We start from the raw sequence: 71,775 nt of genomic DNA on the forward strand, positions 1-71,775 counted from the left end.
ACTCCTGTTGCTTATGACCTCAACCTGCTCCATGCTCCTGATGCCAAATGGGTTGACACAGTAGTGTGAGCTCTTGTTCAGGTCCACCCAGACTTATCACCCTACAGCAGACTTATCTCCTGGCACCATTGACGCAGAAGGAACTATGAGTTACGAGTTGCAGTGGAGATAAATTCCCCACCTGTGGCTTGCACTTTTCATTTCCCAGCCCTGCAGAATGTGACTGCAGCAACCTGTCTGTAACAACGCAATCCCCTGTGTGATTCCTTGACAGTGCATCACTGTTTTGAAAGATGCAAGGCAGAAAGCCTCTGGAACATCCTTTTCCTCTTTGGTCACTAATATAAGGAGGCTCTGACGTGTGGGAGCAGCCCACACCATGATAGGCAGGTTGCAGGAGAAGTCCCTGAGTAGCTCACAAGTAGCCACGGGGTCTCAACAAGGGCCTGAGGACTAGAAGTCCCTGTTTAGATGCTCTCACCTGGAGGGCAAAGAAAACGACAGTGGCAAAGCAAGCAAAATGCTTCCCTGTGGCATGTAACTCAGCACTGAAAAATTAGAAGGATGGCAAAGATCAACCTTCCTGTACCTTTTAAGGAAAAGACATAGAGATAACACTGTCCCGTCAGATGATTGTGCACTGAATAGCTTTCAGTGAGCATTTGAGCATTTTTGGTGATAATATAATCCTAGCAGCTCAAAATGTGCGGCACTTTTGAAATGCATTAGAGGAAGCAGTTCGGTAGTCATGCTGCTTTTGAAAACAGGATTGTTCTTAAGTTGTCAAAGTTCAAAGTGCAGAGAATGCGGCTCAAAGTGCAACATTTTGCAGCTCTTGCAATGTGTTTGCCTCCCAGATTAGATTCAGGTAAGTAAAAAAAATGACTGCTTGGAACTGCTCCACCCTTGCTGTCCTAATGATCCTTTGCCGAGACTTAAAAAAGTAATGATCTGGGGTAGAACAGTGGATGTCACTGTGGCTTTTCCTATTTTTAGAGCCCAAAACTGCTCTTGGGGTATGGTGACCATCAGACCATACGCGAGCTAAGCCATAGATTGCCAATTCCCAGGAAAGAAGCAAAACCCTCTTAGGTTTACGTGGCTCCATTGCTCAGTTAACAGAAGAGCCGATAAAACAAGTAACGTATTCGAAGGTGAGCGACCCGGGGTTACTTGTGGTAAATTGAGTCCCTCGTTTGAAACCGAGCCGGGCCGGAGGAACGCTACCTTTTGCAGCTTCACTTCCAGCCTCCGTGCCCCGACAGCGCGTCCGGGCTCGGAAGCCGAGCTCTGGGGGTTTGGACAGGGGTAGCCCCCTGTCCCGGAGGATCGCGAATCTCTCTTGTCTCCAGGCACCATCCCGTCCGCCTTAGGCCGCCGCGGCGGAGCCGCTGGGGGCTGCGGGGACGGGGCGGGCGGTGTGTATGTGTGCGCGGAGGGGTGCCCTCCGCTGCAGTACCGCGCCCGGCCGCGCACCGGCAACAGCCCCCCGCGGCGCGGCGGCCCCGCGGACGGGCGGGCGGGAGGGCAGGGCGGCTGCGGCGGGCGGGGCGGGGCGCGGGCGCTGCGCGGCGGGCGGCGGGCGGCGCGGGGCGGCGCGGTGCGCGGCGGGCGGCGGTGCCGCGCGGGGCGCTGATGCCGCGCGGGGCCGGTCGCGCCGCGGGGCGGCGGGGCGCGCAGGGCGGGCGGCCACGGGGCGCTCGGCCATGGGGCGCGGGATGCGGCTGGCGCTGCTGCTGCTGCTGCTGCTGGGCGCCGCCGCCGCCGCTGCAGGTGGGTCGCGACCGGCCGCGCTCGGCGTTCTCCGTCCTCGGCGGGCGAGCGAGGGGGATGCGCGCCTCGGGCGCTCCTGCGGGTACGCGCGTGTGCCGGAGCGTCCGCGCCGTGCGCGCGCCCGCACGGGGAACCGCACGCGGGCCTCGGTCTCTGTCCGCACGCGTCCGCGCACACGCGCGCGCGTACGCGTATGTGTGCGCGCCGGCTGGGCGCGCGCGTGTCCCCGCATGCGGTGCGGGTCGGTACGCGGGGTGCGCGCACGGCTGTGGGAAAGCAAGGGCCGGGATGCGCGTCCGCCCCGCGCCCCGCGTCGTAGACAAAGAGGGCTCCGGCCGCACCGCACCGCGCCGCGCGGAGCCGCCCCTGCCCGCGGAGCCTCCGGCGGAGCGGCGAGGCCGGGTGGGCACGGGCCGGGGCTTCGGGGGATGCCGCGGGAGCGGGGCCCGGCTGCGGAGCGCTGCGGATGGCAGCGGCGGGGCGATGCGGGCTCCGCAGGCGCTTTGGGCGGCGGTGCCCCGAGTCGTCGGGGTGCGGAGGAGGGCGGGCAGGGTTTTCAAAGCCCCTTCCCGCAGCGTAAACACTTCGCGCTCAGAGCTGCCCGCAGCGGGGTCCCGCAGCTGATACACTCGGGCATAAACAATTTGCGTAACGCTTCCTCGGTCGGGTGCAAGCCGAGTGCCAAATCGCTATTTTAAAAAGAAGAAAAGAAACTCTGATGGGAAACAAACATTTAATCAGGCACAAGATATAAACGAAACATCACAAGGCATGTGTTGCTAAAATGCTTAAGCAGGAAGCATATGATTTTCCATGGATGTTTTCCCAGGTGAGTCATGGTATTTGCTGCATGCTCTTACTCATTACTGAAGATCCCAGTCCGGTGGCATGCATAGTAGATAGAAGGGGAAGATTTAGTTGGGCAGATGCATTAAGTGCAATAAGGAAAAGCGCTTTTTCCAGTGCTGTTGCAGAGAGTTGCGAATTTGTGACTGCCACTATAGAAATCTCTATGCTCTCAGTTTGTCCTTTTACTGAATTCCTGTGCCAGCCAGTGTTACACTAGAAAGCTGTCACTTTTCATAACATGAAGTGCTCTGCATCGGTCATGCAACTCTTTTCCAATTCAAGTGAAAACAAACACCCTTTCAAAGGGGGTTTCCTCTCCCCCCTTTCTGCCCCTGGGACCCACGTCTATGTGCCAGCAGCATTTCTCAAATCCTGCTGAAGCCAAGGTCCCTTGCCCCAGATCTGATCCCGGGTGAGGAAGGGACCCTCAATGCCTGGCCCGAAGACAACTGCAGTCAGTGACCGTGCGTGACCGGGGCTGGAGCATACCCGAGCTGGGAGCAGTTAAATACTCTCAGCTCCCGGGGTCTGACCTGGGATTTTGTAGCCAACCTTTCCCAGCTGGGCTCAGGCAGAGAGCCTTGTCCCTGCCCTGAGGCCATCTACGACAGCCTTACCACCAACTGCAGTCACGGGGAAACCTCCCATTGACCAGGTCCCCCTCCAATGCATTCCTGGAGGCAGCAGTCTGGTGTGCAAAAACCAAAGGGACTTGATGAACACAAACAGTAATCTCACCCTGTCTGATGGTGCTGGGTGCTGACTGTGCCCTGCTCTTCCTACCACTTCCCAAATCTGCTTTGCAATCCCACAGCTGAGGGAACCGCAGTAAATGTTCATCTATTTGTGTAGCGGCCAACTGCACTGTGTTAACACGTAGCCAAAGAATCCAGGAAAGCAGCCAAAGACATAAATTAGGCCAACTACTGGCTAGCCTAACTGATAATATGACAATAGCACTTAACTTACCTACCCCTCAGGAGAGCTACATAGGTTAGTTAATGTTTATACAATGCTTTGAAAAGGATGTTCGGGAGTTGTAAGTGATATTGCATTGACCTTACAGTTCTATTTGTTTACTTTTCCAGAGCAAACGTATTCTGCAGTTACTATAGGTCATGTCCAACACAGCTTTACCAGCACACTGTAGGAAGCTAACTTGACTGAGCATTTATTGTTCACAAAAAATTTCCCAGGACTGCTTACGCAGTGAAATCCAGAGGCTGGATTCAGAACTACCTTGTACTGGGTGCATAGCAAGCAGTGGTTCTGAGGAAACACTATAGAAAACTCATATAGAGCTTTGGTGGTAAAATTGTGGTGGGTTTTCTTGTTGTTGTTGTTGTTTGGTTGGGTTTTTTTGTTTTTGTTTTTTTTTAATCCAGAGTGCTTCTTGAGGAGTGTAAGAAGTGCGGGATGCTGTCAGGCTTGGAAGGCTTTGCACTGTTAGTGCATCATATAGCTTAATTGAAATTATGACACTGTAGGCAAAAGCTGAATAAGCCCCAGATAAAGGATTTATTGGATGCTAAACTGAAATGACCTTCAGACATAACAAAAATGCTAAGAAGACATTAATTGGTGTGCAAAGATGACTGCGTATGACTGGCATGTTGATAAAGAAGACATTATGCACCTCAGATGCTTTGACCTGCACACATCCAAGTCAACGGAGATTTTTTTATGTTGAACAATTCACCAAATACCACTTTGACCTACTCTTACATTTATTAATAAAACGTTGGAGAGTCCCTAATTAAGCATTCCTCTACCAAGAGTTACATTGATTACATGGTTTCACAGTAAAGACCACAGTGATTTTATTTTTCTTTGACTCTTTTAACTGTGGATTTTAAAATGGGCAGGACTTCCAGAAAATCTTGAACAAAAACCACAGAACCTCAGCTGTGCAGCAGCTTGCCAGCATAATTTCAACCAAAGCTTTTTTTTCCCTTCCCTTTGCACACACCAGCAACAGCCTTTCCAAACTGAAGCGGTGCTACAATTGAACACTTGATGTCAGCCGTAGTTTCTGATAGTGGGAAGATTTGGTATGGGATGGAGTGGTGGAAAAGTGGGTGAAGGTGGGAGGTCGTTGCTGGCAGGTGATATTGCTGTGGGCTCTCACACCCCTGACACCTGATGTGCTGCACGGTGAGCTGGGTTGCAGCAGTGCTGTCCCCCATGGAGGTCTCCTGGCCTCAAGCTGCCTTGGTGGCAGCTTGCCCTTCTGCTTTTCTCCACTTCCCCAGGGCCACCTGGATCCCCTTGGAGGCTTCGGGGCATGGGTGGCATGTCCCTGAAGCCTCAGTGCTGCTCTGGTCCCCCGGGCCGGGAGGGCAGGATGTGCTCATCTCTCTCCCTGTCCACTGCCTGCTCTGTATCTCTTGTTAGGCAGAGAGTTTCCCGAGTGCAAGGGAACCCCGACAGGCTTGGGGGTGTTTTGTTTGTTTGTTTGTTTGTTGTGGGTTTTTTTGTTTGTTTGTTTTTTGGGTTTTTTTTGGCGGTGTTGTTTTGTTGTCTCTTTTTGTTTTTGTTTTTGTTGTTGTTGTTTTTGCTTTTATAGACGCACCGAGCCCCACAGAGGGGAGAGCCGAGCAGCAGCGCGCTGTCCCACAGCCCCTGCAGAGCTCGCTGGGGACCAGCGGCGCACGCTTTGGGCGGGGGCAGCATCCCCGCGTGCCGCGGGGCGACGTGTCCTCTCTGCCGGGGCGAGCGAGGTGTTCCCACCTCAGCACAGCCTCCTCCAGCCCCCCCTCTTCTCTGCCCCGCAGGTCCGGGCGGCGTGGCGGCAGCGAGCAGTCCCTGCGAGAAGGCCTGCAACCCTCGGATGGGCAACCTGGCTCACGGGCGGGCGCTGCGCACCGACACGTCCTGCGGCCGGCACGCCGCCGAGCCCTTCTGCAGCTACAGCGAGGACGCGCAGCGGCGCTGCCGGCGCCCCCGGTGCGGCCGCTGCAGCGGGGAGCACCCGGGGCTGGCGCACCCCCCCGCCGCCATGGCCGACTCCCCGTTCCGCCTGCCCCGCACCTGGTGGCAGGCGGCCCAGGATGCCTCCCGAGAGACCATCCGCCTGGACCTGGAAGCCGCCTTCTACTTCACTCACTTGATCGTGGTCTTCAAGTCGCCCAGGCCGGCCGCCATGGTGCTGGAGCGCTCCCAGGACTTCGGCGAGACGTGGAAGCCTTACAAATACTTCGCTGCTAACTGTTCGGCCACCTTCGGGTTGGAGGATGACGTGAGGCAGAGAGGAGCCATTTGCACTTCCAGGTATTCGAGCCCCTTCCCCTGCACTGGAGGAGAGGTAAGTCTGCCTGGGTTTGGATGAGAAAGCCCCTGCTCCAGCCCCCTTTCTCTCTGCAGTCTCTGCGCCCGTGTTCACGCTTCGTATTTCACCGCACCAGCATCTCTTGTCACCGCACGCATTTCACGAGGCGAATTAACGTAATTCACTCTTAGGTGATGTAGGCACCGCCCTGCCTCTTGCTCTGCTGCGTTCGTAGTCCTTCTCTTCCAAAAAAAAATCCTTTCCTTTCGACCGGTGAAACTCGCTGCACAACCGCAGCCTGGGCACGTGCTGATAATTCCTCAGGAATGCCGGAGGGAACGTCGCTCTAGACAGCTTTCTCCAGATCTCGCAGTCGTGTGGTTTTAAGGTGATGCAAATCAGTCTGACCAAAATGCAACGATGCTAAAATTAAGACTGACTTTTAATAATGACTGCCTTCACTGAGAAGTAGGTGTGTAACCAAAGTAGCTACTCACCGCACACTGAAGTATGGTTCCCACAAACCAGGTTAGCCAGGTAATTTTAAAACTTATAACTTGCCTTCTTTTTTTTCCTGTGCACAGTTATGTGAAAAGAACTTGCAGGGAAAAAAAAGGAAAAAAAAATTAAATCCATCGTACGTGCCAAGAAGAAAAAATATACATGAAAGTGGGACGATTTTCAATATCAGAAGCAGCAGATAACAAGTGATGCATTTGGAGGCGCTACCAGTAATATTCTTCCCAATGTGCAACTCTGTCCCCCAGTGCCGGGGAGCTTCCCCTGGGAGCCGCGGCCGTGGGGCCGCCCTCCTGTGTCCCCCCACTCGTGGGGATGCATCCCCGGTGACCGGCTCTGGACTTTAAAGGCTGCTCCCTCTAGTGGCCTAATTTAATGAACTTGCCTGAAAGCTTAATCAAACTAAAAATTTCCCTCTGGTCTAACACAGAGAAAGGATAAAGTCTGGTTAGTGAATCAGGAGATCACTTATATCATTGTAGTGTCCCCTGAGAACAGGTTTTGAGGTGACAGCCCGATCCTTGGAGACTAGCATTCATGTCGAGAAAAATCATGTATTCAGACCCCTTTGCAATCATTTGTGGTCACCTCTAGCCATGCTCTGGCTAGGAAGCCACACTCTACAGAAATACTGAGAGGTGTTTTTGCACAAAAGTGCTTCTGTTAGCTGTCTCAGGAGGCAGCCAATGTCTTGCTCTAGGAGAAGCTGTTCCATGCTCTCATCAGCTGAGAAACAAGGATTTCCAGACTGTCATACAGACCCAGGGTGACTATTCCATTTTAAACCAAATAGCTGGCGAGAAAAAATGCCATGTTTGTTTCTTTTCCTGCCACCCTGTGCTTGTGCCTCCAAAAAAGCTGCCTAAACTTCCTTTCAGAGTGCAATATATAAAAGGGCTTATGAGAAATGTGGAAAAATACTTTTCAGTATGGCCTTTTCTGGCAGGACAAGGGGCAACAGTTTTATATTGAAATTGATTTAGGTTAGACATAAGACATTTTTTGATTATGAGGGTCATGAGGCACTGGAACATGTTGCCTAGAGAAGCTGTGTATGGCTCGTCCCTAGAAGTGTTCAAGGCCAGGTTGGATGGGGCTTTGAGCAACCTGATGTACTGAAATATGTCCCTACCCATGGCAGGGATATTGGACTCGATTATCTTTGAAGGTCTTTTCCCAGCCAAATAATTATGTGGTCCTGGATCAGGGCTAACTACAAAGTAAGACCTACAAGAAGAAGGATGTACGTACCCCACCGGGAATTTCTCAGGCTCCAGTACTTGTGCCAGCCTTTGTGTCCCACCACATGAATCATAAAGTTATGCCAGCCTGTAATGGAGTACAGGGAGAATCCACAGCCCTTAGGCCAGCCAGTGGGACTTCTCTTGGGTGTATGACTTGCATGCTGCTTTTTTAGCTTATCAGGGATTTTTACTCAGGGATGAAAAACCCAGGGCATCCTGCAAGGCAGTATTTGCCTCACTCGTATTGGGTCCCATGCTGGTGCAATTTTCATTGTGGTCACTGCACACCAGAATGGTGCTATCCCTGCGCAGGGGATTTGGGCTATGCCTGGAGAGAACGCCTACAAATCCCGACCTCGAGCAAGCTCCTCTATGGGCTGGTGCAATGCGGGGACCGTAGAATCCAGGTCTTGTGTGTAGAAACCAATACCTATCTCAGGAAAAGAAGTAATTTGGTGGTGTTTGATGCATCTGCAGTAGCATGCTGCAAAGAGAGGCTATGTACCAAGCTTGCTCCTGTGGGACCTCTTCTTCTGGCATCACTTTAGTCTGTGTTATTGCAGAGAAGCTGTAAAAGTCAAGAGCATTTAATTGTTCCAAGTTTTAAACAAATATTGCATCCAAGGGGCTGGAGCTTAGAAGATTCTACTCACGTGGTACACTTCAGTTTCCTCCACTTAAACACTATTTTTTACCTGCAAAGTAATAGCAGCAGCTCTCCAGATGGCTAAGCCTGCGTGCTTAGCAAATACCACATTTAATTTATTAGTGTGCTGCATTCCAGCAATTACTAGTAGCTGCCAATAGCAACATGAATCTGACCTAAAGAAACACCAGAGTTTTGTGTTCTGTTTGGAGTTATGTTGTGCTTTACTCCCACCTTGGTAGCACCTAATTTCAGACATATGGAAACAGCAATTTCACTTGAAACATTGGTTTCAAATACACAGTCATCCAAAACCTACATCTCTGAAGGGTATTACTCATTACCCTGAAGGTACCACTTGTTTTCTTCAAAGCACAACTGCAAGTTCTGTGAGTGCCACTGGATTTCCTTTTTATCTTAGATTTTTTTCAGATTTTAAATTCAGATTTAGATTTTAGATTTTTTTTTTTTTCAAACTGTGATGTAGCAACTGTAACCCATGATCCAAACCACGCGTCACACTGTCTGTGTGCTGCTTTCTCACACTTCAGACATTTCAACACCACATGTGCACTTCTGGGCACAGCGTTAAGGGCTTGCAGGATTTTGCAGGACACTGGGGGTCTCTCTGCATGCTGCTGGCATCTCACTCACTGCTCTCTATCCCCTTGGATGATTAGTTTGTCTCAGGTGGGGCTGCGGGTGGTGGTGACTCACCCCAAATATCACTGGAGTTTGGCACAGACCTGTGGCTTGTTGGGCTGGTGGTTTCTGGTTTTACCCTCTGTAAAGACGAGGCAAGGCTGATCCACCTGCATTTCTGCTGATTGTTACAGTGCCTGCAAGCCTCGATTCAAGGCAGCAGAGTGCAGAACCCCACAGTACTCAGGGGCTTAGGGCTTCTTGCAATGCATCACCTGTCTTAATTTGGGTCAAAGGTGTATCCACTTCACATTTTATTAAAAAGAATGATCAGACTTTTTGCATTCTGCCCTCATCATGAGTCATTCCTTAGATGCCTACTTCAACTCTTATGACAAGAATCCTCCCTCATTAGAATTTGCCATGATGTTGATTTTGAGGAGATTTATGATGGCATAGAAAACAAGCTGCCAAGCCTCTAGGTTCATTTCAAGGACCCAGACCTCAGAAATGCTGAAATGTGCAAAGCATCTCTGGGAGATGCCTTTCATGCCTCTTTAGCAGTGTGGCTCTGGGCTTGTCTTTGCAGTGGTGGGACTGGGGTGCTGGTGAGCACTGGGAGAGTGACAGTTTTGGAAGGTGGCACTGTGCTGCAGTCACCTCAGCAGTGGGAACCAGACGTGTGTGGCACTTGGATGACCTATTGATGGGTAGGATCACCTCATCGGGGACTTGGCGGGTCCCTGCTCTTCTTTGCTACCTGTTCCTAATGCTGCAAGTCCACCCTATATGGTTATAATGTGGATGTGGCTCCAGCCTGAGGCACACAAGAGTTGGAGGATCAACAGCCCAGTTGGTGGGATTAGGAAAAGGAAAGGACAAATCTGGGCACAACTGCCAAGCCAAGAGGTTGAAGGCTGTACTGATATCAGGAACACTGCACTACAGTGCTCTGGGATTGATCTAAATTGTTTTCTTGGTGGAAGTAAGCCTGAGTTCACAGGTCAGCATGTGCCCAGAGACCTCGGGGGCTCTGCTGAGCACAGCCCTGTACCAGGGCAGCCTGGCTGCACTCTGACCTCATGTTAAGAAGAACCACTCTTTCAACAACCAGCAAAGTAGTCCGTGATTTCTCTGCAGGTATACAGAAGCCAAACAAACCAACTGAACCTCTCCTCAGTAGGGAACAGGAAAGGTGGGTGCCCACCTCCTGCCCTGGCATTCCAACATTGGTACAGCCAACCTGGGTTTCCAGCCAGCTTCAAGCATCTGCTTGTTTGAGGAGTTGGATTTGCAACATTGTAAGGGGACACATTAATGGAATTCACATTCACATGTCAGGGAATAATTTCAGATCAGCTGCATGCAGAGAGGTCATTGTAGACTTCCCCTATGGTTAATATAAAGAATAAATTGTTTCACAACAGCAGTTTGTTTAGCATAGCCAGAAACCTCCAAATGTTAGCCTTGTAGCAACAGTGTTTTAAGAGAAAGGCTATGGCCACGTTTTAGCCTGAATTATACAAGAATGCTACAAATGCTGAGTACTTTGGTTGTTTTTCAGGGTGTAACCCCTCAGCCACATTATTGCAAGGGAAATCAGAACTGGATTCACCAACCAAACATAATCTAACCATGATCTAAGTAAGCAAGGTGCAGAAATGAACTCTTTCAGCTTCATGCTCAGACAGGAGTACTAATTTTACTAGTATGCATAAAAGACTATCTTCCCTTCCATAGTTCTGATCTTATTAATATTTCCTTTTCAACACACTAATCTTAAAATTATCCTTGGCTAGGGATCACTGTTGAGGGTTCATCCACAAGGGGCCCTTTAGCAGATGTTAATTCTTTAACTGTGAGTGAGAGTGACTGTCCACTCTGCAATGCAATTATCTCATTCACTTTACATTCCCATCTGTGGTCAATTCAGATTAGCTCGCCTGAGTGTCCCCATTTAGACAAGTTCCAGGATAAAAGGGCTTACTGAAGCAGAGTCTCCTTGACAAGATTTTAGTAAATTAGTAACTTATTTTAGTGTTCATCTATTCAGAATACTGCTAATAAATCCTCTCCTTGGAGACCTCAGCTATTGTTGCTGTCTGCTATTTATAGAAGAGGCATATTTGCAGTTTGACTATATTCCAGCAACAAACTCTAACATGCTTTTAACTTTTGAAACATCACATTACCACTGTTTTGCTGTGGGATGCACGTCTTACTGAGCATTTTATTGATCTTGTGCCTTCCACAGCGGAAAAACCTTCATATGTTTTGCCTTTCTCTGTTACTGCATGCAGCCTGCCTCTCTTCCTTGAGGATTTGGACACCAGTCCTACTGGTTTTACCTGAAATTATCTGCTTAGAGCAGGAGTAAATTGTGTATTTCCACTCAGAAGTCTGACCATGACAGACAGTGAGTGGTTGTAACACTCGCTGCTGAAACAAATAGGAGTTAAAGATGGTCAGGAACTTTTATTTTTGAGTCCTGATTTTGGATTGTAGAAACTTCTGCCAGGTTGGGCGTTTTTTACCTTTTAGGCCTGAATAAGCTTGGTTTTCAAGCTTATCATTGTTGTCCTTAACTAAAGCTACATTTTAATTGTGCTGAGGTCCTTCAAGGATCTTGTGGGCAGCAGGAGATTTGAGTTCAGTCACTTGTGGGACTCCACAAAGAGCCTGAGCAAATACGAAAGAATAACCTCAAACCAGCCTGGGATGTCAATCCATTAGAGGGCTGCAAATGTATTTTTTAATTGTCCTGTGCCACTGACGTCTGCACAGAGAGAAAACAAAGGCCCAGACTGGTGAGAAGGAAAGAGGGATCCTGGCAGCATTCAGCAGTGCTCAGGACATGTGAGGACATACCTAGGGAAGTATGTTTTCATGCCCCATCTCTACACTTTTTAGGAAAAAGACCTCTTTAATAGTGTCTTCCTGATCATCCTATCTTTGGAAAAACACAAATTATTGGTCTGTGTTCAGAAATGCCACGTGCAAAGGAAAGTCTGTTCAGCTAGGAGAGGCTGGGGTGATGGCCAAATCCTGTCCAGTTCTTTGCATTATATCACTAAATCTAGCAAAACATGGGGACCTTTGTTTTATGAGGACAAGAACAATGATTTCTAGGGGAATAGTTAATGAGATGAAGTAAATAAGGCTAGGCTGGAGTCAATAAGATTATACAGGAGCCTAGAAATCCCAGGCTGTAGCAGCAGCAGCACAGCAGCAGCACACCATCTCACACCAGTCACTTTGCTGATGGCTGTGGTGAAGTACATCCCTTGGTTTGGTCCTCAAGCTGTCCTTCCTGCGGGGAAGCCCATCTTCCCTCCCCCTCATCTGTGGGGGATTTCCAAGCCAGTGAAAATTTTCAACAGTGGACAAGAGGGTATTTTCCCTTTAAATAAGGGGGCAGCAAAATCAGGCGAAATGGGAAAATTTTAACTTAATTTTCACCCTAGACTGGGAGGACAAGAGACAAGAGCCATTCTGGGCACATGTGGAGATGAACCTTTGGTCTCTGACAAATTTTACCATGAAAGATACTTTAGACTTCAGTCACAACAGGGCTGAGCAACACAACTGTTGTTTTCCAGGCACCAGCACCTGCCTTGTAAGTTTTCTCTATGTGGAGCACCAGGCATGATACTGCCAGATCTATGGGCCAGGTTGTGACAATTCCCCCCTGCTCCCACGGGCCATCCTAGAGCAGTGACATGTCACCTTATGAGGCCTCCTGGATGCTCAGCATCTCTGAAGGACGAGGGCATGTGAAGAGCAAGATGCTTCTCCAACCTGCCCCATGATCATCTGCATGATTTCTCCCATTACAACTAGCCCATAGGATTGTCTCCTTTTCTTCCTGGATTCCCCAGTGCTTTTGGCACTTGGGGGTTGGCCCTCTGCTTGGCCAGTTCTTGAAATGCAGCTGCCCCTGGGATGGAGCATAGCCAGTGTTTAACAGTGCATATCAGCAGTCCCCTGATTGGAACAGCAAGTTTCTAACAACTGCTTCTGGATCGACCTTCAGTTATGGCTAAAACAAATTATTCTTTGGAGGGAGCTTGACCAGTCTGTGAAAGGGGGGATATTGTAGGCTGCCAACAGCAGGAGGGAATGGGTCCCAGGGCTCCAGGAGACCCTTTCCAAGCTTCTTATGTAGGACGTGAAGAGCACTATACCCACATGAAACAAGAGGAGTTTGGGTAGGCAGAATTTAATTCTCTAAATTGGCATGTGGCCTTGTTAGCAGGACTATTGCTTCCCTTGAGAAAAGTGCCACGGGATTTTAACGGTGCCTCCGGAGCCTCTCTTCAGGCACTGCACCCCACTGCTTCATTTCACAGCTCATTTTTGGCATGAAGAGAAGGCTAGCTCACTTATTCAGCTCCCAGTTCTCTGGCTGGAAAGTAGGACTGCCATGTTTTCTCTTTAGGGTTCCTGGATACAACTGGTTACATGGGAAGCGTGTAACCTAGAGCAATGTATTGACCTGTCTCAGAAGTTTTGGATCAAAAGCTCATTTGAGATTAATTGCCATGCAACAGTGGGTGTTGGTGTGAGATACCCAGTCTAACAAAATTCAAAATCCTACACAAATGGTGAAGTTCTCAAATTCTCCATGGGTAACATTTTAGAGGAAGAAAAGAAGTTAATGTCCAGAACCCAGTTTACTAGATGCATATACTATGAGCCTTTTACCACTGGTCTCTCTGCAGTATCCCACATTCCAGTAACCAAAATCTATAGCTATGGGTTGAAAGAGGGGTGCTGTTTCTTGTGATCTTTTTGGCACTGTGTAGTTGCATATCATTCCAACAGGTGTTCTTTTTCCTAGAATTAAGTGTAGCTTATAGTAGCTGGGTAGTTTAAGCAGACAGTCATATAGACACAAAGCCTTTTCATTATAAACAAGAGCAGCTGAAAACTATTCATGGAATTGTGTTACTCTTAGGCTGAAAGAAATCCCCTTGATCCTTAGTACCGTGGCAGTTACTGAAACACTAACCTGCTGCCTTTCAGGCTTTTGCAGTGGTGTGTCGTGCTCAGAAGCTGTTAAAGAGGTTATTCTGCAGCTCTGGGGAGCGAGCCAGCTTTTCTTACAGCACTGCCAATGAAGAAGCAAGTCCAGTCCTTTGTCTGGCTCTTGGGAGGTAACTCCAGGTTTTTTTTGGTCTTCCATATGCACAAGAGGTACTTCTGGCAAGCCAAGGCTAAGAACATAAATCTTTTACAGGGATAGGGAAAGGAGGGGAATTGCTGGAGGGAAGGGTATTTAAATACCAACTTGGTTGCTGATGGGTCAAAGGGCTTCATATCATCGGCTGAGATGTGCTGGTTAATTTTCCTGACTGGGCTACTGCAGCCTTGGAAACTGGGATTCTAAAGATGAGAAAAAGGCAATAATTATTTTCCTTGATAGTTCATAGCCAATGGTATCACACATCTGGAGGGTTTTGTGAGCCAAGAAACTGAGTGTTTCTATCTGTTTGATGAGTGAAAGTATTGGTTAAGCAAAATGGAGCCATTGTGGAATACATTATCAATTTTAGGAGAAGCACTATTAACCGGAGATGAAGAAATCCAAGAGGTTTGAGCTGTAGTGAGATTTTTTTCTAAGAACATTACTTTTGTGATCATTGACTGCATGAAGACAGGAATGACCTAGCAGTGTTTCATTTTCATCTAATGAAATAGTGTAGTTGAATGTTGAAGAAAAGCTGAGAAGATGGCTCTCATCTGGCTGATTATTGCCAGAGATTTCAAGGATCCTGAAGAAATCCCAAGGGTCTTCCCTAGCTCTCCTTGTGCCCTTTTCCAGCCCCTCACTGGTCAGCTTCTGCATGTGAATTGGAGCTCCTCCTGTACAGCTTCTCACTTTTGAGAATGGCAGAAGAACGTTTTGAGTTTCCTGAAAGATAAAAGTTACCTTTGTATAAATTAATCTGTGAGGGCTGACTCTTTGAAATAGTTGGGTTTTCGTCCTGATGTCTTTTTAAGATTGCATAACCTTTGGATGGTGAGGCAAGGGATTATTTGCCTTGATTAATGTGCTGTATAAAATACTGCAGTAGGGCTGGAGGCATGGACTAAATGCTGTCTTATGTCAAATTGTATGAAGGAGCCTTGTTAAGGCTGCTGCAGTAGTGCCGTTCTCCAGCACCTCAAGGAGCTCAGGGCCTGCTGGTGGTGGTACACAGTGGCTTTCTGTCATGGTTACCTGGGGATGTTGATCGAGTGCCAAGCTCTGTGGCCTGCAAGATTCCAATGCTGACTATGATCTTAGTGTCTCCGATGGTCTCCTCCCTGCAGTGGCAAGGCAGGTTTTGCAATTTCCATTGCTGTTTCACCTCGTTCCAGGTGATGCTGAAGTGTGCACCACGGGGGAGGGTCAGACCTCTCCACAAGAAAAAAAGGCTCTTCTTTCCTGCAGTCCACTTGGTCTGACAGGCAGATAAACAAAGAAGTGTTTTAGAGGAGCTGGTGGGTAATACCTGCCCGGCTTAGACTGATGAGCTTTCCACACCATGTGATTTATTTGCAGCATCTGCCAAATACAGATCTGTCTTTTTTTAGCCTAGGGTCACTGCAATGAACTTAGCACAGAGTTGCACACTTGTTTCTCTCCGAAAATCTTATTGCTTGGTGTGGTAATATATGAAATTCTGTTTTGTCAGTAGAAGGTACCAGCATTGTGGCTCTATCAGCCTTCTTCACAGGGGTTAGTAGTCCAACAGGCTTGATTTTGTGAAGCAATGAGATTGTTTTCTTAAAACTTTCAGGTGCTCAACACCTTTAAGGTGTATCTCCAAAACGTGGTTGAAGTTAGACAGTGGTTTCAGAGGTTTTTGGAGATGAGCAGGGGCATGGATACACATGCAGTGCAATGGCACCCGGGCCCATTTCTGTAGGGAACTAACTATGCAAGCAAGATATTCCTCTGCGGACACAGATGTACCCTCCAGGAAGAGTCAAGGAGAGCCTGGCAGATTCTGACCGCACTGATGCAGAAAATCCCAGAAACCAAAATACTGACGAGGAGGGTAAATGCCAGCATAGAATTGCAGCCTCAGTACTGAGGAGAGGGAGACAAAAGAAGCCACCTGCAGAGTATGTGTCTCTCTCAGAAGGTGTATGAGGGCAGGGAGTCTGCTGGCTGTTGCCAGCACTAGGTCTGGTGTGCCCGAGCTGCTCCTGCTGAGGGAGCCCTGTTAACTCAGGCAGCTCCTGCATCTGAGGCTTCCCACTGCAAAGAAAAAAAAAAGATTCCCAAAGGTGTCGGGGCAAGTAGGACTGTCCCTGTTCCCCAAAGGTACCAAATCAGATTCATTGCTATAACCTGAGTCTTGCTGCATGGCACACCTTGAAAGCTTCAAAGCAAACCTTGAAAGTCAAGCTGTCCTCATATGAACAGTAAGACAGTCTCACCTCTGTCTTTCCTGCATGTGTTGTGATGTGAGAAGTTTAATTACTCTTTCCTGGGAAGGCACAGGGGGACAAGCACAGAACAGTCTTAGCTCCAAAGTTCCTCTGCAGCGCTGAAGGTGACTAAGCAGGGGCATGGGAAAGAGGTGTGAGAATGCTCTCTTTGAAGAGGGAGAACCTGACTGGCATTGCATTTCTGCAGCTAAATTTACATCCAGCTCCATCAATCAGGCTTTTGTGGTGATGATGAGCTTATTGCTCCCAGTACATTTTTTGGATGGAAGTTGAAAGCAGACACTGTGGCAGGTTGGCAGTTGGCACACCTATTGTATCATATTAATATTTTCAGTTGAACATTTCTACAAAGCAGTCTTATTGCTCCTACTGGGAGCTTTCCATAATGTTTACCAAGAGAATTGACTGCTTGTAACTTTTATGTCTATTGAGCAGGAAAGCTTAATTGCCACAATAAAATTTCCCTACTAAGCTTCTCTAAACAAGACCAGCCAAGGCTGAAAGCAGTTGCCACCTTTGGGTAGTGCCCACAGGAGAGTCCTGGGCTGTCAGACGGGCTGGGCTGGCTGTGGATGGAGGCACAGGGGGACAGGATGAAGGCAGGCAGTGGCAGGGGGATGGAGAGGCATACCCTGCAACAGGCATAGCATGGACCATCTCAGCTTGTGCCATCATTTGGAGTGACAGCCAAAGCCTGCAAGCACAAGCAGATGTGAGGCAATGCTGAGCACGAGCTGGGAATCCGAGGGCCAGGATGTCAGAGACAAGGGCTCGCTTTCACCTCAGCCCCAGCACCAGGCAAGTAGTGCCCAACCTCAGCTGCTTGTTGTGCTTGAGGGAAATTTTTCGGGAGGCAAAGGGCTGAGGTCCTGGACATGCTGGCAGAGCTCCACCACTGCATTTACTGCCTGCATTTTCAGAGCCTTGTCCAGGCACTAAATAAATCAGATCACTTCCAGTGATGTGGAGATTCCACAGGGCCTCATAATACAGGCCAATTAAGCACATTTATTTAGTGCCTGCATACCAAGAGTCACAGCAGACTCCTAATGCAAACCTTAACTTTTCTGTTAAACACTTACTTAGACATCATACACCCTTTTCTAAAGTGGCACACATTGCTTTTGCTGTCTATATGGATCAGACAACAAACTTTGCATTCTTTTTATTCATACTATGTTTTCATTTGTTCCTGTAAAATGTATTGAAAGGGATAAGTCTACTAACAAAAATCAAATAAACCAATACTGAATTTATCTAATGTCCGTGAGCTAATTATATGAATCACTAATATGGATATGTCATTACTGTAGAGTGCTTACAGATACATTTTCATGCATCCAGGTTGGACAACACAGGGTAGAGTTAATCAGTCTCCTTTGAAAAGAAACCATACATCACTTCATGCAATGTTATCTCCCTGGTTTTCATTTATAACCAAGTAAAAATGTGGTTATGTTTTTAATATTTATTGCTTTTATTTCTGCCATATTCCTGTTTGTTGTCTTGTTCCCATATGTACATGCTTCTTGAGTCTTCTATCCATTTGTTCTCTCTGTTTGTAATTCAGTGATGTCATTTCATGAACCATCTCCTGCTGCCTTCCTGGCTGAGGCCAGGCTCTGTGTTGGAGGTTGGAGCGTGGCACCTCTGGCCAGGTGCAGAGACCCAGGGAACAGGCACATGCACAGCAGCTGCAAGACCCTGTGCAAAGCCTCTGTAATTGTGCCTGCTTCTGAAGGTCTGTGAGGAAACTTTTTGTGGATCACCTACATCTCTTCAGTGTCACAGGCATTTGTATCCCAAAGGGCCCCACTCCATTGCTCAGGACACTTGCATCTTGACAAAGGTCCAGGCCCTTGCAGCTGCATTCAGTGGAGGTGGGCCCATGACTCATTGAGAAACCTTTGCTCCTGGCAAGTCTTTCAATGGTTTTGTTGACTTCCTCAAGCAACTTTGACTTCACAGCCTATTTTGTTGCTGTCAGAGTCATTCATTAGCATTTTCCTTCCCACTGTGGAGATATATATAAAGATGTCCTTTCATTGCCTCTCACACATAAACATGTTAGGATACTTCTTGCAAAGGGACTTTATGTATTTATATATCAAGGTCATTGTGGTGCAAGTGGTTACTTGAGTGCACCACGTCCATGGCTGCTGTTTTATTTATATACAGAGCTACATTACTGCATCCACAGAATGGTGAGGAGCTCAGGCTTCTTCTGCCACATTTCACAGAACTTGTGAAATAATCAACAGAACAAGAGTTGCTCATGACAACCCATAAGGAAATTGAAACCCCGAAGAAATTTATTAGAGGCTGTCTATGTAATGATGTGAACAAACTGCAGACAGCTGCAGTAGTCTGGCTGAAGAGCAGAGTATTTTTACTCCATAGCCTGTGCAAGGTACTGTGGGACAGCTTATCCACTCCTGCTCCCTGGCAGTGGAGTGGGCTCCCTCCTGCCACCAACATGCATCACACTAAGAGGATGAGGTGAACCCACCCCTCTTGAGGCATAGCAGTGACATTCCTTACTCAGAGACTGCAGACTACAGCTCCTATTTGGCTGTGTAGAGAGACCACCACCATGCCAAAAAGAATCCCTGTGCAACTTTTAAATCACTCCTCAATTGATGTTGCTTCATGCAAAGGTTGCTTTTACAGCACATGGGATCCAAGAGCATCATTCCACACGTCACAGAAGGAACATTACCCCAAGGATTAGATATTTTGTTTCTTAGCGGTTCTATTTGCCTCCTGGTTTGTGATATGCGTTGTTGCTAGATACCTAATTTTCAATGGAAGCAGAGATGAAGATTCAGCTCCTGGGATGGTATTTAAGAAGAATCCCAAATATCATAAGATTTTTTTGTGAGCTAGCAATGCTGGGAATGAAAACATCTTTCTGATAGGATATAATACGGATGTAAAGCACAGAAATGCTGGGATGCTTCAATGTATTACTCCTGACTTGTTTTACAAAATATAATATTTTAATTAGTGCATACATTTCAGAGTTGCTGAAGTAAGGATCCCACACTTTGCTATCGTGGGGCTGACTACTACATAAGTCACATTGTCTGCCCAACATTGTGATGCTGGGTTTTGGTGTTTTGTTGGAAGACTTCATACACAGAGACAGACTTGAGTGGGAAAGACAGAAGTCTGGTCACCCTGGGGTGCTTACTAGTGAGGCTTGCTGCCCACAGAGTGGCTGGGGACCCACTGCCCAGCAGAGTGCTAGCTGGACAGTGGCACCAGGGAGACAATGGGCTTGTAAAGCCAAATCGTCAAATGCACACACTTTTTCACAAAGTGTTCTTTTCCAATTTTTCCTGCACCCTTTCCCTACACTGCTAAAACTAAACAATATGGTGGTTGAGGAGACTCCTGACTGCAGTAGCTGGGAGTTAGCAGCAGAACCAGAGGCGTAAAAACCCAGTCAGGTCTGCTGTGCAAACCATGGTTCCTTAGTAAAGAGGATGCTGAAGCCCTGTGCCCGTCCTGTTGGTGGGGCAATTGCATGGAAAAGTCCAAGAAGAGGTAAAAGCAGGAAATCTGGCACTGCCTGTGTGTGTAGGTATGTGTGGCTGGGCTGCTGGAAAGCACAGGGGTGCAAACCCATGACCGCTGTGTAAGACCAGTGTGGCCCCAGTGATGTGCAGACTCTGAGACCAGCTGGGATAAATTAGTGAAGTTAACGACTAAACAGGGAAATCTTGCTGGGAAACACATCCTTATCCTTATTATGCAGTGTCTGAGGGGTTGTAGAATCCCAGCTGAATCTGCTGCATCAGAGCAGAAAATTACTATTTTCATGATGCCCTACATATTATAATGACCAGTTAGTATTTTGTTAAAGCAGGGCTGCCGGGGTCTTGGATGGGGATGTTTACTGTCCTGGCAGCACTGACACCAGGCTCACTCTGTTACACAGCTGCAGGGCAGAGTGTAGCTCTCCAGGCCAGGGCTGCTGGGCACAGCCACAGCAATACAGGACAGCCAGGGCAGAGCAGCTGAGAGCCTACAGCCCCTGGGAATTACAGACAGAGCTCATGTTTAGCATCACTGTTTTCATGTAGCCATAAAAAGAAATGTTTGTAGCATTTTAGGTCTGAGCAGGAATACTGGCTCCATTGAAATCAGCAGCATAACTCCCCCTGAATTCCACACAGACAAGATTTAACTCTGTCAGTGCAGAGGCACTTGGGGTTATGGGGTTATTGATTTCCTCGCTGTGATTGTCTTTACTAGAACCACAAACATCAGTCACATGCATTAAACAGGGATAGATAAACAAAGAAAGCTGAAAACATGAGAGGAAAGTATGCAGCTTCATCTAGCATAAATTGTTCCCATTTATATAGTTTCTGCCCTGCTCTCATCTGAGTTAGGACAAAGAATTCTCTGAGATGCGTAAATTCTCAGGATTTATGTAGTATCAAGAAACCCAAAATGCTAGTTTTTACTGAGAATTCTTAACCCAGCATTTTCTATCAGCTCCACTAATAAGAAATCAATGTATCCAGTTTGAATTTTTCCCAAGGAATTTTCTTTCCATATCTGAAAGCATCTTGGGTTCACAAAACCATTAGCAAGTAAATGTGATCAGAATGGCATTGATCTAAATTTGGGTAAATAACAAGCCTTGGGTAGAGGTGCAGGACTTGATAACTGGGGTTCACTTGGATTTCTGTTGGTATCTGGTTTATATTTTTATTTTAGGAAAGAAGAAAAAACTCTGTATACCCCTGAAAGGGGCAGGGAAGTCCTCGTTTGAAGTGTGTTACTGTTTATTAATACCCCTCATTGGACTCAACACTTCTGCACAAGGAGCATGCTCACCAGCCCTGTCCTCTGACCACCTCTCCCAGTTAAACTTCTCCCTTACTGGTGTCTTTCTGGCAGAAGATGCTCAAACACCTTTGGGAGGGTGTGTTTGCAGGAGGGCAGTGCAGAACTGCAGTCACGACGTGTTTGCCAGCATGGAATGCCCAGCTCCAGCACAGCTGAGCCCCGCTGCCACCAGCACACTTGGCAGGCTGGCAGGGCACGCAAAAGCACGCTGCTGCCATTCAGCTCCAAAAAAAAGGGCTAAATTTCCTTCCAGGCCGACACAAAGCTCCCTCTGGCTGGATTCTGGCAGCTCTGGAGGAAAGCCAGGTCCCAGCCAGGAGCAGTGCCAGCGGTGGTGGGGCTGATGGAGGCAGCAGCTGGTAGGCAAAGCCTGTGGGCAGGCCAGCTGGCAGCAGTGTGGTCATAATTTCCAGGATCTGTGGATCCTGGTCAAACAAAAGGGAAGCCTTCATCAGCTGAAGCATATCAGCCGCTTTCTTTGGAAGGAGTGGATTTATGGGTAGGAGGCTGTGATCCTTGACATCGACAGCAGCAGTAAGCTGGTGCCCTGCCTCTCATTGGGCAGGAAAAAATGGTCACCTCCTTGCTGCCTGCAAGAGCCTGTCTGGCATTTTGGGTGGCATGGGTGGTTTCAGTAGGGCAGCACTGTCATTTGAGGAGATTTTAAGTCACTGCTGGGAGTAGTGCATTGAGTCATTAGGCTGCATCGCACCCTCAAGCACTCAAGTGATTTGATCAAATGTTGTTTGTAATTACTGTAGTTCATCCAGCCATAGGTGACTGGCCAGTGAAAAACTACTATTCAGAAAGTGTCACTCTAAGTTGAATGTACCAGTAACTAATACCTGTCATAGACGTGCTGTTTTATGTCAATGGTAGTCATATAAAGTATATACAGTTTCTGATTTCTCATTGTAGGCAGCTAGACTAAAAATTTTAAAATAAGCCTTTTCAAGAAAATTGGCTATTTTTATCTAGTGCTCTCAAAATTCAGCTTGAGCCAATATTTACCTATTCAGTCAGACTGAAGTTAAAATAAAGAACGAATGATAAGTATTTGTTTAAACTTTGGATGCCCCCTCTTTCCTTTCTTTCTTATCTCAGTTTTCTTGATTATCAGCTTGCTGTCACTAATTGCCACACCTAATCACTTTTACATTAGGAAATAGCCTGGGACTGATAGGAGCCAAATATTTGGAAACATGAGTGATATTTGTTAAAAAATATACCCATTCTGGGAGAGGGAATGTTAATGAAGAGTCCCCCACATGTGCATCACCCGGCAGGCGGCTGGTCTCTGTTCTGGGCCACACCACATAGCAGGGGCACCCACCTTTGATTTGAGTTAATGGCAAAATGTCACTTGACACCCATAAGCTCCTTACTTCTTGTGGAGAGGAATGTAAGGGATCATGGGGAGGTGCGCACCGTGCACACCGATTTGGAGGTGGATTTGCTGTTCCCACCCCTTGTAGAGGGGGAAGAGCATAACGAGAACCTGGTGCATGCTCCCAGAGGATGCTGTCATTGCCATTCCACCCCATGGCCCACCCTGGGGCTGGCTGACATCCTCCTTTCTGCTTCACCCGCTGTTTTTCTCTGCCCAGGTGATCTTCCGAGCCCTGTCGCCGCCGTACGCCGCGGAGGACCCGTACAGCGCGGAGGCCCAGGCACAGCTGAAGATCACCAACCTGCGGGTGCGGCTGCTGGAGCGGCAGGGCTGTCCCTGCCTCCCGGCCAGCCCGGCCCCGCAGCCCCCGCCATCCCTGCACTACGCCATCTACGACTTCATCGTGAAGGGCAGCTGCTTCTGCAATGGCCACGCTGACCACTGCATCCCTGTCGCCGGATTCAAGCCCGTCAAGGCGGCTGGTGTTTTCCATGTGGTATGTACTTCCACCCAACAAGGTCTGCACTGCAGGAAAGCAGAATTTTAAAAATACTAAGGAATGGTACAGAGTATGGTAGGTCCAAGTATGCGGTGTTTGATGTATGATGCCCTGGATTCCAAGCACAGTGAGCAGAAATGGTCTTTACAAAGGAGGTGGTCTCCATGTGGGGGTGCAGTGCTGAACTTCCTCTGTGTCTTGGTGTGGGACTCTCATGCTTCAATGGTGCTCCACAGTATTTTATTTATTTCAGGTAAATCTTTAAAAATAAATTGATGACACCCATCTTTCACCAAATGCTAACTTGCAATAATACAGCATCTAAAGGATAAAACAATGCAGGGCATTTTGGTAAAAAAGAAGGAGGAGAACTCTGAAGATACGAGGTGTCATGTGACTACCGTTATTTCTGGAGGATCCAAGGATATTGGGTTGGGTCTTGAGCCAAGGGGATAGAAATGGGTTTTGACTCTCACTCATGGGCTTTCTATTGCACTTTGCAATACCTTTCTCTGGATAAAATCCCTGTGCTCTGGTTTCAAGGGGATTCCCATCACAAGAGGTCTGAGCTCAAATTCCGAAGGACCCACCAAGACTAAAATTCCAGGGAAGAAAGAGCCGCTAACCCATAGGGCAGGTGATAGGCACAGCAGTGGCAAATACACTGGATGCCTGTGGAATGTCATGCCTGCACCCAGCCAGTCCAGTGACACTTGCTGTCCCCAGCACATCTTATCCTTTATGCTCATCTAGGCTGGCTCTGAAAGCTCTGGCTTTGCTGGTGGGGGAGCAGTAGGGAAGGACAGAGCAGCCAAACATACTGTGCTGAATAATGCTAGAAAGAGAAAGATCATAAAAAAAAAAGAAGGCAGTTAATCAAGGTAAAGAGTCCAGCTCTTTGGGGAGCTCTCATTTCACTTAAATTACAGTCTCAGACATGAAGTGGACAGGATGTTTCCCTTCTAATAGAGATAGTCTTGCAACATCTTGAAAATATACCAGTTTGAAAGCATGCAACGCTATGATTGATAAGACTGTTTCAAGTAGCACTGCTCTGCTTTCCACAGATATCCCCTGAGTGAAAGTCTTTGAAAGGACCTGTTTGCTCAGGATTATTTTGTTGGGATACAATTGCATGGGAGCGTGCCCTGGAGCACCACTGAGAGTTGTAACAGAGACTGCAGCCAAAAAAGCTTCCAGTACGGCTACAGCCTATGTCAACCATAGTGTGCAGGTAACAGGCAGTGCTGTGGGGAGGTAGCAAGTGCCAAAATCACACTGAAAACAGAGCAAGAAATAGCAACAAACCCCTGCGCTGGCCCCGAGGGGGAAATTCAACTCCGGTTATAAATGTTTACGTGGCAGGAGTCCCAGAGATGACGTTTTCACAGTGAGGCTGACTCATTTTGCTGCGTCGCACTGTGTTTGTTTTACTTACACCTCATCCTGGATGTCCCGGGAGGGATGTACCAGTGTAGGGGTGACAGAGCCCCATGGTTTTCAGGGAGGGTCAAGGCGTGGTAAGAGCTTTCCTCTCTCAATGTCACTTTTTCCATCATAGAGCTGGGGCAATTTTGGCTGAGCCTAGTCCGTGCCAGGGTCCTGTGGCATGAAGCTACAGCTATTTGGGGACTGCAGTGGCACCTGCCTCATGCAACCCAGCCTGGGGTTTGCCAGTGCATTTCATCAAGATTGGAAGAGAGAATTATTTCCAAGGTGACAGGAAGAATTCATCACACATGTGGATGAACAGAAAAGGAATGAAAGACTGTGATGTCTGTGGCCATTTAGGTGGTAGAAGTCAGAAAACTTCTGAAAAGAGAGTCAGATTTCAGAGAGGGAGCATTTTTATACATTTCAGCTGAAAAATTCGCAGAAAATATAATTCTGAAGAATTATGACCAGTCATTCAAGAGGGAGATGGAGACTTCAGTATAGTCTCTATGTAACTCTGTCTACCAAGGGTTTTGTCAGAACCATCAGTGTAAAACTGAGGACAACAAAAGCAGGGAAGCACAGTATCATTTCACAATACATTATACAGTCTGGCTCTATTTTTATGCTTGTTCAGACAAGAGCACTCCTGAAGAGTATGCTCTAAGTTAGAGTGTTAACATCAAAACTTAAGCATGTTTAAGATCATTTAATAAAAAAGCCAAACAACTTTTCCAAAACATCTATGTGCAAGTTTTCTTAACAATCCCACCCCCCCCACCCCCCACCCTCCCCCCCCCCCCCCCACTTGTCCTCAGCCTACAGGCAAAAACCTAACTGCAGCCCTAGTTTCAGTCCCTGCTTGGCCAGCAGAAGACCCAGATGTGATATATTTATTTTTCCCTTGGGCTGCTCTGAGCAGTAAGCCAGGCTATCCCAGCAGCACTGGGCATAGCGGCCAGGTCTCAGCCAGATCTCACAAAATGACCAGAAGCACTTCAGCCACCTCACCCAGAGACAATCTGAAAAAAGAGTGTGGGCACGTGAGAATTCTGGGGGCTGCAGTTCTGGCAGGTTTGATGCAGGATCCTGACCCAAGGGGCCCAGATGGTCAGCCTGGGACATGGGTTCTGCTTGCTACCACAGGATTCCTCCCACTGGATGTATTTTTTTTCTTGAAATATTGGCAATTGTGTGTTGAGAAGGTGACAGTTTTGAAGGTAAATATTGTGAGTGGCTGAAGTGAGGCTATGAGTCCACTTGGCCATGAGATAATACTTACCTGGCACATCCTCAGGGTGTGGGGTTGGGATGAAAAGATGGTGGCTTTGTGAACAAAGAGGGGCTCCTTCTGCCCTGGCAGAAGCAGCTCTAGCTTAATTTTCTGGGGTGGAGAAACCTCTGTTTGCAATCTGTCTGGGTAAAGTCAAAGCAAAATTCAACTTCACAGAGTCTGATAAGAGATTTGTTTCTGTGTCCTCATCACCATCTAGCTGCAAAACACTCCGTGATGCTCCTCTCCTCCTGGAAATTCCCCCACCTACCCCTTCTCCTAAAAGAGAATTGTGTTTGTGTAGGAAAACTCTTGTTTTGTTTGAATGTCAGAAATGCCATGTCTGCCTTTAGGTGAATTCTGAATACACAGGTGGAATTTCTGCTCTAGCAGAAGGTATATTTCCATGAGCTCCCCAGGAAGACTACAGAGAAGACCTGGCTGCCTTCCTAGGATGGCAAGGGTTGCTCCTCATGGGAGCAGTATGATCCTGACTGTCCCTTATTGTACATTTGTGTGCAACAGATGACTGCCAAGTTGATACAGGCACACTTTCTCTCTTTCCTTCTTCTCCCAAATTTATTCAAAGGGTCACTACCTGAATCTCATCAGCAACAGCCCAATGCACACACAGGAAAAGATATGCATGGACAAACAGACCTCCTACTACACCATGCTAAGCAGTTGATCACTTTGTGACTGCATTACACGGCAAACCACAAATATGAGCAAACAAATGAATTCACATGTATAGGAGATCCCTCCTGATCTTCAGTAGCCATGAGAAAACTGGTTTTTCCTCTGATCTATGGCACAGGAGCTTCTCACCCTTTGTCAGGGTCTGCACATGGAGCCATTGCACATGGAGCCTCTGCACTGGAGCCATTGCACTGCTTTCTTGGCCTCTTACCAACTAAAGCATCCCTGTTAGCCTGCTTGCAGCTATGGCAAGTGGCATGCAAGAGAAGAGGCAAGTGCTGTGCAAGCCTGCAGATAAGTAGGATCTTGCAATTTAGGACTCCAAAGTGGGGAAAGCAAACCTGGAGATACCTCACCTGAGCTGTGCAGCTCTGTCTCAAGGTGATAGCTGGAGTTCATCCATCTCAGAGACTCTTTGGCCCTCCCTGAATGTGGATTCCTGCAGGTTAGCCAGCTGAGGTCTCCAAGCTTCTTCCATAATTATGAAGGTTAGGATCCTGGGTGGACTAAGATACTCTGCTAAAGCACTTCTGTGTAGATAGGCAGGGTGAATATTGCCCCCCTGCTTCCCATGTGGCTGTTATAAATTGTTATCATGCTACTGACATCAAAAGATGTTCAAGGTCTTCCAGAGCAATGCTGACAGAAGCCTATTGTACAAGGAATTAAAAAAAACCCTCACCACACAGCCCCCACACCCTGGACAACAAGCTTTGTATTCTTTCACAAGAACAAGATAGGATATGAGAATTTTCTCATGCATAAATTTGGTTGTCTGGTGCTTTGGGAAAAGAATACCTCCCCATGTGCTGACAGCCCCTAGTAGGCATTGGTTCTAAAACTGGCACAGCAGTTCGAGCACAACACCGTTTAAATGCTGTGGTTAGAGACTCAGTGTAAATGCTGCCATTTTCCCTTAGGCTAGTATCATGCCCATTTTCCCTGAAAGTTAAAAAAAAAAAAAAAAAAGGAAGAAAGAAAAAGGAAAAAAAAGAAAATAAAGAGCAAGAGAGAGAGAAAAAAATACAGTTTTAGAAGTTCCAAAAAGGAAATTCTATTAAAAGTAGTTGCCCCTCCCAGCTATTTAGACTGTTTATGCTATCAGGTCTTTGGGACATTGATTTTCTTTTAGTGTGCATTTGTGTTGGACTCCATATAGTGGGTGAGTTCTTACAATATAAATCAATTCATAACAGGTGACTGAAAGCATTTTTCCCCCAGTGCAGCAGTATTTGTCAACATGATAAATACGGGGAAAAGGATTTTATGGGATTCAACTAAAGAAAAAGACCTATGTATTTGCAATCTGAAAGGAAGCACTGGAAGGTTATAATTTGGCAACAAAAGGCTCTGGAAGGAAGCATGCCCTAGCAACTGTCTTTGTAAAGAGAAATCAGTCGCTCGTTTATCTTACAGAAGGCAACTTTTGTAACAGTGTTTGCATTGTGCCCTCTAATGACTGACATTGCGACGGGGCTGTCAAGCTAAGAAGGGGAGCAGTGTGAAAGTGAACTGGGATATAAAGACCCCATGACAAAATGAAAAATGCTATAAGAGGGCCTTGCTGCTTAAATGAGTCAGGAGCGTGTGAATGGTTCAAGGAGTGAGACATACTGGGAAATGTGTTTGTGTACTTAGTGATGCTCCATAATGACCCTTGTGGGTACGCCTTACAGTTAACTGTAAGCTGAGGTGAAGGAAAAGGGAAGAAAATAGGTTCTCTTTCCCCTGTCAATGCACAGGGATCACATTCTGCCTTCAGAAAGGTGCTGAGATGCTGGAGAAATCCTGAAAGCCAGGTACATCATTTCCCCAGCCTACCTTGTGTCCCAGCAGAGCTACTGGGCTGCTTTCTCAGCCCGTCTCCCAGCTGCTCCATGACATGGCAGGGTATTTGCATGGGAGACCAGTCTTGCAAGTGGCCCTCCTACAGCTCTTACAGACATTAATTTTGCCCCGTGTAGACAGTCTGTTGGCTGTTTTTCACCTGCTGCCACTTCTTGTATTATCCCTTCTTGTCCTATCTTTCTTGTATTTCTAACTTCATAGTATTTCTTTATAACCAAAAAAAAAAAGGCATGTCTACCTATGGGCTGCAAGAAAGGGATTGCTAGTATCCACTTTTTTTTGTTGTTTCCAATGCATAAAAATGTTTCCTATCATGCTGGAATTATGTAAAAGAAGGAAGATATTTTCTTCAGTTGGATAAAGCTAGGTTGGAGAGATATTTTAAAGCAGAGCTGTTTTGGGTGATAGTCATTGTAATGCTATTCTAAGAGAACAAATACATCAGCCTGAGGCAAGGTTTTTGAATCATTTAGGTCTGACTTTTCCTTAAACTTCTGTGAGAAAGGAATATGGAAAAGAAGGTACTAACTAAATGGTTGTGCTGAGAAGCAAGCTGTTAAAGACTCTGATTTAGGTGTTCACCCGAACATGAATCCCACTGAGATCACAAGTTCCCAGCCCTGCAGCAAGCAGGGGCACACAGGTTTGCAAAGTGTGCATTGCAGGCTGGGCTTCTGAACAGCCATGCTGGGCCCTGCCCCGGTGAGCAGAGGGCATGTGGGATCCACAGTGGGATCTGCACTTGGGAGGGAGCAGCTGATGGAGGCTGGCTGTGATAAACCCTGAGGAAAGGAAACTGCAAAGCAGTTTGATAAGATGAGAATCCCTTGTGGTAAGAATGGGGAACATGTTCCTCCTGGCCCAGGTGGACAGCACCCATTGAGTCAGGCAGAAGCCCAAGCCTACAGACCTTTGTGCTGATCCTGTGCTTGCCTTTACACAGATGTCAGAATTCTGCTATTCTGTTATTTTTCAAGCTTTTCAGCCAGACCATTTGTTTCCTTTCACCCAGATGCATGGCACCTTTACAAGCAATCAATACCAGGAGTGTCATGCCATGCTCTGCCTCTGTCTAGATAAACACCAGCTGGCTTGATTTGCACCATGTCCAACTTGGCTCTTTTGCAGCTCTCCTTGCCACAGCAAGAGAGACCACAAGCCTTCCATTGCTGCAACAGTTTTTTAATTATATACAAGCTCTTCCCTTAGAGTTCACATATAGATTAGTATTAATATATTGGTGCACAGCTATTCAATGGTTTACTTACTAGCTTTGCATGCCAAATTAATGGTGGCACAGCAGATTCTTGGGTAACCCGTCCTATTCTGTTTTATTTTCACTCACCTTCCTTTATTCCAGCAGTGAGGCATGCTCTATTATACAGTACTTGGTCTTTCAGGAAATCCAAGCTCTTGCTCTTTGGAACCATGAATGCTCCTTGGTGGGGCCTTTTGCCTTGCTCTCTGCTGGTGTCTTGGGATGCTTAATCCTTCGAGGGTTTCTGAGCTTCTGCTGAGTTTCAGATGAGTTTTTGGATTATTAATGCTGAGCAGCCTCTGGATGATTGATTGAGTCCCCACTGATTCTTTGTGTGGCTTTGGCAAGGAGCAAACTGAATTTGGAGGGTGAGGCTACAGGCTGTGGGCACAGAAAGGGGGAGCACACATCCCCAGAGGAATCCCAAGTGTCCCCATGTCTGAGACAATTTCTGTTTGCAATTCTTCCCTCACATCCTTCTCACTTTGGCATCATGATTGCAAAAGCACCAAAGAACCCCCTGGTTTTGACTATGGCACCCTCTTACTCCTTCTGGTCACCTTCCCTTCCTGATCATGTATGCCCTGGGTCTGGTGGGTTCCTCTTCCCTTACAGCTGGGACAGTCCTGTGAGGAAGGATTTCTGGAGGATGTCTCTAGCCACAGATGTGGTTCAGTTTAGTACAACATGTCTAGCCCTAACCACTCAATTGCCAAAGGGCTTGCAAGAAACTCCTACCAAAAGTGGCATCAAAGAGTTAGGTCACCATTAAAAACTGCCTGAAGATGACCAGTACAGGTTTAGTCATCTTCTGTTTCCATGACGGTATGTTTGCTTTTAAACATGTGTGAAGGGATTCTGTAACACTGATTTGTGTGTGAACCTTGCCTAAAAAAATATGACAAATTTATTGATGAGTGCTAATTTAGGAAAGGGAGGTAGCCGAGAGTTTGAAGAACATTTTGTTGGTGGCAGCAAAAATGAAAAAATGAAAACACAAGACACACCTTGAGAATTAAATATACCCTCTGCAATTTTTTTTTGTTTCTTTTCTATATTTAGTTCTCATTCTTTTCAAACATTAGCACACATTTAAGCTTATATCAGTACAGTAAGTCAGACAGACCAAGTAGTTTCTGCAGTGAGACCAGCTAATATCTGTGGTGATGCCAGATAACACAGAAAACAATGTTAGCTTAGTATTTTCACTTTAGCTTAGATGCTTGTGCATTCTGACTCCATCTGTATCTATCCATTTCTTACAAAGCCCAGTTGCTGTTCTGTATTTTTTGATGATCTCACATTTTAATAGGGCAGGAACGAATTCAAGAAGTTTTTGAACGATCTTGCTATTTTCATTTCTGCTTAAAAGTCTTTGAAGGACTTTCCAGGTCAGTTTTGAAATTTTATCTGTACTGGTTACATTTGACTCCTGTGAGACAGCAGGTGCGATGTCTCCATTACAAATAAATAAATCAGAAAGTCAGGATTAGCCAGGAGTGTGTGGTGTGGGTGTGTGTGTGTCTGTGTGTGTGCGCCTATGTAACAAGCAGCAGCTGTTTACAACGTGTTCAAGGTCCTCTTCTGTTTTGTTTACTGTTCAGGCTTTTCACAGGAACCTTTTTGTGGCAGTCTCGGCAGCAAGTCATGCAGTTAGGAACAGCACACTTGTAAAACCACAAGATAAACTGTGTGGAAGGCAGCATTTTCTAGTAGCAGTTAAAGCCATACCCCAGCTCCAGGCTGGATCACCAGGCACCCCAACCACCCTGTGTTCCCCTTGATGCCAAAAGCAGCCAGCAGCTGGTGCAGCTCCCTTGGTTTTGTGGCCAGCTTGTGGCATGAGCAAAGGGCCACGCTGGCAGGGCAGACTGAGCCCCCAGCTCAACCATGAGCAGCAGGAGAAGCTGAACCATGCGTTTAAAAGCAAAATGTGGAGCAGAGTAAAGCTGCAAGCCCAGGCATATATCAAAATAGCTACAGTAGGTAGCTACCTGCCATGCTCCATGGGAAAAGGCAGGGCCCTCACCCTTGCCAGCAGAGCCATGCTGCTGCAGTTTGATCTTGTTGCACCCAGGCACTGCCAGGCTGCTCGTGTCCTCTGGCTACATCCTGTTTTCTTTGCATTTGCCAATAGGGTGAGTAATGCCAGCAACTGACAGGGCAGCTGGCACCAAGTGTGCTGTGCTGGCTTTTCATCTCTAATTACCCCCTTACACTGGGCTGTCTAGCTGTTAAATTATCTGTCATGAACATATCCGAGTATAGTCAGTCATGGGCCTTTTGCTACCCTTGATTCTTCCTTTGTGGGGCAAAAATTCTGCCTAGGATGAGTAGATATTTACATTTCAAGGGGTTTGATTTTCTTTTTTCTCCTACTTATTTGTGTGGAGATAGCTGGGCACACAGGGCTGGGTACTGATATTGTAGGTGCCATTTCCTGCAAGGGTGTTTTCATGTTAGCGAGAGAGAAAAAGAGAAAGGTTTCACAGTGGATGCTTTGAATCCTGGCATTTTTTTAATATCTCCTGGAAATTCAAGCTGCATCTGAAAACTGCTAAAGATCCTTTTAGATCTAAGAAACAAATTACAATTATACAATACCATGACATGCAGATCTACACGTACTAACCTAACTGAAAGTGTATCTACAGAATATTTACTCTTGGCTGAACTGGACATCATGCTATATCCCTCCTTCTAGCCAATGCAATAGCATGTAGCTGGCAAGCTATTTCCTGTGTGTGGGCATTGCTTGAGACTCTGGCCTTTGCTGTGGGTGATCCTTGCTCTCTTTCCCCTACTAGGTCCATGGGAAATGCATGTGCAAGCACAACACTGCAGGGTCCCACTGCCAGCACTGCGCCCCGCTCTACAATGACCAGCCTTGGCAGGCTGCCGATGGCAAAACTGGAGCCCCCAAAGAGTGCCAGTGTAAGTAGCCACTCAAGAATGGTGTCTCCAGATCCTCTGCCAGAGTGAAATGCTTCCTCCATGCTTGCCTTTCTCCCGTGTGTCCAAGAGGTAGCACATCCTGAGGTGGTGGGGACATGCCCTCCAAGCAGCTCAGTGAATGAAGTGACACTGCCACCCTCCTGCCCAGCACCCACCACATGTTTGTGTGACAAGGACAGCCCTGTTTGCACTGCCCCTCACTTGGCAATCCTCACGAGACCATGATGCCTATTGGTTTGGCCCTTCTGCTCACTCCTGGGCACTGAGGGCAGGAGGAGCTATGGGCTCTGGAGGTTTGAAGATCAGTTCTGCAGTGCCAGGGAGGACACTTAGGGTGAGTGCTGGAAGCAGGGGAATGCAGAGGTCATGGGGCCATCTGCTTCAGTAAGAGCAGCAGTCTAGCCAGAAATGGTGCTGAGGACTAGCCACACCACCCCAGGAAGGTTTGCGGGTCTGCTGAGTGCCTCCTGCCCTGGCTACGATGCTGTCCATACCTAAGCTGCCATCAGTCTGCTTCTGTGGGCTATGGTCATGCTCACTGCAATATGGATGATCCCTGAGGGAATGACAGTGAATTCCTACTTACACCAGCACATTTGATGAGCAGTTCAACATTGGAATAGATCTCATTAGACCCCTGACTTTGGTCTTGTGGGCATGCAGACTTCCGCCACTGCCAGCACAGGGTAAGGAGGATGCTTGTCCTCTCTCACACACCTCTCCTCCTCCTGCCTTTCCCCTCCATCAGCTGCAGGGAACTTCCTGACAGCACCCTCATGGCAGATGTTGTGTAGGACAGTGCTGATTTCTGAAGCTGGGAGGGAAGGATCCTTCCCCAGCAGGACCAGTGAATGTGCGTCTCTCTGTTGTGGCCCGACCACCTGTGGCTGTCCTTGCACTGCAAAACCTATATTGGAAATAAAAGAGTTAAAGAAAATGCTGTTTCTTAAATGTTGTGTCCAGAGGTTGGGAATGTAGCTGACAATGTTGTGATACTTCATGCATTCGAATGAATAACAGGTTCATAGGTCAAGTCCCCATTCCAAAACGTAGTTTGGTTTTTGTGCCTCTTTTCTAGAAATCAGTATCTCTCACTGCCTTAATGAGTCTTTCTGTTTCCTTTGGCTTCACCTCAGCATGCAAGTGTAATGGGCATGCAGACACTTGTCATTTTGACATGGAAGCGTGGCTGGCGTCGGGCAATCGCAGTGGCGGCGTCTGTGACAATTGTCAACACAACACTGAGGGGCAGCACTGCCAGCGCTGCAAGCTGGGCTTCTACCGCGACCTCAGGAAGCCCTTCTCTGCCCCAGATGCCTGCAAACGTAAGTCAGTGACCTCGTACTAGGGAAGGGCTTCTCAAGTGGGAAAGTGTCAAGAGAAAGGTGAGATCTCCTTGCCCCTCCATGGAGCAATCTTCTTGCTTCAGTGAAGGACAGGGAGCATTTTGAATCCTCTTTGTGATACTACTTGCAAAAAGCAGTGGTGATATTTGCAGGGTGAAAGTCTGCAGATGCTGTTGACAAATCTGTCCCAAGGATCCCTGTAGCCTGAGGGCAGGGGAAGAGAGATGATTCATTTACTTTCTCCTATTGCTATTTTTGGAGAGAAAAAGCTGTATCTTGTTTTCATGTTCTCCTTGTTTGGTGATTGTTGCAACCTCAGAATCGGGTTCCTCAGCCAGCAGGGCTGCAGCCGATAAATAGCATCGCCCACCAGTTCATGTTTGCAGCAGCAGCAGGTGGGTATGGAAGGACAGACAGGAACACAAGTGATATTCCAGAAGGTGGGATGCTGAGGAGGCGACACTAAAAGCAATTATTCAGGCACATGTGAAATTAAATCTTTCCCAAGCAAGGAAGCAATCCAAAAGCCACAGTCCCCAGGGACCGCTGTGAGGATGGTGACTCACCATGGGGGACTCCAGATCCGAATTGTGCTGAGAACATTATACTGGTCAGCTAAATATGGGGTGCAGGCATGTCCTCCTCTCTGAGCCTACAGCCGCCCACTTGCTTCACCACATTTCTCCTCACTGACTCACTTACTATGAGGGGGACTTTCACAAGCGACAGAAAGAAATCCAGCTGACACCCTGCCTGTGTCTTTTGAGGAGACACTGAGCACGTCTCCTCTCAAGGAGAAGTACCTGCCTGTAAAGGAAGAGGAAACCCTCCTGCGGTGGGGATCTGCACCCCAGGAGAGTGTGTGAGGTTTCAGTTTGTTCATTCTGTTTGTTTATCTGGTGGGGAACAGCTACTTTTGTCCTGCTCCCTTGCTGCATATTACCCTCACAAGATTCCCAGCAGCCCCACTAGACTGGTGCAGAGGTCCTCCTCTTCTGCACCTTTCACTCACTGCAAGGAGGGGCAGCAACAGCTGAACTGCCTGTTTTACAACCCTAATTCTCTTTATGGAAACAGAATTGACCACAGTTCATTTATTGTGTAAATAATTACTTCACTGCTGTAGTATGTACACAATAGTTTATTTTTTTAAACAGTGAATTTAATGACTTTAAAAAGTTTCATTACCTACTTGTATACATCAAAGTTCTAAGTTTCCTCTGTAACATCAGATATTCTCCCTCCTTAATTATTGCCAGAACTTAGGCAATGAACTTTTGTTTTGGAGTCTCATTAGGAAAAAAACCATGTTGGAGTCTTGGATTAAGACCCAGAGCAGAGGCTATATGGTTTTTTTCTAACCTGTGTTTTCATCCCTGTTGATTAAAAAAAGAACAAATAAAGTTAATTGACTGCTGGTAGATAATGCAGGATGGAAGACTGAAATAAATGCTGCATGGGACCCTCAAGCTCCGAAACATCATTGTACTGTGGTTCTGGTACCTTTGCTAGGGTTGTAATTCCTGTTACTTTTTACATGCCAGCTCCCAGCAGGGAAGAATATGCACTTTTCTGAGGCCATTGAAGACAAGTGAAGCTTTGGCACTGAGTTGAGCGTGGTTTTCTGGACACCTAAAAACACCACCCTTCACCTTGGAAGCAGTAAAAGTGGCCTCTATCTCATCTGTCACCTGATTCAGTCCATTGAGGACGTGGAGTTTCATGAGGGACTCCTTGTAGGCTTGTCCTTGTGCCAGAATGCCCAGTCCATAGTCCATGGCTTTTTGCAGGGTCCAAGAGGAAGCCAAATGGCACCTCCCGGGCTGGCCAGCACAGGGCCTCCTTCCTTGCAAAGCCAGGTGCAAACAAGAAGACTCAGGACATACTGCTGCAAAGCAGCCCAGCTCCAGGGGAAGGCTGCCAGCCCTGTGCACATGCCTGTGTGCAAGTTGGACCATTGCTAATGAAGTCAGGCAGTACATCACACCATTAATTACGTGTTAGCCAAATTCCAGGGTGCTTGATTAAAAAGTTTCTCCCTGCCTTTATGAGCTTGAGGAAGCTGTGGGTATTAGATGATTAATGGGTAGTTTTGCTGACATATGACTGTGCTTGGTTCTCTTGGCTTTCTGCATTCATCTCTGAATTACTGGCCCATGGCATTCCACTTTACACTTCTTAATTTTTTTTTAAGTGTGCCTCCATTACTCTTTAATGCAACAATCCAGCTTTATGGACCACTAGATGTCCATGAACTCTGGTATTTAAAAGCCAAAGATAACATATATTTAACAAGAACTCTAAGATACTCTTGAGTATAGTGAGAGAAAGTTTACATTTATTTACCTTCTGCATTAAGTACATCTACTTCATCACTCTTTTTTTCCCTGCGTTTATTAATTGCAGAGCATGATACTCCCTCAAGTATCTGAGAAAGCTTTTCCTAGCTGAAACTGAATTCCACAAATATAGGGATTATCTGAATGCTTTCTTTTCAGAGACCCTGTTACTACAAACTATCTGGGCTTTTCAAATCTTCACAAATGTGCTCCTCCCTAAGACCCCTTCACCTCTTCACTTCTGGTCTCCTTCTTCCAGGAATGGTCCTGCACCCAAGGCACCCAGCATCTCACATGGGAGATGGCAGCTGCAGGGCCGTAGAAAATAACTAATGACTGTTAAATTAAATTATATAAGATCAGTTACAGCCTATGACTGGAACATTTCCAAGGACCATGCCATGGTCTGCAATAAAAAGGGACGTGCATGAAGCCCTATTATTCTTTCTTGGGAAGGCCATGGCATTGCTTGCTCGTTTCTGGCTCAAGACACAATTATTGTTCGACCACTGAAAATTTAAAAATACCTAGGTCAAAGTAAATAAAGGAGTTGTTAAGCCATAATCTTTAAGGATACTTTAAAGATTCTTGCAGGCAAAGAGTGTATATAATGTTTGCTCAAGAGTAGGCATGTACCTGATAAAATGAAACATTCTGATGTTTAAAACACCAATCTGATTACTCTTTCCCCTGACATACCTATGGGTCCTTTTCTTTCCATCCTCATGAGCTTTTAAGCCTCAGCTACGGTACAATTGCAGACAATAAAATCAAGTTTTATAATTGCCAAGTTTATTTTGCTTTTCAACTGTAGGATTTTGAGGGTAAATATTTTTCATTTCCAGAGGTAAGCTGGCAGATGAGGAAACCACAACTGTATCACCAGTCCAGGGCAGGGAAATCCAATTCTGCTGGCATCCTACTCACTGTTTTTCCATCCTAGTCAGCACATGCAATGCCAGGACCAGCAGCTGTTAATTCACGTGTGCATGGAAGTCACATCCAGAATACTGCTATGTAGTACTGGCTGCTAAATTGGCTTTTTAGCAATGCATCTTACAAATAAAAAAGAAAGCAGAAGGATCAAGCTTGTTGAAGATTTGTCTTGTTTCAAGACTGAGGCCCAGCCATTCCTTCTCTCACAGGAACTCCCTTGGCTGTGGAGACTCCCAGCATCTCTGGTGAAGTGGCCATGGTGCATGAGTCAGGCACTCTGCAGAAGCCTCTCACCTAGAGTCTTACACTCTGCACCTTTGTATCCATAATGAAATGCCATCCCACACTGTCTGTAGCTACTTTTTCTGCTGCTCAGCTGCTCCTCTCACCTTCCTGGATATGGGTCTCCTACTACCTGTGCTACAGTGGGGTGCAGATTGTATGGAAGGAGGAAAAACGGGTCTAAAACCAACACAGCACAGCTGCCCATGAGCGCCCAATAGCTCCAGCTTTCAAACATTGTATAATCAGTCCCGAAATCTTTACCTTCCTGCCCTAGCCATAGTATGGAAGCACTCCATCCTTTTTCCACACATTTCTTTCAAATGTGGTATAACAGGCTCACATTTGAGCTCTAGAGCCTCATTTCTGTTCTTGATGCATAGCGAAGGGCCTCATTTTATGTCTGCATTGCTCAGCAACTTCCCACTGCAGCTCATCGCAAACATTTACTGTGTTGAAAATTTGTCACCCAAACCATTCAGATTAATGCCCTTCAGTATCATCCTGGGCCTTCACCCAAGATCCAAGAGCAAAGACCTTTAATTTGCCAGCCACCATTGGAAAGATTGACACCTTGGTGGCTCATTGAGGAGCAGCCAGGAAGGATGAGATCCATGGAAGTGGATATGCTGGCCTCTTAGAAATTACCAGCCTTTACAACACATCTTTTCTGTGGCTTTTATTAAAAAGTATAGCCAACTACATTCTCATTTTTAGTAGTCTTTTTAATTGCCTATGAGTTTGCTGCTCTTTTTCATAACAGCTTTTGTACATTTATTATTCTTGCTTCACCGTAGTGTTCCCACTGATGTTAAATTGTATATTGGAAAAGTGTGTGAAAGAATTGTCTAAAACATAAAAGCTCCAACCCCAATTGGCATGTATGTAAAATTCAGCTGAAACCTGACCAAAGCAGGACCAAATCTCTGGCTGAGCAGTGGGTTTATCTCATTAACTGGAGGAGAGTAGAAGAGCCTTAAGTGCCTGATATTTCCCCTGAAGGGCCTGAGGAATGCCAGAAATACCCTCCTCATCTAGTAGGAAAAGAGAGCATTTGGCTATATGTATCAGGTGTAAAACACTCCACAGACTTCAGGAGAAAGGTATGCAAGTCTCAGTGTGCACTGTTGAAAGCTATGCTATTAAAGGTACCAGAGTTCACTGCCTGCAGCTACTTGCGCAGTTTGTGGAGAGGCTTTCTAATCTTTTAATTTTATATAATTACATTTGTTTGCAAGTGGCAAGGGTGGGGAAAATTTGGGGATTACTTTGGCAAAGATGTTGGAATCATAGTCACCTCAAAGTTAACTGCCAATATTAATCTATCCTTTAATATTTTGAAACTATACTCCGGGTATGTCAGATTCCTGAAACCAGAAAAATGTTGTCAGAGCAAAATTAAATGTATGTGTGCAGCAATAAGTATTTTAAGAGAAAGAAATATGTTGCCTGTAGTGGCTTTCCTGGTCTAATGCGTTCACAGTTGCAAAATAGAAAGATTGGTATTGGAATTTAGTGAAAATATTGCCTACAGGTATAATTTTCTCAGAAAACTCAGTTTTATGTAAATGAAGCTTTGGGCAGATGTCTTTCAGGAGGAAATTTTTTGCCATAATGTGTAAGGCTGACTGTACCATGTCCTGGTCAGAGAACCAAACCCTGAGGTGAGAAGAGCACAAGTCACCCAGTTACTGGTCCTGTGGGCCACAGCATCTCCTGCTGAGCTGGCCACATGGTCAGAGATTTGGCTCATGCTTTTGATAACTGTATTTCTGTTCTTTGAAAACATTAACATCTTTGGGGGGAAGTAGCTTTGTAACAGACACAAATTATGTAAAAAAAAAAAAAACCTAAGGAGTAAGTAAGGAAAACTTCACACCACCTATTTTAAGGCATCCTCTCTGAGAATCTATGCTCCAGCACACTTCTAGTGCATTGTTCTGATGTTCACAGCAAAGGGCTGTGAGGGAGAAAAGAGAGCTGCTGGCATTTCTGATGTGCTCTCTGCAAACCCATATCCTGGAGAATATGCAAAAGCCTATCTCTGAGTGTCAGTTTCCTCATTCTTTTTTTCCTAATGTTTTTAATTGATGGTTTTAAAAATCAGGCAGAGACAGAGGAGCACTTTTTGCTCAGCCTTCACTTGAATTAAAATGACTGTTCTGAGGGGTTTTTTTAACCTCCTGAGTGCAAGACAGTTGTTATCACTTTGAAAAGCAATTATGCTCAGGTTCATTTTTGCAATGAAGCACCTGCAGCTGCTTAAACATCACAGTGAGGCAGGCACATCCCTGGGTACTTGGCCAGATTAGAATCCAGATGCTGCAAGGAAAGCAATAAAGGCCTGTTTGGCAAAGCATAACAGGACACCGGGGTAGGTTGTCTAATTAAAAACTAGCTCACAAAAGTTAAAATTCTACAGATTCCAAAGGGAATCTCGGCTCAGATTTGTAGGGGCGAGGGATAAAAAAGCCCAGAAACCCCAGAGGCGTCCCTAGGCGGAGAGGTGGTTTTGCAGGCATCTCCCGCGCCTTTGCGGCGCAGAGGTTGCACGCTCACGGATGCTCCGTCCCTCCCCTGCAGCTTGCTCCTGCCACCCCGTGGGATCGGCCGTGCTCCCCCTGGGCCCCCGCACCTTCTGTGACCCCAGCACCGGCGACTGCCCCTGCAAGCCCGGCGTGGCAGGGCCCCGCTGTGACCACTGCCTCCCTGGCTACTGGGGCTTCGGTGCCTACGGCTGCCGGCCCTGCGACTGCGCCCGCAGCTGCGACCCCCACACCGGAGACTGCCACAGCAGCAGGTGAGCTGGGGCAGCTCTGCATACCGCTGCGATCTCAGTTCCAGGGAAGGCTCCGTTTACACGTGGCGAGCAGGCTGAAGAGTATCCGGCATGTAAAATACTTGGGGTTTGGAATGGCCAAGAAGCGGGGATAGAGTGGGAGTTGAGGCTGTGGTTCCCTTGGGCACTTGGCACACCGTGGCAGGGCACCGGTGATGCTGGAATTTTTGCTCTCAGCGCTGGTGTTAATGTATTGGTTGTTGTCCATAACCTTCACTGTTTTTGCCTCTCCACAAGCAAAATGTGGGCCTCGGAGACATCCGGGTGAGAGGAGACTGAAGTCTTAATTTTGCTGTTGTAACTCAGCTTATGTTGACTGTGGCTTGGAGTCAAGCTCTGACTTTTAGAAAACAGAACATTTTAATAATACCCCAGTCTCCAAATCTGACACGTTGCCCTTTTTACCAAACTGAGGATATTTGTGGTATATAACTCCCTATGACGTATTTTAAACCCCAAATGCATCCGTGATCCTCTCTGACAACACTCAATTTGTTCACCTTCCACAACTGCCTCTTGTGTTTAACATCATCAAGACACGCAGTCACGTTGTGTCTGGAGGATGGGCTGGTAGTGGCCCTGCTCTCCACTGGCTCCCAGAACAAGTCTGATCATCTCCCTTTCCTTCCCCTCAACAGCTCAGATGTGACCTGGCACAATGAAGCACCTCCTTTCCAGGCAGTGCTCAACAAGAGCGAACCCACCTGGGGCTGGGAGGATGAGCAGGGCTTCTCAGCACTCCGGCACTCTGGTAGGACTGCAGCTTTGCATGAGTTCCACCTGCCCAATCCCTCCCACCAGCAGCCACCGCAGACCTAGTCTCCTGCACTGACTCCTGCACCCTAGGAGTTGCAGGGGAGAATGGACATTCCCTCTTACTAACATGTGGAGGAATGTCCTTGTGACCACCTCCTTCCCCTCCAAGAGCCAGAGGAGCCTTAAGGCTTATCCCATCAATGCAAGGATGTGCAAACCCATTAGGCAGATGCTCCATGCTGAATGCCTGTATCCAGCATTTAGCTATTGTACGGCAAGAATTTGCAGTCACAGCTCTGAATTTCAAGGCTAAATGCTCTCATGTTTTGCTTGACCATCATGTTTTAAAAGTATCCTTATATTCCCTAAAACTTGACAAACCAGCAACTTTATTTAAAGAGTGGGGTTTGCCACTTCACTGGCAGGCAGTTAGGGGATTTCTAACTCAGAATTTATTTCCCCAATACCCACAACAATTTTGGCATCACTTGCAGCTTATGATGCAATTTGGGATGGTCTAGCATGCAGCTGGAGTAGTTATTTCCCTCCTGTGTTCCCAGCCTGGGGGAGGTGGGTGCTACATGGAGGCTGGTGCAAGGCAGGCTGGCCCTGTGGGGCAGCATCAAGCTGTTCTCTCTTGCAGCTGCTGCATGCAAGCAGGAAAGTGTCATTTCCTCCATCTTCAGAGAGCAGCTTGATAACATCTCGAAGATACAATAATTGAGTTAATTGAGGGGAAAGCTCCATCATTTGTCTAGGCGACTTCATTTTGAATGTAAATAAGTATATCATGTTATTCTTTGTTCTAAGATCACGGAAGTCATTAATCTGCCTTAACCTCTGCAACATTTCCTTTTAAAATTTTGTCTGGTACATTATGGTGTGGAAAATACCACAGGGAAAGATACGCATGTTATTTACATCCCAAGGCAAAATAATAAGGCCTTTGTTTTCCTTCTCTTCTAATTGTAAACAAGGAGTAATTGCCCTTGGACTAAGAGTCTGTATTTCTTTTTTCTTTTGCATGAGGCTTGTGGGCCACTTGAAAAACCTTGGCAGTTCCTGGGCTCTGCCTGCAAATGCTCCAGTCTTTTAAGCACAGTTCACAGCCATTTGCTTCTTTCTCTTTCCCTAGGTAAATGCGAATGTAAAGAGCAAGTTTTAGGGAATCCCAAGGTCTTCTGTGGGATGAAGTACACCTATGGTGAGTTGTGGTTGAGTGGGTTGTAAAGGGAGGGGCTGCAAGGCAGTGCAAAAATGTATATAGAACATGAGTGGTACTGTGTGTGCTCCATCCTGGCAAACCCATGAGATACTTAGTCTAAAGGCAGATCTTCAACCAAAATATAGAGGTATCATGGTTCCAAATGAAGGTGGGTGAAGCATCTTGTCCTGTTACCCATCTCTCTTGCTATCAAAGCATCATTGTACTGTACCATGTAAAAATCATGGGAGGACAAGAGTTGGAATTGTCCCTGGGAGGTAGTCTAGGTCCAAGACAGACTATAAATCACTGTTACCAAAAATTGGTCATTGAAACACTGTCTGTAGATGAGGTGCCCTAATCAGAGTCTAGAAATGACTGTGTCTGAATGATACTGAATGTAAGGAGGGACTGCAATCATCACTCCACGGATAGAACAATTCTGGCAGCTACTGGGAACTTCCCCCTGTCAACAAAGCTCAGCTGTTGCAATGGGATGGTGTATATTGTCTATGTGTCTCTTGGATTTAAATGAATGAGAAGAGGTACTTTGTTTCCTAAGACCTCCCTGGTGTGTGCCAGTGAACTGCCTCCTTCATACTGCTGCAGAGCAAGGAATGCTCTGTGCAGCACTCCCTTCCTTCACAAGGAATCCCTTGCAGGGGTCTCTTGCACCTGTTTTGTCTCACACTGAAGTTGAAAATGCACAGAGAGATAGCCCATACCTCTGCAGGCTGCAGAGCAACCCACAAAGTGGAGTTCAAGGGGCTGCCAGCTGTTGAAATGTAGCCCTGGCTTAGTGGTATTAGAAAAAATTTTGATTCTGCTCTGTTTTGTTTCCTAGCCACGATAGTAACTGTGTTTAATCTTGCAAAAGATAAGAAACTGGAAAAAAAAAAATGTCATAAAACCTCCAAGTTCATAAATCTTATCTAAAGTGCACTCAGGCTTCCCCCCTTTCATCAGTCAACATGTGAAGGTGTCAGCTAAACTAGAGAGACAGATGAATTACGGGGCTCATCGTGAGCTCCAGGAGGCCACACTGTGAGAGGCTGCCCTGAGCTTCCCAACGTGAGTGCTGAATAAAGCACCACCATATGGGGATACCTACCAGCATGGGTCAGGTGGAGCAGCTGAGCCCTGAGCCTCCACCACACGGGGGCTCAGCAGTGGAATGCCAGGTGGTGGAAAGTGCTTGTGGGTACGAGTCAGCTCAAAATACTCCCTGGTTTTCCCCAGTCCCCACCAATGTCTCACTCTCCTCCACTGAATTTGGATTTGGCAGTTCTGCAAAGCAGAAGGACTGGCATCAGGGTGGGATGGAGCTGAGGCTAGCAAAGCCTTCAGGTCCATCCCTAAATGAAATTGATTTCCAAAAGTGCTAAGGAACACAAAGGGTTTGCTGAGCTCTGAGGGAAAATGGAATCTCATACTCCCCATGGCAGTTCCAGGGGCCATGGCCAAACCAACTGGCAGCATTTCTGCCCATGGGTGTAGGGATGTATGTTCTCCCCAGCATCTGCTCTGATTCTGGGCTCCCCAGCAAGGAACACTGGGTCTAACTCCACTGTAACAGAGCAATTGTCCTCACTGCTTCACCCAGACACCAGCACAAGATTGGGGGGGAAAAAAAAAAAAAGAGAAAGAGAGCCCTGTAGATAGTTTGTATATTCCTGGTTTTGAATTCTTATGCTCCCAGTGATCAAGACTAAGATCTTGTCAGCTCATGACAAAGGCTCCCACGCAGAAGTCAGTGTGAAGATCAAGAAAGTCTTGAAATCTACAAAGCTGAAGATCCTCCGGGGGAAGAGGACACTCTATCCTGAATCCTGGACTAACAGAGGCTGCACTTGTCCCATCCTCAATCCTGGTAGGTTCGACTCCCTGAACAGTACATCCCCACCATATATACACAGATTTCATTGCCACCCCTCTATTCCCTCATACCAATGATCTGAGATTGCAACCCGGTGCTGATTAAAAATTATTGGCTGTTACATCACTTGGATTCCAACAACAATCTCCATCAAACTGAAATTTCATAGAGAAAAACTTGGCCCATCCTATAGACTTTGAAACACACAGCTCTCTTTATGTAGTTACAGGCTTTCAGTTTTACCAGTCTCTGTTCCCAGAGGGAGGGAGGTGCACATCATGCCACAATTGCATGATATAGCTTTTGAAGCTAAAGCTAATTTTAATCCATAAAAACACATTTAAATCTAATTTGAGTCATGACACTGCACCGAAGTTCTAATCTAAACTCAAGGGAGGATTTCTCTTTGAAAGTAACAAATTTGCATCTACAAGATTTGGAAGAAATTTGCTTATGCAGTGAGGGGAGAACTCCACAGTTTTTCCCCATCTTCTTTCACCAAAATGTAGTATAACCAGTGGTGGCTAAACAGTGCATGCAGTCTCCAGTATGGGTAAGGACATGCAGATTCAGGAGTTTCTTCCGCAGAGCAAAACAAAGCTCCAGATGACACACCTCTCTTTACAACTCCAAGACAAATGAGCAGTTACGAACTAATTCAGATGGAGGGCTTTCTTTCCATAAGGTGTATACACCACTGGGAAATTGGCAATGGAAGCATTGATGGAGGTGCTGAGACATCCCTTTCATGTGCAGCACTAGGAACTAGGGGCTACAGGGCTGTCTGTGAGGCTGTGCAGAAAGGTTATTCACTGATGAGGTGTTTGCAGTCTTCTTTCATGTCCACAGGAGTGACAGTCTGGGTTTGAAGGCAAGCTGCTCTGATAGCACAGCTGTAGCTAGGAAGTCTTGTCAGGTGCAAAGGTCAGATGAATCAGAGCATTAGAGTTCTACTGTTTAAGTAAGATTTGGATATTGCTGGAACACCATAAATCACTAATCAAATAGCTATAGCTGCTGTATTTTTCCATATGCAATGAAAACTCAAGCAAGAAAGCCCAGATGCAGCTGCCTTAATATGAACCTGAAGGAATGCAATGGAAGCTGTCCAAAACTGAGCCTGCAGGGCAGCCCCACACCTGACACCCAGCTTTGCCACTCGACTAACTTCAGAGGAGCTTCACTGATTTTCGCCAAGAGATGAAAAGACAGCATTAATCACAGAATCAGTGCAGGTCTCTTAGACAACAGCAGGAAGGTGGAGATGCAACTGTCTTTAGTGACAGTCCAGGTGTCTGACACATCAGGTGTTACTCCCTTGTTAGTTCCTAGCCAGCTCTCATGATTCATGCTGCAAAGCGTGGTATTGTTTTGAAGTGCTGCTGCTGGTCCCATGAGTACAAGTTAGTCTCACCCTTCATGTTGAAAAAAAGTCACAAAGTTTGTTGCTAATAGGAAACTTGAAAACATCCACTGAGTGAATCTTTAAGATTCAATAATGTCAAGGAGGGTAAAAAGGATCCCAGATATTAATTATTTCCTTTAGATTAGTTTATGTGTGGCTTGCAATACAATATTAGCAGATTCAACTCTCTATCACAGTAAGAGCTTATGACCTACAGGTGAATAAACCAAAACCAGCTGGATGAAAAGTCAAGCTGACATAAAACAATTTTCTGACATATAACTGTAATGGAAATCACATCTTCAAAAACATAGAGGAGATCAAAGATAAACATAAAAGTAAGACAGATGTGGTTTTTTATACTATTTTACAGAAGTAAAGGGATACCAAAAGGAGAGTAGGCTCTTAAAGGCTCTGACAAGAAAAAAAAACCTCCAAACATTTATCAAATCTCTGGGCTATTTTCAGATTAAAAACGTCCTTAAGTTCCTACAAGGGGAACCCCTTCACCACCCTTGCACACCTTCTGCTCCACACACAGACAGAGGAAGATTCTGCTTCTGGGGGGGACACTGAGCTGAAAGATTTAGAAGTCTCCCCTGTTTGCAAGGTGACAGGAGCCCACCCCTGCCATGGCTCTGCCAAGCACAGTCACAGAGAGGCAGAGAGAAGCCTGCGAGGGCAAACTGCACACCTTCAAGTCCTGGCTTGTGGCATCTCGGTCATTTGACTCATTTTAATTTTACAGTTCTGTAGCATCAGGTTGAAAATCTAGAAAGCCCTACACAGTCAGCAACCACGACAATATTTGCTTGCTCTCTGAGTGGGCGCACCACATTTCTCTCTCAAGGGAAATGAATCTAGGAGCCCTTGAAAAGTGATGTTTATAACATAAACAATAAGTGAGATTTAAGTTTATAAGTGAGATTTACTTGGCCAAAATTAATGTCTTGTGAAGGGCGATGCTGCCACACACACATCCTGTGTTTGCTTGGCAGAAGAGAGGTGTGTGTGCCCAAAAACTCAGATAAAGTAGAAACCAAATTGTGTTGCTTGACCTTTAACTTGGGAGGTACTGTCCCGTTATTCTGGACTGCAGAATGAAAACCCAAGACATCACAGGCTGCAGCCAGGATGGACCAGGATTACTGAGAGCACCAGGGAAGGCGCATCTCTCGTGCCTGGTTTGTACCAGTGTGTTGTGCTCCCAAGATTGGTGCAAAAAGGAGTAGGTACAGGAGGGGTTTAATGCTGGTTGTACCCTAAAAGTGATGCAGTGGGATGCTGACCCCAGCACGGAGATCCTCCTTCCATGAAAGGGATTATTCTCCTTATTATCCCCATTTATGGCACATCTGTGGCCCGCTTAGGCTGTTTGGATCTGTGGCAGTATTTCTTTAGTTAATTCAAGCCAAAGGCTTTGCTCTATTCCCCTGTTCAGCAGTTGTTACCTGGTTCCAAGCACTCTTTGTGCTTGGAACGTCCTGAAAGTCAAGCGCAGACCTGGATGCCTGAGGAAAGACCTGCAGCAGGGCACTACAGGGACACACTCCAGCCCTTTCTATCTGTTTCTGAACAACCAGTTGAGGTTTTGTCAGACCCTGCTGTCATGTCTCTAAAATACCTGGCAGAGGCAGAAATTAACAGTTCTTTTCAGTGGGACAGCCACTCCTTCAGGCTCTTCTAGGGTATTGCTGCCAACACATTTATTGTTGCCTCTCATTGGGGTCTGGCATGCCTTTGCCTGTGAGGGGCCACTGGCCACTCTGAGCAAAATACTAAGCACTGGACCATCCTTCACTGTTTCATTCCTTGAATTTGCTGAACTGATTTCCAGGCCCAGATTTTTTCAGGGAGAAGTGAGGCAGATGGCTGCCAAATGAAAGTAATAGCAGTTCCCAGAAGAGGTGTAAAAACTTGCAGTGCTGCCCCCAGAATTCAACTTTCACTTATATTTAGAAGCTAACAAAATCATGCTTTGTATCCCACTGCATCCCACTGACAAGCAGCCACAGGGGTTGCTTTGCCATAGATACAGATAGAGCTACATATATACAGATATATGTGAGAGTCAATATATAAAAATATTTCTTTGTGTAAGTGCTTTTTTACACAGGACTAGATATCCAGGCTGACTTTGCAGCTCAATAGGCCTCTTAAGCATGGTGCTGTGCAGTCCCTGACTGCTTTGTTGGCTTGCAGGCTTGGAGTATCTTGTGGCAGGACACGAGGACGTCCGAACGGGCAGACTCATTGTGAACATGAAAAGTTTTGTCCATCAGTGGAAGTCGGCTCTTGGAAGAAAGGTCTTGGAGATTTTGAAAAGAGACTGCAACTAGATATGTGCAACTGCCTAGGGCATTTCTTTATGCACAAAATGCAGCAGCCTCCACAGAGAGAAGACCTCTAGCATGAAAACTGGAATGTAAGAAAATAGTGCCAAAACATGTAGTGAGGCATTCAGAGTTGTAGGCGCTGTCTAATTTAACCCTTTCTGGCCAATGTTCTTTCACTTGCCTATAGCTTCCTTGTCAGGGCCTCGCCCTGTGCCCTGCTCACTGTTATGTTGAGGGCAACAAAAGGAAGGGTGGTGGATGCTTGTCTCACTCCAGTGCAATATTGGAGCAACTCCCATGAAGCCACTGATCACCCAAGACTAAACTGCCACCCTAGAAGAGCTACTGCTGAGAAGCAAAACACTGCCAGTGCCATTAGTGTGGATCCTGAGTGACTTCCAAGGGCTCCCAGAGGATGCTGTGGGGAAGGCAATGGCCACAGCGGTGGGTAGGTGCTGGCACCAGTGTGGCAATGACAACCACTCTTTAGAAACACCCCCTTACAGGTTAGGACACGGCACCTGTCAGAGACAATTGGGTGCTGCTGGCTTTTAACCGGTTTGCCCTGCTGAAGGTTTCGGGGGCTAGATTCTCTGCTGATGCTGTTGAGGAGAAAGCTGCTGGAGTGAATGGAATCCCTCTGCCTTGGCACAGGTGTGATGCAGGGCAGAGGCCAGCTCTCCACCCACTGCATGGCTGCAAAGAGCCAACTGCAGAGGGTGCAGCACCTCTGAGCTTTTGTCCTTGAAGCATTAAAAAATGAACCTAGCCCTAGTGTAAATATTTCATTGTATAAAGCACTTTACTACCTGCCACTTCACGGCGCGGGAAGTCTAATTGTGTTGGGGAAAGAAGAATTTGAAGGTGGCACATGAAAAAAACTCCCTGAAACAGAAGCACTCCTGAAGACCCCCCAGCATTTGGACAGAGTTAACAGTATAAAGGGAATGGCCAGCCTGGCACTGGCCACTCAGAATATCTGAGGATGCAATCTGAAAGATAAAGTATTTGCACTGAAGTCCCAGCTTCAGACCAGCACTTGGACCCCGTGGGCAGGACTCCAGCAAAACTTTGCAGAGTGAGGAGAAGAGACTTTGAGATAAAAATGCAATCGCCGGAGGAGAAAAACTCTGACTGCAGGAAAAGGAGTGGATGCAGAGAATGGAAAGGACTTGCATTCACATATCACAACCCAGTGATTCATGATGGGCCTGCAGTTTATTTTTATGTTAGTATTTAAAATGGAACGTTTTATTTGTTTTCTTCTGTGCTATTGTTTGCAGTATATACAGCCATTATACTTCCTCATTAACACCAGTATGAAATATAGCACAGTTTACTGCAGTTTTCAGCACTAAAATATATCTTTTCTGTAAAGCATCTTTAAACCACATTGCATAGAGTGTATTTTGTTCATGAGCGTGAGGGGAAAGAAGACATACAACACCAGAAAAGTCACTAATCTACCAACCCACTTCATGTATGTATTTTCTTTCAAGGTCCTGTGGACTCACAAAAAAAAAAAAAAAGATACTATTTTGATAATTTGTTTTTGTATCTCATGTATGTAATAAATACATATGATTTCAACACCTTTGCCTGTGACTGTTTATGCCGATGGCAGCAGGGTCTTCATTCCTGCACTAAAGAGCACAAGCAAAGATTGCACTGGGTGAGGAGAAGCTGCCATGGGGGGCATTTTCCTCTCTAGCTGGGGGGCAAAATACAACATGTGGTAGAAAGCAAAGTAGTATGTATGGCTCTCAAAAATCCCATTTCACCTCTTGTTTTGGGAGGTTTATAACCTATTCTCATAAGAAGGGGAATTGTACCTGAATATTTTCAAAGCTGGCCAGACCCTTGCCTCCACACACGCTTGAAGGCTGAGCTGCAGAGCAGGTACTTAGAAGAAGCAAGTGAGGGATGGCAGAAACAAGGTTTGTTCCCTACATTTGGAACTACTAAGGGGAAACAAAAGGCTGTGGGAAACAAGTGCTGCGGCAAAAGATCTACAAAAACACTGCAGAGTGAAGTCAAGCATCAGAAATTAGCGGCCAGGGGGTCAAGACATAATCCACGGTGTGGGCAGCAGCTCCCTGGGTGGGGGTTAATCAGTGACTACGGCAGTACCCATCTCCCTGGTGGAGGAGAGTGCAGGGACAGGCTCCCCTATGGAGGCACTCAGAGACCAAGAGCCTCCAATAGCCCTGCTTTGATTCAAAACTGTGCTTTTACCTGCTTGACATATTTTTAGCTTCATTTTATTTTAGTGCTACTAAAAATACATTTGCAATGACTACTTGATTCATGTGCCCTTGTGAAAGCTGGTGGGTGTGATCCCACTGTCCCAGGCAGCTCGAGCACTGTAGGAAACCAGGATGGCTTTGTCAGCATGCTTACAGCATCTTGTCTGACTCCTGTCCTAGCCTTGGAGTTGGGCACTGATGATTTTACGGAAGAAAGGGGTTGACTTCTGTGGGGCAAATTTGCCCATGAGAAGTCAGGGGATTTTGGCTGGAAGAAGTGTCCCATTGAAGTGGGTGAGCTGGACATCAGAGAATCACAGAATAAGTTGGGTTGGAAAAGACCTCTGATATCATTGAATTCAAGCCTTGAGAAATCATCACCTGATCAGCTAGATCACGGTAGTAAGTGCCATATCCAGAAGTTTCTTTAAAACCTCCAGGGATAGTGACTCTACCAGCTGCCTGGGAAGCCCATTACAGTGTTTAACATCCTTCCTGTGAAGGAATTCTTCCTGATATCCAACCTGAACTTCCCCTGGCACAGCTTGAGACTACGTCCTCTTGCCTTGTCTCCTTTCAAATGGTTGTAGAGAGAGAGAAGGTCTCCCCTGAGCTTCCTTCTCCCTTGGCTAAACAACCCAAGCTCCCTCAGCCACTCCTCACAGGACTTACCCTCTAGACCTTTCCTATCTCTCTATTCATATGAGATCACAAGATGGTCAGTCAGGCCCTCCTTACCAAGAAAAGCTTCTTTGGACACTAAGTCTTTCCATCTCAGTGAGTTACTGAGCTTGCCTGATTTATCTGCTTACTCCCCTCTGTTATGTGTATGAGAAGAGGATGTCTGCCCACCTGAAGAGTAGACGCATTGCTTGATGATTCCAGGAATAGCAGTGTCTTGATCAGTCCTTCTGTGTGACAAAAATCAGTGTCAGGAAAACCGACCCAATCATAATCAAAGCTGGCAGCAGCACCTACAGGAGGGTCTTTTCTTCCAGAATTGCCCCACTGACGCAGGCAAAGCTGGCAGCTGAGGCCAAGCTGCCCTTTCTGGACTGTGCTGCTCCCGTCAAGAGGTGAGTTCTGGATTTTCAGGAATCAAAGATGGGAATTGCCACAGTTCTCCCTAGAGGATGCTGTCCTTATGCCTCACCTGCACCTAAAGAACAAGTACCTCCCTGCTGCTGAAGGAAGTGTGGTGGAGTCTTCCTTTTTCCAGGGCTCGAGATCAGATGTAGGCAGTGGCCAGGGGTCAGTGATAGGGGCTGGGGCTGCCTGTCAGAGGCACCATGCTCCTGGTTGTCAGCACTGAAGGAGTGAGTCACTTTGGTGACCTGTGCTTGGCTGGAGAAGGTAAGGCAGTGTTGGAACCAGCTGCCACCACAACACTGACCCTGGCTATACACAGCAGTACAGCACAGCCACATATGATCCAAACATGTATTCCTCCAAGGCACTCGTAGGACACCTCTTTTTTCACCCTTTCTGGTGGACACGAACACTCCACTCTCCGGCACATGAGCTCTCAGCAGATGCCTTGGCACAGAGGAGGAAACACCTGCCTCTGACTAGTTTTCAGTGCTTCTTTGCACTCTCCGAGGTAAATCCTGTGCCATAAGTATTGTCAGGAACAGTCACTAAGCCACTGTGGCTTTCTCCACCGTCCTCTGCCACCTCTGCTACCTGTGGAAGAAAGCAGAATAAGCCTCACAGATCTGTCCATTAGTTTTCACTGACCTGAAGATGGGCTCTTAGTGGAGGCTGTACTCAGAGACATCCCGCATCCTTCTTCAGAGAGTGGCCTTATACCAGTACCTGGAAGCAGGGTGAGTCTCCCCAGCTGTGCAGGGCCCTTGTGATGGGTACCTCTGCCCAGCCCATTCATCAGGAAGCAGGAAGTGATAAGGTGAAGCATCTGCTTTTATTCAGTTACAGACCATTTTTCTCTTTGGATCACCTCAACAGACACTAACCCTGCCTACGAGCTCTGAGTGCAAGGAGGGCCAGCAGATAAGCCACCTGCAGGCCCAGCCACATCCATCCTTGCAGCAGCAGCTGGCCATGAACTCCCAGCAGCATGGCTCCCTCTCCTAGGAAGTGCTACTGATGGGAGCCTCCCAGACCAAGCCCTGTTGGGCTACACAAGTGTTGTGCCCTCCTGCTATGGTGAGAGGCTGGAGAGGACTCAGGGCTGTGCTGCCTGCATGTGCACAGGGCCTGTCCAGTCAGCGATTGCTCGCCCCTGAGGAATGCAATCTTCCAGTTAGAGTGGAAAATTACAGGCGTGTTTAATATAGTTGCTCCAGCAGGCTAAATCTTCTGGGATATGACCATGTTGCTGAAAATGACTGAACATCTGGGACTACAGGCCTGCCTAAATGGAAATCTGGGCTGGTATGGGTAAACATAACAATTCAGGAACAAATAGCTGCAGTTTATTTTTTTGCAATCTTTATTTTTAGTTATCGTATTGACTTCAATATCAACACAGAATAGAATAAACATCTCAAAAATGTCCGGTGGCTGCTGCCTCAGCATCCACAGGAGCTCTCTCTCTGATAAGGCTGGAGGGGATCAGCTGTCTGGGGGCCTTCTGGGCTGATGTGTTGATTTTTTGATGACAGTGTTTCCAAAGCATGCTCTTACCCAGGGGTCACAGCTTCTTGCCGCTCTTTTCCCACAGTTTAGCCCAGAAACTTCATGAATGCCTTGTATTGCTTCAAGGGAAGGCAGTGATGCCTCATCAAGGCTCAAAGGCTGGGAAATACACTCCATATGGGAAACCTGTAGGCATATTGAAAATGTTAGCATTACCAAGAGGCCAGTGTGCTGCAGCAAGCATTAGGTGAGCCACTCTCTGTGTCCAGCACATCTCCTCACTTCTCCATCACTGTTAGGGATCCTTTGGAGCAAAAATAATGCAGGATTGCTTGAACATGTGAAGTATCACTGGTGTGATGCACTCATTGGTACACTGAAGCCCAGCCAAGTCCTGTAGCCCAGGAAAATGTCATCAAGCTTTGTTGCAATGCCATATGCAGTTCTAGGTATCTTCAAGTACCACCTGGACACTTTCTCAGCTGCAGAAGATATGTAAAAGAAGTTTGCTAGGCCACTGAAAGGTCTAGAGGGGTTGTGGGCATGGATGAAGGTGTGTGTGTGTGTGTGTATGTGCATCCCCACACTCACTTCTTCATTTCCCAGAATGGTGCTTTCTCTGCTCATGTCTCTGAGCTCCCACCAACCAGGCAGGTTGCTTATACTGACTGCATTTCTTTCTTTGACCTCTTGTCTCAGATTTACACATAGAAATTAATTACAGCTATTTAGCACAGGATGTGGCTTTTAAGTCATCTGGAAATGAGGGCTGGTGAAAGGCCCTCAGATCAGTATGAAAATTGCTGAGAAGAATAAAGTTGCTTCATAAAGCAAACATTAGTGAAATTTCCCCAACTGACTTGCTGTGGACATGGATATGCCCCCCTTCTAGCAGGAGCAAAATGCAGCCCAGCTCCAGGCTAGGGACGTATGCCAAGGTACACAATCAGGTGAAAAAAATCAAAACCAAACAACCATCCATTAGGCTGCATTAACCTGGAGGAAAGGGCATTCCTCACTGCATTTCCTGCAGTAGATTCACACACAGTCTCTACCTGGATCAGTAGGAGATATTTATCATATTATTACTTCAAGATGTATATGTTTTAAAAAATATGTTTGTTCCCTGTCTCTGCTGTTCATTTCCTTGATTTGCATCAGGCACAATTCACATCTGGAGCTCAAACATTTGTGTGGTCAAACCTGCTGCATAATCTCTGCTTGGGCTTTATCTGAGTAACACCTGTAGGAGATCAGAAAACATTATTTCAGATACACAAACAAGGAGAGATTCACTTCACTTAATGTGAGGTGCTGGTGGCAGATGGTGGTCAGGACAGGATCCCTCAGTCCCCTCAGTGTTGCAGAAGAGACCCAGGAGCACCTGAGGGGTCATTACAGCTGCCCAGCTGCCCCACAGGGGCAGTGAGGGGACAGGAGGATGCACAGGTGCTTGTGTAGCTTGAGGAGCTCTTGGCATAGAAGCAGGGGATTAAACTAATTCTGAAGGGAAGTTAAACAGAGCAGAAGTCTTTGCAAGGACACTGTCACCTCTGCAGCTGGGGGCGCGTACAATGACAAGGGACCCCAGCCACAGGAGACAAGGAATCCTCAGCATTTGTCCCTCTCTGGGCATGGCTACCTGGACCTGATCAGCCTCTTTCCCTAGAGATCAACAAGAAGAAGCCATTGCTTGACCTGCAAAGCAGGTCCTTGAAAAGGCCCCCAGAGCTGCTGGCGTGACTGGAACAGGGAGACCAATTCAAGGGACTCTGAATTTGGTCATGGCGACACATGCAGCCTCCAGTTGCCTGAGGGGGTTGAAAATGTTCACGTGGAGCTGCGTGTGCAAAATAAAGGTGCCCAGAGCTACTCTGCAATGCAAGCAACCCCTGTCTGTGCCATAAACACCTCTGACAGACATTTTGGGAGGGATGCTGCCCCTGGGCAGCCCCCAGGCCGGGGGGTCAGGAGGGGATGAAGTGGTGCGGGGCTGTGCCACAAGCCAAGCTGAGGACTCTGCGGTACAGATCCTCACCTTCCAGTGCCCGGGGAAGTTCCAGAAAACCGCGTCATTTATTCACATGCCTGTACCTCCGCAGAAGCAGCACATCCTGCCCCGTGACTTGGCCCTGGCCGCAGCCAACATCTACAAAGGCAGGAGGGAAAAAACAACAACAAGAAAACAGAAGCCAAGTTATGCGGCAGAGGGGAAATAAAAATATTTCCCTGGTCGCGGCGGGTGAATACAAGGCGCTGTAAATACAATGTACCGCGGCTCGGACAAAGGCCGGGCTCGGCGCTCCGAGGGGCAGCGCTCCAGGGAGCGGGCCGGGAGCGGGGCCGTGGGACGGGACAGCGCTCCCAGTCCTCCTGCTCGGGGACATAAACAGGACGCCCCACCTCTGGCTGATACCGATCAGCTGGACAAGGCAGAAGAGGGAAGAGGCCGGGCCCCGCTGCGCCCCGGTCGCCTCTGGAATGACAAAGCATTGTCGCTAATGACAAAATACAAGGGATGCTGCGAAGGCGAGAGGAGGAGACGATCCGGGGGACTTGTGCCGCAAGCTGCAGCGGGGTCTGCTCCCTTGCTTGTGCTCCGTGCTGGTGGCTTTTTAACACACTAAAAGCAGGAACCACCGAATTCTTCTGAGCAAAAAGCTCTTGTAATTGGATAATGGCCACTGAGCATCAGTAGGTGCGTTGCCTAAAGCCTGAAAGAAACCGTGAATTATTTTTTTTTTCCACCCACAGCACTATTACGAAGCTGACAAGGTCCTGCTCTCTGCAATTCCCATTAATTTTACTGCCTGACCTTCAAGATTTATGAGAGCTTTGTCTGACATTCATGGGGCAGACAGGTATTGTTACATGCCGACGTAACCCAGGTAGCAGCCACGGGTTGTTCTCCACAAATGACTGCACTCCAGTCAGCTTTGGAAAACTCCCAGCTTTTGTACAGGGAAATACTAAATAAATGAAAATCACTTTAAATTCCAGTCTCCCTTTCCACCCTCAGGGAAACACAACACATGCCAGAGAACAGAAATCACTGCTTATCCTGTATTCAAACAACAGGCAAGCTTAAATCCTTAGAAATCCTTGAATACCCAGGAGATGATGACATACACTAAGGCCATATCGTACCTGTACCTGTCGTTTAAACCCTCTGTGACTTGAAAAAATCAAATACACTGCACTTGTACTAGCCAGGGGCAAAGGAGGAATGACCAGCTGGCGTCCTCATTCTTTTCCTTCCAGGACTCTGATTTCTCCAGCAGACTCTTTTTTTATCCTCTATGTAACATGCAAAATAGAGGAAAATCAAAAAGAACTAAAATAGCAACAGTACAAGAAAAAACACCATCAGGAGTTCCTGTTCACAAGGCTATCCTGGCATCTGTCTGGGGCTGTTGACATATTTCACAGTCATCCAGTCTCTGCCAGCTGGATGCCAGCTTCAAACTTGAACCCACAACTGTGATAACTTCTTGCTTCATGTTACAATTCATGCACTGTTATTTTTCCTGCGGTGTGTTAGCAGCTCAGTTTATTCTGAGGAACAGCTTATCTGAAGGCATCCGGAAAAATAGAACTACGTGGGTAATCTCCAAGTTTCCCTTACCTAGGGAAGCAAGGATTTTGCTTCCATGTTATCTTAAGGAAGGTTTATTCCTGAGTGAATTGTAGCAAAGAAAACCTATTGCTTTGCTGGCAAAGGAATGAGTGTTACCATCATTTTAGTACAATTTCTGTAATGTTATGAATGTTTCTTCATTAAACTGAAGAATCATTTTAGTTATCTGTAGTCCATGGAGATATATGTCTTCCCAATTCCCCCTCTCAAGTTGGTGCAGAATTGCACTCCATTGGTGGATGCTGGTACTGGATTATACGAAGTGCTGTTCAAAGAAGTTTTCTCCCCAAAGACAGCAGTGTATGAGGGCTCCGGGGAAACCAGAATTTGGGGGAGAAATGTTGTTCCCTTTGTCTTCTTTGGAGGATTCTGTTTTCTTTCCCTGGCCTTACTTGGGAGCAGCGTGGAGCTGGGCCTTCATGGCTAGCAGTGCTCACATGGTAAGGCCACCACACCTCCCACTTGCCACAGTCTTGACAGAGGCTTTGCAGCCCATCCCCTCTACCAGCAGGCCACTGTCAAGCAGCAGATGCCCCAGGATGGAGGCAGAACCCCTGTCTGGCTACAGGAACCCCAGTTGCAGGGAACACGTGCCAGCTCACAGCCTGCTGGTGACAGCTTAGCTGCCATGGAACAAGCCTGCTGAGAGCCAGCAATATATGGAACTTCAAACTCTCTGGTTTGAATCCACCCACCTTCCCATCCCTGGAAGTGTTCAAGGCCAGGTTGGATGGCACTGTGAGCAACCTGGTGTAGTGGTAAGTGTCCCTGCTCGTGGCAGGGGGTGTTGCAACCAAATTATCTTTAAGGTCCCTACTTACCCCAAACCATTGTGTGATTCTATTTTCCAGCACATGTGAAAGCTGTCACAAAACATAAAGTGTGGCTTTGGAGCCCACCAAAGGCCACTTCTTGTAGGCTTGGGGCAGGAAGGGGACCCCTCACTGAGCGTGCAGACATCTGAGAGCCAGTAAGGGTCACATTTTGCAAAACAGAGATGCTACAGACCTGACTCACTGCAGCCAAGTGGGTTTATCCTAATGACTCACAAGCTAAGTACCACTTCCACTGCAATTTTCTCCCTGCCACTCACTGACTAAACACTATTTTAATATCAAGCCATAAAGATTACTGACTCATCCTTTCTCTTACTGTTAAGGAAATGGTCAATTGGTCATTTATATTAAGCATCACAAAACTCAAAAAAAAATGAGATTCCTGTTAAGGGATCCACTGTTTTGCCCTTTATAAACTGAGAAACAACCCTCAGCAATCAGTTCCCAGCCAGCACAGCATTTGCAACACAACAATTAGATACTGGTTTTGTTGCTGCTCAAGGCTGCAGCTATTATGCTTTCCACTGCAAACCCACTTGAGCTGTGGGACTTGGCCAGTGAATCTGACCTTTTCTCGTCAATTAAATACAAGTTATTTTTGAGAGAGCTGGTACCTCCACATGCTATTTTTCCCTTCATGCAGCCATGCATTCGTGATAACTTTATTAAGCAGAGAGGGAAATAATAACAGTGACCTATTGCAGCATACACTGGGAAGGATTTTTTTTTAATGGAAAAGGTACACAATAAAATCCATTTTGACTCTCTATTACAGCATGTGATAGGAGAGTGAACAAACAGAGATAACTACTGTTCTAAGCAAACAGACACAAAATAACACAGTTAATAAAATTTTTCCTTGACTTTGCCACCCTCGCATTCACAGCCTTGGAGCCCTCCAGTATCTTTAGTTGTTGATATGCTGCCCGCTGTGCTTGGTGTGACAGTGAATCCCAGATCCTTGTGCTGTGCCTGTCCCTCTAACCCTCGCTGCCCTGGGAAGGTCCTTCCTGGCACTGGCATCTGTCACATCCTTCACACAGGAGCAGCACAGGGGGCCCTTAGGGCTGCTTTTCTCCCACATTCATGGCAGTTCAACAAACATTTTTGGGCACCCTTGCGAGGACAGCGGTTGTGCTGGAGTAACATCCCTGCAGGAAGCAGGTGCTGCTGGCTGCCATGGTTCTTGGGTGCAAGGGCAGTACTAGTGCTGAGGGTGAGCACAGGGAGCTTCTCTGAACAAGCAGCTGCACAAAACAGAGACAGGAAAGGAGACAAATTGACAATAATGTCCAAATGGGACGAGATGGTTGCTGCAGGCAGAAATGTCCCCACTATACACCAGTACCATGTGTGGGCACTGTGAGCTTCTCAGAAAAGAGCATCTAAAAATATCCTTTTACAGAGAGAAAGAGCAAACAGTTGGTGGCAAGGAAAAATATGTATGAAGACATCAAATATGGCAGAAACCTGGAAGTGGGCAAAAAAGACGACCACTAAAAATAATAACCACCTCAAATAACCTAGCAGGAGCTGGTAGTCAAGGGCTTGAAAGAGCTGAACGCCTGTAAGACTTGTGTTCTTTTCCAATACAAATCATCCAGGCTCATTACAAAACACTGAAAGCTTGCAGTTCATGTTTAGTAAACACTTTCATTGGCAGGTATGGGGATGCATGTTGGGGAATCTCTGAGCAGCAATACCACCACGAGTGCTCAAACATTTGGCTTTTTTTCAGCTATAACTCTTGGTTTAGTAAAAAGTGTCACTCCTTGATGAGTACCTTCTTTCATCTCTTCCCTCAGACCATCACAGACAAGAGGCTGACTTGATAGCACTCCAAACCTCATCTCCCTAAAGGCAGAGATGTTTTTTGCCCCCACCAATGCCTAACCCCACTTGGGCCAGGGGCTGGCTCCTGCCCACAGCCAGCCAGGCGCCAGCTGGGAGCAATGTCCGTGTTGGGAATGGCTCCTGGCTGGCACCTCGCCGGCCTTGCTGCGGGCAGCCGAGGGCAGAGCTCAGTTCCCCCGGTGGTTGATTGCTGCACTGAAGGTCTGCAGGGCAAATTGCACCACACTACCTGGCACTCTGCGGGAGGCATGGATGTGCAGCCGTGGGCCTGCAATTTACATTTAAAGAATTAATAAAAATTCCAGGCTAGAGAGCTTCTGTGGAGTTTATAACCTTGACATTTTTTTATCACCCCCTGCCTTGCTTTTTTTCCCCTTTTTGACCAAACCAACCCATACAAATTAGTATTTGAAAGTATGCAATTAGCAAGCTGCTCCTGCAGCTATGCAGTTCTCCTGCCACCCAGTTTCCCAATGGGGGGAAATCAACAATAAAGGACAAAGAAAAGAATTTGCTGCCTCATATTAATGACTGCTGTTTGAGGACAGCATTTGTATTTTAAATGAATAGCTTGCTGAGGACAAAAAGGTCAGAACTGCATTTTATGGTAGCGATAGAATAGCAGGAGGACAGAAGAAAGGCGAAAGCTGCGAGCAGACAGGCGGAACAACACGCTCTGCTTGCTGGAGAGGCTGGGATCAGCGCCCGGCCACGCCGAGGCCACGCGTTCAGGAGTCAAAATATGGGCACGGTCCTGCAAGGCGGTGAGGACAGCACTGGGAGGGGAGAACACACAACCCCAGCCAGATCCGTGAGGTCTGAGGCATACAGTATGGTCCAGGCATACAGCTCACCCCAGTGATCCTCCCCAAAATCCTTCCCTTCTGAAAAGCCATATGGAGCCATCTCCTTGCAAATGGAATTTTTTTCATCAGCTTTGAGGCCCTGATTGTGCATTGTACCTCTAAACACTGCCAACATCCAGCAAGAAAACCTGTGTTGTGTGCAACTACCTGGGAATGTTCCCTTTGGTACCTCTTCATCTTCAAATTGCCCAAAGCTAAATCTAAATTGAGAAACCCAATGAAAACTGATGTTGATTCAAGTATACTGCAAAACTCCAGCTCTTATCCATAGGTATTGATCAATACCTTCCTGAGAACCGAGCCTGCTGGCTCTTTGAGGCTTCAGGAAAAAAGTGAGCCAGTATGGGACTATTTTAACTAATAATATGCAATCACAATGAAATAGTCACACCACAACTGATGACAAAGCTAGTCAGAAAGGAAGCACGAAGTCAACCAGGGAACCCTGAGGTGAACACTCCACTGGGGTATTAGCTGAACAGCCAACTTATAGCCAACTTCTGCAAAGTTGTTGAGAGCAGTAAGAAGCTCCTTCAAACACAAGGGCTTGTGCCACTAACCTTTCCTGGTGTGAAGCAGCCCATGGTCCCACTGGGCCACAGAGACTGACTGGATGGATCCCTGCAGGCTGTGTCTGGGATGTATTGCTCCCTGCCAGACCCCTGGATGACAAGTGCCACACTTGTCACCCCCAGGACACCTGCCCTTCCTTTGCCCAGGAGCATCCCCAACCTCCTGGGCAGCCTTCCTGCTGCTTTGAACTGTGGCACTGTGACTGTGCAGCTCTAGCAAGGACCTAACAGCAAAATCATATTGGTACACAGTCAGAGAGAGGGAAAAGTCAGGTGCATTGCTTCCTCCATCCCTTATTTCCAGAGGTTTTATTCCTGGCGCTATACAGTGCCTTCTTCTCCTCCTTGAGGTCATTTTGGTTGCTGTCATCACTCCTGCTCACTGCACATCCCCTGGCTGCTTTATCAGGAGCCCACAGTCTGGTCCTAGAGTGTTTGCACCTATTTAGGGCCTTCCTCAAAGGAAAGAGGGACCTCTCACCTCAGCATCAGGCATCTCTGACTCCAGAGCAAAGCTTTTGAGGAAAAAGTAGGGTATGTTAAAGCTGAGTGACTGCTGAGCTCTCCTATTGACTGTAATAGGACAGTGAATAACTTTTCATTAAGTGCATGTTTCTGACAGTGTAACAAGCCCTTACCTGCAATCGTGTGTGAAGCACAAATGGCCTAAAGGCATCACACCTGAAGGAAAAATTCCAAGCCCTTCAACAATGCATTAACATTTTTAGCATACATTCAAAATGTTTATTGCAGTAGGAAAATCATGTATTCTGGTCTCTGGTGCCTTGGTAGGCCTTGAGAGACAAGAAGGAAGGCTGCAGCTTTCCAGCAGTGACTTCCCGGCATGCATCCTTCTTTTAAATATTCAAGCCAAGACAGAAATCAGAAAACCAGCTGGAAAGTAATGATGGCTGAACAAAGAAATGCACTTTTTGAAGCAGAGTAGTTAGGAATGTGTTCCTGGAAAGAGTGACTATTAATCTGTGAGCCAGATAAAACTGATCCTCTGCTACCCTGACTCTGCTACCCATGATTCTCCTACAGCAGCTCAGAGATGCCTGAGAATCATTCTTGGCCTTTCTCTGGGCACTTTGGCTATAAAAAGAAACAGCTAAGAAAATATCCCTTTAAACAGGTGTTCCCATGGTGCAGGTTAGCCCATATGTTAACTAGACATCACAAAAAACCCCACTCCAGGCAAGGAGGAGTGGGAAAAGGTGTTATTTCAGGAATCATCACCCAGTATGATTGACAGGCTGTTAATTGAGTATTTTTGTCTGTTCTGGAGCTGGAGAGTGGTGCTGGTGTTGGACAGGATGCAGAAGCAGCAAAGGCTTTGCTGATTCATCCTCCCACAGTGGCACTCGAGGCACTGCATGGAGTCTTGGCTCAAGAATCCAGAGTGACAGTGGCTGAGCATGACTGAGGCACATTGCTCTGGCTTTCTGCATGGCACCAGATGCACCTGTAAGAGCAGCTAAGAGGTTGTCACAGGTCCATCAGAATTTGCTGAATGATTCCAGATGCTGGAAGGGGCTGGTGATAGCTGGCCATGATCTAGGGCAGGGTTCCCACAGCATTTCCAGCTGCTGGAGCACCCGTAAGAATAGGTGGCACCCTGACGTGCAGCACTCCTCCCCCAGTTTGCCACAGGCTTCTGGAGGCAAAGAAGCTACTTTGACCTGGACTTTTAATTCTTCTTTTCTTTAAAACCTAGTTTGTTTCTTCCTTACAGGTATCAATCAGAAATAGGTGCATGGATGCAGGAAAACAGCTTCAGAGATGCACCTTGCAAAGATGATTTCTGGTTTTGCCATTTTTCAGTGCTTGTGTCAAGGTTTCGCCAACCTACAGCCCCAAAGTCTGCCCGGAAATATTCTGCATAAACTGTGCCAAAGTTCAGCAAAACAAATTTGCCTGGCACAAACAAGAGACTGGGAGCAGGAATTCTTGAAAAATGCTAATAATGTCTCAAACTATTTTTCCGTTAGCTGAGAAATCATTCTGGTTGAAATAGAGCAGGCAGGAAGATGACAGAGAATTCTTATAGCAGTCCCTGAGCCACAGAACACAAGAAAATTTTGTCATATTTGGGATGGTTTAGAAAACACTTTCAGACCTTTTGGGTAGATGAGTTTTGCTTTCAGTGGAAGGGAAAACAGCAATATTACTGGCCTCTGTTTGTACTGCCAGCCTCTGTACTTCCACAGAGATGGAGACACAGAATTTGCATCCATTTTCCTTTACATTGCATTAATGTGAATGAAACACATTCGCAGTATGTAAATAGAGGACTTAGCACAGCAACCCTGTTTGCATGAATAAGTCTTTTAAGCTCCTCTACCCTTTCTGCCCCCCGCTGCATAGACAAATAAAGAAAAGGCTTTATTATATTTGTGATGGCTAAATTTAAAGGTCTATTCTAAACGAAGTAAAATAAGCCTCCACACTTGTCCCTTATCACTTGCTTGCTGTTCCTTAAATCCCTTTGCTTACCTTCTGTTAAGTTGGTGGGAGAGCACTACTCTGAGAGTGTTACAGCTGGAGGTGTGGTTGTGTACTGACAATGGTGGGGTCTTTGCCAGACATGAAGCCCAAAGGCACACACACCACTGATGTGCTGCATCCCCCATGTTCATATAAATAGAGAGTGCTTTATCCACATTATTTTTATAATTACTGAGGTGCTGTTAAAACAGAGAGAGAATCCATGACAAATTTTCAGACCTGAAAGCCCATCTGGTCTGAACGTGGTCAGTTGGGATATAATTGTCTGGGGGTCAATCTGGAAGGGGATGAACCAGCCATCCCTTGTCAATTATGCCCCCGTCCATACATTCATACAAGTATGTCTCCATCCAGGTGGCAGTTTTTTGGAAATAAAAAAAGAAAGGAGAGGGTGAGGAAAGACTACTCCACCTTAAGACTGCATCCCACATGTGACTCCATTTCCTTCAAGGTATCATCCCAGTCTTGTCCACAGCCAACAGGAACACTGTACTGTGCATCCCCATTTTTCCCAGAGCCCTCTCAAGCTCCTGCAGCCACATCAGAACTTTCTTTCTCTCTATATGTGCCCACTTCTCCTCCTTCAGGTCCTGGCTGTCACTCACCCTTCTCCAAGCCTCTTTAGTCCCCCTGGACTCTCTCCCAGTCCTGCTCCCCAGGTGTTTGGGGAACATGGCTGTTGTCCCCCCACACCCTTGCTGTCCCATAACACTGTTCCTGCCACAGCTGGTGGAGTCACCTGGTCTGTCCCTTGGTGGGCTCACAGATCCTGTGTGAATGGGTGAAATCCCAGGGTATGGCACCATGCATCTTCCAGGCAGCTCCACAAGACCGTGGTCCCACCTAAATGGAGTCAAAATTTCTAGGGGATGCAGAACTACAGCTGGGAAGCTGAAAGTCCCAAATTGCTAACACTTACAGACATGAGAGACCTTTCCTATCACCTGCCCTGACCTCTGCACCACAGCCTTAATCCTTTGTGCTACTGCAGTCCTCTTCTCAGGAAAGCACGTTGCTTTCTTTTAAGGAGTGGGAGAAATTGCAGGGTCTGTACCTCCAACCCTGTGCCTTCAGTCACCTGTCAAAGGAGTAAAAATTAGAGGCTGAAGGTCATGACAAAAAAAGGTGATGGGAATGGGTGGGATGAACATCTTCAGCATCCCTCAGAAGACCTCTGAGGAACATGCAGCTTTCCTGGGGTGCGTCACATGTTACCCTTCAAAGAGAGAAACCTAACAACTAAAACAAGCTCTTGATGTGCTCTGCAGAAGGTAGGTGCAATCCCTGGGTAGCAACCAGCATCTTTCTCTCCTTACTCCTGGTGCCTTCCAGCTTACTGCCTGCTCCCAGTAAATCCTCCCACCTGGCAAACCTTTGGGTTTGCAGACTCAGAACAACTACCATTTACTGCTCACATCTGGCTCATATCACACTCCTCCTCACAGAAATAGCCCTGTAGCCACAAGCTTTGCAGTGCCTTCAAGGTGCTCAGGTCCCCATCAGACCAGGGTGTGAAGCACAAAAGAAAATTCAGTTCATTTTTTATCATTCCAGTAATTTCTCAGGTAAAGAGAGCCATGTCAGTATGTGGGCAGCCAAAAAGCCAGTACTAGGACTGGCTGAAAGGACTTCATCCTTTCCACACTTGCTGTCCTTGAAGCAGAAATATTCCTTCTCTGCTAATGGGATTAAAAACATGGGTACCCAAGCACTAAGAATTAAAAGAATTTGAGTTCAAAACATCGTTGAGTTTTCTTTTGAAATGGCCGTGTAAAAACTCACAAATTTATAAAGCATATAGAGATCAAAACTTCCACATTAGTAAACACAAAAATGGACTTGGCACTTTTTCTTAGACTAAAATGCTATGAATGTTGTGGAGTTTATTTGTAGGCCAAGGCATTATGGTAACAGAACATAAACTTTTAGGACAGACAGTTATCTGGCATAATAATTCTGTCTTTACTCATTAACAAACATCAGTAAATGCGTGCTGTAGACATCAATATTGGGAAGTGTTGGGTACAGTGGCGTCTTTGTGAATGAATCTTCTTTCTCTGCGAACTAGACCGCCAATAATTAATTATCTCAATGTCTTTGATCTATTTACTTTGCACATATTTCATCTGTTTTGGTTTGTTACTTGCATTTCAATGACCTCTCACATTACGGAGCAATTCCTTCTGTTGGGAACATTGCCTTTCCCTTTCCCATGGGAGCACAGCAGTGTACCAACTCCTTCTCAGAGATGACAGGTCCATTTTTTACTTCTCTGAGGATGACTGCACTGATTTAAGGAATCTTCCCAATATACAGCTGAGGACTTCACTTTGCTCCTATGAAGCCTGTGTATGCACTTACTGCAAACTGCAAACTCTCTTTGGACTGTGAAGCTGCCTGCTCCCTCAGTTTTAATGTGAACAGAAACAGCAGAGGATCACTTTCATTAAAGATCTTTCTCCTACTCACAAAAAGCAAGATCATCTCTATTTCTAACTACTAGATAAGCCCTTAATTGTATTTAACACAGTAATTACAGTGAGATGGGGCGTGTATTGATTTACTGGAGATTTTCCCAGGAACAGTTTTATTAACTATTATATGTTGTGAACTTGAGTTAAAAAATAAAGCTTTCTTTCTTTCTTTCTTTCTTTCTTTCTTTGCACACCCATGAAATCCATGTGGGACTTTTTTTCAGATGATTTGGATCGGACCATCTTAGGGAGTTTCCAGTTCCTCCCTCCCACAGGCTGTTATTTCTGATTATCTGGTGTTTTCATAGTTTATGCCATGCATTATATGATACAGTGAAAGCAGATACGAGGAGGGACTAGCAAATATTTTATATACGTTTGGTTTCCACTCTTGAAAAACAACACTGAAAAATGCACAGCAAACAACTTTAACTGGAATTACTGAAATCAAATCGGAGTTAATTTTGCATCCCAAAGCTATGGCTGAGTCCAGTTGTAGTTTGCTATATAACCTTGCCCATTCCCTTACAAACCAGTACTTCCTTTCAGACAAAATTAGTTCTAGGTTGATCTATACTAGACAGATCGAGCTCAAAACAAGCACGGTGTATTACTAGAAGGCAACTTATGTCACCTCATCACTACAGGAGAGGGACAGCAGGGGTCTGCCAAAAACACTGGAGTGCAATTCCCACACCCTGTGTCTGAAGGCCAGGGACTAAATGTCCCACCCTTGAATGCTGCTGTGGTTTGAATGTAGCCTGTTTCTGTGCTCCAGCATCACACTGACACCAGCCCTCCCTGGTGTTTGCCGCCCTTCATGGTTCTTCTTGCAGGAAGGGCCAAATTTGACTGGTTTTGCTTTGCAGGGTGATACTAGAGCATAAAGAGCGTTTGCTCTCTTATAGTTTTTTATTGACTGAACAGCTGCCCTTGAGTTGCACCATGAAGCAAATTAATTTGTCTGAGCTAATAAAGTGTAAAATGTATCGGACAAAGAGCACAGCAAAAGAATGCTTTAACAAAAGATGTTTTGGCCTTGCTTTGAGCCACCATGATGCCCAGGCAGAGGAAGGAAGAAGAGGTGGCATCCAGCTAGCTCTCCCAGCTCTGCACCTGAGGTGCTTGCAGCCAGACTTGGGGCTGTCCTATCTGCCACTGCCCCACTAGTGCCTCAGCAATACCTTGAGAGGCAGCAGCCACTGCAGTTCTAATCCTCTTTTCCTCCACTTTTTGTGCCAGGGAGTGGCCAACAACAGCAGTCAAGGGCTGGAATGCCAGTGCATTATACATCTGACATGGAAGAGCAGTGCTGGCAGCATTTTAAGGCATTCTGCAAGAGGCAGTCTTTGAACGACACTGTGGGAAGTGTCCTGCCTCCATTCATCAGGGGCTTATGCTTATGGGACACAAGTGCCTTGCCCAGAACCACAGAAAGATAGTTGGGGCTTAAAGAGGATGAGATTTTGTCTTCCAGACCCCAGCAATCAGACTAGCAGCAGGCAACTTTTTAAAGTCCTGTACCATGCTGGCATTTTCAACATTAGAGATTATGTGCACTGGGAGAAACTCAGCAGGAACTAAGAGGGTCATGGCTGCCAGTCCCCTTTTGGCAAGACCTAGCCTTCTCAACAGCAAGACCTCAGAGCCCCTTATAAACACTTCTCTGAAGATGCCATAGTGCCCCATCCCTGTCTTGCAGTTACTCTGCTCTTTCACCATGAGCATGTGCTGCCATGATTTACTTCCCACATAAGACCACATAGTTTTTCCACTGAAAGGAAAATTCACAACCTGTGTTCCTAGTAGGAGAATACAGCTGTAAAAAGAGGAAATCTCAACCCCTTCACTCCTGAGTTCCTGACTCGGACATTTTACGTCTCTTCCAGGAAAACAGAAATTTGTCTTTACTGCAAATGCTTCCTTTTACACTCATTCTGTGTCACCATTTGCAAAAATCCCTTCTTAAGTTTAATATAAAACTTCATCTTGAGACAAGTCATTAATATTCCTATCATTCTTCCTTTTTATTAAATAAAAACTCTGATCCTTGCAAGGCAACTTACTTATGTGGTTATCTCAGACTGCCCTCTTATGGCAAAATTTTAAACTGTAAGTTTTCTTAGGCTTCTCAAAGGTTTCGGAAGTTCAGTTACTGAAATGTCTAGTTTTAAAAATAACTGAACAATGAGAGGGAAGAAGCCACGGTTGCCTGATCGATTTCTGTCCCACACAGGTCACTGAGTCATCCTCCCAATCCCAAGCGCTGCCAATCCCCTGATCAGCAGCTTGGCCAACACCTGGTACCCTGGTGTTTTGTCCATCCTTCCTCCTTGCTTCTTTCATCCTTCTCCTAGGCAGAAGTGTGCCCAGCTGGTGTGTGCTCAGGAAGTTTTCTAGCACACTTGCGCTTTACACACACGTGCACACTGCTCTTCATATACATTAGAGAAGGCTTGACTTCATGGAAGTGTGTCTTTCATGCAGGATGAGGGCTCCCAGTGGTCTCCAAATCCCTACAGACTGCAGGATTTTCTCAAATCCGGGGCCAGCTGTGACAAGGTTTTGCTGAAGCCATAGGTGAGCTCAGCCATGCTGCAGACAGCTCCAGAAAACCAGGACAGCAGAATTACTGGCCACCAAAGTGATCCTAAAGGCCACCTCAGCTGTCTGTGGACAAATGTGTGAACGCTGCAGAATTCTGCACCGGTGGAAATGAGCAAGCAGTCAGGGGAATCTTCAGCCTCTACCCCAGCTCTTCCACGCTGCTCTTACCACTTTGTTCCTGGCTGCTCCTCCCCAGGGAACTCATCTTGCCCCACACACGGTGACCTCCACCGTGAAGAAAGACACATGCAAGGGAATTTCTCGCCATTTTAGAGCAAGGGTGTGGAGGAATCTACCTAATCCGCTCATTCATGTCGCCTGTTCAATGTACAAATGCCGTAAAAACCCAGCAGTCACTTACTTCAAGCATGCAGTCTCCAGAGATGGTAGAGGGGGGACCGGAGAGCGCACTCTCAGTGCTCTCACGGTCCGGACACTCACTCACTCACTCACTCACTCACTCACTCACTCACTCACTCACTCACTCACTCACTCAGTCTCACACGTGTGCGGCGCTGGCCGCATCCAGCTGCGCTCCCTACCCCTGTTCCCAGCAGCGTGCCCGAGCTCTCCCAAATCCACCCGCTAGAGGACAGCAGGAGGGTGTCCCACCCGGCTTCATACAAGCACAGCGGAGTCAGCAGCGAGCTGGCTGTACACATGGCAGCAAGGAACTGAGAGCTCAGGTGACGCTCTGGTAGCAAGGTCTGGCTCAGGAAGGAAGCCAAAAAAACCCGCTCCGCTTCCAAGTGCTGTCAGTTTAAGCCACTATTGCTCTCTTTTCGGACAGTGACCGGGGTCTTTTGTAGGTGTGTCACAAGGGAAAACACCGAGGATTGTCGCCTTGCCAGTTGTTCACATTCCCAAGCAGAGAAAGGAAACTAAAGTGGCAGCATGGTTTGTTCCAACTGTGACCTGGAGAAAAACTGTCTTTCATTTTCAGCCATGCAGAGCCAGAGATTATTTAATCCACAGACCCATTTACATTCTCCCCTCAGCACCAGTGTGGCTGAGGTACAGCCCTCTCCTGATGACAACAGCTTACAAGCTGGGGAAAGGACATACATCACCTGTATGACCATACAGTGCTCTGGATTAAGTTATTTCCTCTTACAGCTGATTTATAGATAGCGAGGTAAGTGGAGTACAGGAACAGATACTTGACTCATCAACATTTTTTAAGTCCCATTTCACTCCCAGCTCTTAGTGTAAGTTACTTTGCCTGAAGTTATGAAGCCTCGGCGTGACCTCTTTTATTTAGATATTCAATCTGGAAAATCAATACCCTGTGCTTTTGATTGCAAAACCAAGAGTCGCACCTGGTTAATGCATTACAGTCCTGCATGGACTGAGACGAGAGCCCGTTTATAACCACAAAACGGCAACTTCAAAACTTTTCTATGGATCTGACATGAGAAACAATTATATTGTATGAATGTCAGCAAAATACCTCCCCTCAAAATTAGAAGAGTATAAACAAGAAATCACTGAGTTGCCAGAAGACCAAAATTCAATGCATGAAACCAGTGAGGAGGCAAAATAAATAAAAGTCTGGTTCCTTTCTAATGAGCAGGTGCCCCTGCTGTGAAAACTCTTTTCCCCCAGGAGAGCTTGCTTACCTGCTAATTCAGCTCGGGAAATGGGGCTGCACTCCCTGTAGTGACTTAGAATAGGTAATTTCTCTTCCTCAGCCATCTGCTTTGCTGTGTATTAAGTGGAGATGATCATCATTATGTTTACTGCCTTAGGCATCTTGGATGATGGATTGCATGAGCCTGAGGACTATTACAGGCTCCATCCCACTTGTACAGGGAATGTAACATTCAAGGCTTTACTTTCCAGGCTGCCAGCTTCAGCCTGTGAAGCCCAGACTCCAGTCCCCCAAACAAGAATAGGTTTGAACACGACACAATAAAGGACTGTTGTGTTGGTGCCAAAAGACACTCCACACAGTCCTGTATGTTCCCTTTCCAGCTGTTTCCTCTAGATCCACTGTGAGTGGAGTTTGTTTCCTGCTTTTTGTCCTCAGGTACCCTCAGATCCAGCAAACCCTGATGTCTGCACACAGGACCCAAACACATTTTTGCACCAGTCCTTGACTGCTTCAGTGAATCTTTAAAAAAGCTCCCTACTGCCCTTGGGATCTTGCAGGCTAAGGCACAGATTCCGTGTTTTAGTTTTTCCCAGTTGTTTTCCCCCACATACGGTTGCAGACAGGCAGCATGATGTATATCTTCCCTCATCCTTGACAGAGCAGGTTGGAGACTCTGACAGCACTCTGTGGAGGGCATCCAGCATCCCATACCTCCTGCTTCTTCAGAGAGGGAGAGGAAGCTGTGCATGAGGTGTCCTGGGTAAAGAAAGTCTTTAAAGGGGTCCTTAAATCGTCAAAACTATTAAATATGTGACATGATTTCTTTGACTACATAATTCCATTACCTCCATTCTCTCTCAATAATAAAGTGTGTACGGCACAAGCAGGAAAACCCCATACAAAATTCTTAAATTCAGGCCAATTCAGTGCTGTGCAATTGCCACTTGTAGCAAGGATGAGGAGCTGTATTTGCTCCAGATTAACCTCTCATCTGGACCAGCTAGGTGCAAACCTGTCTTTGCCCAGCCTCACCCAGCAACCCTTGGGTTTATTCAACTGTCTCACACATGCTGTCATCCAAGACATCTGAATCATGAGATGTTGTGGGAGCTCCAAATGAAAATACAGTAGAAAGACAGCATCCTTTCTCCATGAGGTGAGAGTAAAACCTCTGCTTAAGTTATCCCAGAGCAGCCTGTACAGATCTGGCCCTGGGGCTTATGTACCAGGGAGTAGCAGAGGTATCTGCAGACCCTTAGAGGTTAGTTTATAACCAAATGAAAGCAAAGTCTGGATTTCCTGAAAAATGTTGGTCAGTGTTTAACAAAATTGCCGTGAAAAAAGACTCACAAGGGGTTTTTAATTTTAAAAATAGCTCTGTTAATTGAGGACACTGGTGAAAATGGGCACTTTCTGCAGCCTCAGTGACTGCCTTGTTTTCCCTACCACAGTCTGGATGTCTTTGCAAATGTTCACAGACTCCTGCTGGCTTTACCTTTTGTTTTAAATGACAACTTGAAAACTCTTCACTGTGGTTGCCATCCTTCTAACAACAAACTACCTATAGCAGTCACCACTGAAAAGCCCCAGTTCTTATCACCAGTGACCACACCATTTAAGGCCTGGACATTGTAATTTGCTGCACAGAAGCAGTCCAGCAAGTCCATGTGATGTCCCTTGTGTTACGCCCAAGTCACCACAGCATTTATAATTGGAGCAGGACAAGCCTGTGGCATTGTGGTGAACACTATCAACAGCTTCCCTTCTGCTTCTAGCAAGAGGTTGCTGCTGACATACCAAGGACTTACGAGCCCAGCTGAGATGAAAGAGCAGTGCTATTTTCTCCATCTTTCTTCCTACTTCCCTGTCTGTACTGATGTTTATTTCCCTTGCTTCTGATTTGCTCTAAGTGCCTCAGTGGAGGGACCATCTTTTCATCCTGCTGTAGCAGCATGCATGATTTTGAGTCCCCAGTCCCTGCTGGGCACAATGGTGAGGTAACAGTTCTGTGTCAGTGATGAGCATTCTGCCCATGAGTCTGGAGAACAAGCGCTCCCCAGC

General features: G+C 46.6%; 1 protein-coding gene across 1 annotated transcript; it reads left to right on the forward strand.

Annotated features, from left to right (window-relative positions):
- The first annotated feature begins 2,482 nt into the window (after nucleotides 1-2,482).
- NTN4 (netrin 4) lies at nucleotides 2,483-49,505 on the forward strand. The gene is made up of 10 exons (XM_062492367.1): nucleotides 2,483-2,602; nucleotides 5,397-5,926; nucleotides 22,855-23,133; nucleotides 32,456-32,582; nucleotides 33,740-33,928; nucleotides 40,090-40,306; nucleotides 40,984-41,096; nucleotides 42,237-42,305; nucleotides 44,005-44,175; nucleotides 47,789-49,505. The coding sequence occupies exons 1-10, from the start codon at nucleotides 2,587-2,589 to the stop codon at nucleotides 47,923-47,925; spliced, it is 1,848 nt and encodes a 615-aa protein (XP_062348351.1). The 5' UTR covers nucleotides 2,483-2,586; the 3' UTR covers nucleotides 47,926-49,505.
- The last annotated feature ends 22,270 nt before the right edge of the window (nucleotides 49,506-71,775 follow it).

This window comes from Cinclus cinclus, chromosome 4, assembly GCF_963662255.1.
Source record: "Cinclus cinclus chromosome 4, bCinCin1.1, whole genome shotgun sequence".
Taxonomy (NCBI): Eukaryota; Metazoa; Chordata; class Aves; order Passeriformes; family Cinclidae; genus Cinclus; species Cinclus cinclus.

What these genes read in the sequence shown, in the direction of transcription:
- NTN4 (XM_062492367.1), top strand. An exon ending in CTCAGCACTCCGGCACTCTG is followed by an intron (nt 41,097 to 42,236) that starts GTAGGACTGCAG and finishes CTCTTTCCCTAG; the next exon opens with GTAAATGCGAATGTAAAGAG. An exon ending in TGGGATGAAGTACACCTATG is followed by an intron (nt 42,306 to 44,004) that starts GTGAGTTGTGGT and finishes TTATGCTCCCAG; the next exon opens with TGATCAAGACTAAGATCTTG.